The sequence below is a fragment of the Dreissena polymorpha genome, chromosome 11 (assembly GCF_020536995.1).
Source record: "Dreissena polymorpha isolate Duluth1 chromosome 11, UMN_Dpol_1.0, whole genome shotgun sequence".
NCBI classification, from domain to species: Eukaryota; Metazoa; Mollusca; class Bivalvia; order Myida; family Dreissenidae; genus Dreissena; species Dreissena polymorpha.
Window position 1 is genome coordinate 78,602,135 of NC_068365.1, and position 63,433 is coordinate 78,665,567.

The 63,433-nt window shown below is 35.5% G+C and overlaps 1 protein-coding gene and 2 long non-coding RNA genes across 3 annotated transcripts; 2 read left to right on the top strand and 1 right to left on the bottom strand.

Moving 5' to 3' along the window:
- Positions 1-5,829: 5,829 nt before the first annotated feature.
- On the top strand, positions 5,830-11,088 carry LOC127849508 (uncharacterized). Its single transcript, XR_008034887.1, has 3 exons — positions 5,830-8,054; positions 8,475-8,600; positions 10,434-11,088. It is a non-coding gene; the product is annotated as an uncharacterized LOC127849508 (long non-coding RNA).
- LOC127849507 (uncharacterized) lies at positions 6,864-11,166 on the bottom strand. Its single transcript, XR_008034886.1, has 3 exons — positions 11,039-11,166; positions 10,445-10,534; positions 6,864-9,757 (listed from the first exon to the last, which is right to left on the bottom strand). It is a non-coding gene; the product is annotated as an uncharacterized LOC127849507 (long non-coding RNA).
- Positions 11,167-32,407: 21,241 nt separating this feature from the next.
- On the top strand, positions 32,408-57,272 carry LOC127849963 (uncharacterized). Its single transcript, XM_052382703.1, has 18 exons — positions 32,408-32,542; positions 37,813-37,883; positions 38,609-38,795; positions 39,069-39,143; positions 39,481-39,572; positions 40,278-40,351; positions 41,913-41,974; positions 42,862-42,945; positions 45,797-45,861; positions 47,050-47,127; positions 48,392-48,452; positions 49,384-49,528; positions 49,906-50,217; positions 50,527-50,593; positions 51,001-51,094; positions 51,383-51,433; positions 52,055-52,144; positions 54,498-57,272. Exons 1-18 carry the CDS (start codon positions 32,408-32,410, stop codon positions 54,618-54,620), a joined length of 1,866 nt encoding a protein of 621 aa, XP_052238663.1. The 3' UTR covers positions 54,621-57,272.
- The last annotated feature ends 6,161 nt before the right edge of the window (positions 57,273-63,433 follow it).

Genomic DNA, 63,433 nt, shown 5'->3' on the forward strand with positions numbered 1-63,433 from the left:
AATATTACTAAAATTTCATCTGATGAAGTTTTCACTTCATCACTGTGCAATACTGCTGATAAGTATAGCATACCTTTAAAGAAAATGTTACTCGTGTTTTTTCCCTGATTAATTCATTTACAAGTTTGTTTACTTACATAATTCATATTTAATCTTCTTATAGTCAAAACATGGGTCAGTATAAGCTATTTTATTCGCGAAAAAATATTTATCTTTGAAATTAAAATACTTCATTGAATTTTGACGTTTGATTGCAAGCCAGCAGTTTGGACAAGCCTGCAAAAAGTTCAATTGTGTTCTTCTCAAAGTATCGCGAAAAAAAGCCGAAGTAAGACTTACATCTTTGTATAAAGTACTGGGCTTATAATTAAGCGTGTCTATTGACCTTAAACCAAATAAACAGTTAAAGCACTTTAAATAGGATTATACTGTGATTATCCTCATGCTCTTCTTGTTTTATATCCCTCGCCGCACAATTTTCTGCCAAATCGGAAACGTAGGCGAACATCCCGTAATAAGCAAAATATACCAAATACATGTTAATACTTATTTTTGATTTTGTGTTGTTTTATTGCATTCCATTCCTTACTGCAAACAATAAGTATAACAATTTTTAAATTTAAAAACCGTAAAAACAATGGTTTGAAAAAGAAGAGATATAATAATCAGTGCCTCAGAACATAAACGGTAATTGATCTGACAGCAAATTTTACTATAAAAAATATGTCTTAATTCAAATATTTCAAGACTTTTCTAACTAAATGAGTAAGGTTACGAAACGAATTTCCTGTATATGATTTTAAAGGAACTAACCGGGTTTTTCCAGAAGCGCCGTTGAGTCGTCTAGAACATTGCACATTGTACATATCACAACATAGTTTTAAGCACTAAATGATAACTCGGCCACGGTTAAGTCAGTCGTTAACATTGTTATTTATTACGCCATGACAAATGGGTTTATTTCTTTCTTTGTACCAGATGAACCCACTACGTATAAAAATTAAAACATAAAAAGTGAAACTAAATCTGAAACAAGATTCATAAACCAGCGTTGAAAAGTCCGTTTGTGCCTAAAGAATGTTCACATCATAGCTTATATTGACTTTGGGTTGTAGTAAAATGAAATGAATAAAAAAAAAAATCTCATTTCACCAGTTAATGAACTGTCTGTACAATAACGCCATTTAATGCTTACTTTGGTTTTATGTAAAGTAGGCGTAATTTTTTCGAAATTGCATAAACCGACGAAATGCCAAAAAAGCTATACAATCCATAAGAAGAATTTTAGTATCATACTTGCCCCAGTATCTGCTTAAAAAGGGGAAAACGTGTTGTTATACATGTAATTCATATATAAAAAAATGTGATCATAAATATTTGAAACTTGCTCAAAGTTGTATTAGAACTTTCGCAATAAAAACGCGACAATGTTTGAGAGAATTTTACCACACTGCCGCCCCGTTATCAATCGTGTGCATTACACAAGAGGAGCTTAATGTACGAATAATTGATGGCTATACGTAAAGTGATGTGGTTTGTTTACGCGCTTTTCACGTAGACGACCCTGGTTCAATCCTCGTTCCCGAGATCACGTGAGTTTGGTTGACGGTCGCATGACGGACAGGTTACGTCAGGTTACTGTGGCAACCGCCCTCCTTACCCACAACACAAGTGCACGCCAAAATGTAAAATTTTTCAGTGACAAGTGAATATGTCTAAGTTGCAGTTATAATTCAAATCACTATTGCTTATAAAAACCTAGGTTCTCATTTGAAAACTTAGGTTCTTGAAGCCATGTGCAATCTTCAAGCGAGAACCTAGGTTCTCATTCTGAGAACCTAGGTTCTAATGAGAAACCTAGTTTCTTGGGATTATGCGGCGAACCGCTTGCCATAGACTAGGATTACAGACAAACATAACAGATTAACATTGTTAATGCACAAAAACATCAATCATGAAATTAATTGAGATCTAATTGACAAAAAATATTGGTAAAACAAAAACTGTAAATCAAACTGAAATCACAGAGAATCATTGACTAGAATCACAGGTTAACATAACAGACAATAGATATTTATTATAAATGCATAACCCTGTCCAGCATTTATATATTTGCAAACGACAAAAGAGCATGTAAAAATGAAGTGAAATGGTATTTTATTTTCATTCCTTGACAAATATTCAATGGAATAGTATACTCAATAATTAATATGTAGTGTTGGTTGCAATATGCTATACATGTTTCATTTTAGTGTTTATTCCCACCAATTGTTTCCTGTTAATAATTTAAACTAGTACAATATTACTTGCTTTTCATTAGAATATATCTGACTAAAACATGGCTTAAGAAAATACAAAACTGTCACAACAAATAATGAAATATTTATTTATTTAAAGGCATAGCATTCTGCGCAGTGAGAAAAATGAAATAAGATACATCTACTTTAAAGGTATTGTGTTGCTTAATCATACAATGGTCAGAACAAAAAAGACAATTGAAAAAAACATGTTTTTTTACATCATCATGTAGAACACACTAGATAGACATATTGGACATGTGCATGTATTATTATAAGATACATTTACTTTTAAGGTATTGAGTTGCTTAATGATACAATGGTCAGAACAAAAAAGAAAAAAATGTGAAAATCATGGTTTTAAAATCATCAAGTAGAACACATTAAACAGAAACACAATTTGTGTACATGAACATGTATAATTACTTTAAAGGTACATGTATTGTGTTGCTTAATGATACAATGGTCAGAACAAAACAGAAAAAAACAACAACATGGTTTTGACGTCATCATGTAGAACATGTTAAATAGACATATTATTTTTATGTACTTATAAAACTATAAACAATTATTGTTTTAATATTTCATCCTTTGAATCTTCAAAAAACTCGTATCTATTTGATCAAATGAAGAAATTCAGTTTGACTGCTACTGAAAGAAATAAACAAGAGATGCGTTCGTCAGAAACACAATGCCCTCTATTGCGCCGTTTTGAAATAATAAAAAAATATATTATTTTTTTTTACCTTTGACCTTGAAGGATGACCTTGACCTTGAACTTCCACCACTCAAAATGTGCAGCTTCATGAGAACGCCGCTTTATTTTTATTTTTTTTTACCTTGAAGGATGACCTTGACCTTGAACTTCCACCACTCAAAATGTGCAGATCCATGAGATACACATGCATGCCAAATATCAAGTTTCTATCCAATCTCCACGCAGAGTTGTCGTTCCTTGCTCTCACATACAACTCTGCATAAGGCTCAGCACGCCATTTTGTCTACCAAATAGCTAAAACCGAACAAACGCATACAATGTATATTTGAGTGGATGTTTAAGATCGCATGCATTTAATTAAGAAATATGACTTTTAAATGTACGATAAATCGTGCAAAAACTTGTGAGTTTTAATGCAACTCTTTGGAACTATTTTATTGCCCATTTACACAGATGTAATCATTCCACGCACTTCACAAATGTAAACAATTGTACATATTTTTTATTGAGTGACGTTAGGCATTGCTTCGACGTATTTATGTATGTCGGTTTCTTAACATAAAAAAAACATATCAATTTTATAATAATTAATTAAGACTGATATAAGATATCATGGTATGAGATGGTTTTCTTTAATGCAGTTAATGCAATGTAACCGTCGTGCAAGAGATTGTTTAGTATACAGTAACCTCACTGATGAACGCTTGGAATTATCATGACATGAATGAGACGCTTTCATAACAATAGTCCGTTCTGAGCCCAACACAGAGGTGAATGTAATGTGACCGTCGTGCAAGAGATTGGTTTCTATCTTCAATATTGCAAAAGTTATGGCCAATGTTCAAGTTTTCGGACAGACGGACTGACGGACAGTTCAACTGCTAAATGGCATCCTACCTGGGGCATGAAAAGATTTTAATAAAATTCTTCTGATTGAATTTACTATTTTCCAACTGTAAATTTCTTGGAAAGTTTCAGTTGTTATTACATATTGGACATCGATCGAGATTATATGTATGTTGAGTCAACCCCCACATTCCTAAATATGGGTCACCACATGTCCGCTATTCACTAAATCGAGTGTTGCAGCTTTCATACTTATTTTATATGATACGCATACATTTGTTTTCTGAACATTCTAACTTTAGTAAAGGACACATTATACTAAAATATTACAGCAATGGACATTGTATTTACCTCACAAAATCTGCAAATTACACGGTACCATGCATCTGCACTTTTATTTTCGTAGCAAAAACGGTGCGTACATAACGTGACCTTGTTTTGTTGTCGAATTTTTTTTTATTTGTAACTATTGACAAACGTCAACAAAAACATGAATCGACTGAAAACGATAGCCTTTTTTAATTCAAATCGTAAAAAACTATAAATTTAAACATAAATAAATGTATTTTGCAAAAAAAGTTTAACCTATCCGCTACTCACTAAAATTCGCTATACACCAATCGACTGTACAAAAGAACCCAACAATATCAAATTAAAATTCATCCGTTTATTCTTTACATAAACTTTGTAACAGTTTTTGTTTAACATAAACAACAAAGTATATAATGTAGTTAATAACGAGCGTAATTATTTTTTTTGCATAATACATGTTTATATAATTTTTATATAACCACAATCTGTCACAAATGACACATATGTACAATTTGAAATTGAGCATTTAACATTGCATATTATTGCATTCACAACAATATTGCATATTATTGCATTGACAACAATATTGCATATTATTGCATTAACAACAGTGTAGCATAAAATATCCATATAATTAATTGGTGATGGACGATTGAACTCATAAAAAAATAGTTGATTCTCGTGGCAACTCAAACAGAGAAGAGAGCTATGATTGTCGTGTGGCGCTCACCTGAGTTCACCAAGAACTGGCGCTGTAATGGGGCTGAATATCTCTGAATGCGGCATTGTCCAAGTATATTCATTAGCATGGAGAAATAACAAACTTACAAGATGTCAGTATTTTTAAACAAAATTTTACAATAATGAGGATTAATCAGAAGCTGTTGATTTATTATTTGAGATCTGGGGCCGTATTCCAGTAGCTTCTTAAGTTAAAAAATAACTTAAGTTGTGGTATTTTTTTCTTATCTCCACTATTTTTTCCTTAAAAATAAAATTTAACTTAAGTCGTATCCCAGTAGCATCTTAAACTTAAGACATTTCTTAAATCCATATAATTTTATCTTATCTTAAAGATTTATTTTATGTCCCTTAACTTTAAGAATTTTTTTAAATTTTTTAGGAGCCATCTTGAAACGCTTAAGCTTAAACGAAAAGCAATAATTCCTCTGTAAAAATCATGTAATTTTTCGTGATTTTAAAGAAGAAACAATTTTCCAACTAGCTGTCAGGTGAGTTTATTTTTATTGTTTCAAGCCGATCTTTTTACTACATAACTCTATCCGCATAATAAACTTCACGACTGAAAGATTAGACAACTCTTTAATGGGCGTCATCGAACGCTGTGGATTTTAATTTCTTTTTCTTGTGTCTAAAAACTGCGCGAATGTCTATATTTGGTTTATGCTGATAATGCATTACAAAATATGATATCTGTATGAATATTCCATTTACGCTTTGTGGACTTAAATTAGAGAAATTAATTTGGATCTTCAATGCAGCAATATCGGACAGGATCTAAGTTCGGACACTACGGATTACACCGAGTATTTCCACACTTTAATTTATATTGAAATATATGAGACAGACGAAAAATTTGTTGACAGCAGGGGTTAAATGTATACTTTGCTATTTAAACATGTTTTCATCGTTTTGATCGTCCTGTCAAAACTGTGAACTTACGATGACACTGTCTACTTCACTGTGTGGTTTGACATCAAAGGAAGAAAGATACGTAAATGTTTTCTATGTTAAGGCGTCTCTCATGGTAATTAAACTAAGATTATAAATCTCGAACAAAGTCAAAGAATGTAAGTATTCAAAGCAATTATGTTTAAATTTACCAATATTCAAAGTGAACAGATAATGTTAAATCTTAACAACTCTTACCATTTTCCCCATTACTAACGCCTCCCAACACCTCTTAAACAGACGATATTTGAAAACGTTGAGTTAAAATGAGAATTTACTCATGATGAATAAGTTAACTTCTTACATCTCAAGGTTTTCATTAAATTTAACAGCTATTTAGAAATAATATGCTTAGTTTGTGTTTAACAATAAAGATGCAACTAAAGCTTACCCTGCTGCAAACTTCCTAAAACATTGAAAGGGTTAACTAGTTTTGTTATGCATACACCAAATGGTGATAGCTTTTGAAATCGTTACTCAGTTTTATTATTTATTTCAAATACAGGAATGCCATTACATCCTCCACGCCTGGACATGCTAACTGAATTAACAGACCACGAAATAATAAAAAGATACAGACTGAATAAAGCAGGCATTAATTATATAGAGGGGATGATTGGGGCAACTTTAAGTCCCCCTACGGCCAGACATAATAGCCTGTCTGCTCTTGAATTTTTCTTTTGATAATGTTACGTTATCTTGCCTCTGGAGAATTCCAAATAAATGATGGAGACCTTCATCAGGTAAGTCAGTCAACGGTTTCAAAAGTAATGAGTGAGGTTCTTCAAGAACTCATATCATCAGACATGGTCCGGGAGCATATACGTATCCCGACATCTGTGCATGACCTGGATGCACAAGTGGCTCAATTTGCTGGTGTTGCAAATTTCCCAAAAGTTATGGGTGTGATTGACTGCACTCATGTGAGAATCCTGGCTCCCTCTTTGGAAGAGGAAATTTATGTGAATAGAAAAGGTTTTCACAGTATAAATGCCCAGCTTGTATTTGATGCTTTTGACGCAATCATAGATGTTGTTGCGAGGTAGCCAGGATCCTCACATGATAGCCGGATTTTACAAAATAGTGGGGTTAGACAGCTGTTTGAAGAGGGAATCATCCCTGTCGGGTATCACCTACTTGGAGATAGTGGTTATCCCTCTCGAAGATGGCTGCTTACCCCATACGCAAACCCTCAAGCAGGACAACAAACCCGGTACTTCAGGTAATTATATATTTATATTGCCATGTATAGGATATCACATTAATGTTGCCCATAAAGAGAATGACACACACATTTTAAGTGTAAAACTTTTAATAACATAATGAAAATAAATCTTGAGCCTATAACTCTGAAATTTCATAACAGTAAATAACAAGAGTGCCAAACTGTCACAAGATACGCCCATTACAAGGTTTTGGACAACTGGATAGCTTTACCATGACCCATATTTGAACTTGACCTACATATCAGCTAGACACCACTTCTGACAAAATTTGGTGAAGATCTGATGAAAACTACTTCAACTAGATAGTGGACACCATGCTACATGCTTGAAATGCACTAAGTGACCTCGTGAACTAGTTTTTGACCCGGCATAAACCATATTGGAACTTGACCTAGATATCATATAGATTCAACTTCTGACCAAATTTGTTGGAGATGGGATTTATACTACTTCAATTAGATAGTGGACACCATGCTAAATCCTTGAAATGCACTAACTGACCATGTGACCTAGTTTTTGACCCAGCGTGACCCATATTCCAACTTGACCTAGATATCGTCTAGTGAAACTTCTGACCAAGTTCGGTGAAGAGAGCGGATACTGCTTTGGTCGCCGCCGCAAAGGGTGATTTTATAATACGTCCCGTTTTGAAAAACGGGCGTATAATAATTAAGTTATTCTATTCAATAACAAACTAATTAATTGTGTTACAAGGAAGAATGTCAAGCTCAGTCATTGCATCTCTAACAAATTCGTCACATTGTAGCAAAAGAATAACTTGCTTAAAGAAAGTACATTCAAATACAGTGAAAATGCTTAATGTTCAACTTTAAAATACAGAACTTCTTAATTTTAGAGCACACAAAATTACTAGAGCAAAAGTAGAAAGGGGCATAGGGCAACTGAAAAGGAGATTTGGTATTTTGCATGGAGAAATCCGTATGAAACCAGAAAAGCTTGCAGGTAGTTTCCTTATAATTCACCTACGGTATTACTTATTTGTACCATTATCAAAAACAATTATTTTTGTAAACAAAATCTTTGAACATTTAAATAACTCCTTGTACAATGCAACTTTCTGACATATTGACTAATAATAAAACTACAATCAGGCCCTATGAAATTCACAATATGTAATTATAACCATACATCATATCATTGATGTAGATTAAAAGTGTCAGCTTATAAGGCTGCATTTTTCTCGATTGAAACCAAAATCTTTTACCTTTATCGATTACTAATAATTAGGCTTATAATGAGATTTGTCTAAATTTTGTCTTGTTTGGTAATAGGTTAACATATTCCAATATTTCATGATCATGGTTATAACAGCGTGTGCTGTATTGCAAAATATTTGCAAAAGGCAAAATATTTCTCTACCAGATGTTGAAATGGAGGAAAATGATGATAACCAGCCTGAACCCAACCAGCCAAACCCCATGGAAAATGGCCCACAAATGGGACTTAGATACAGGGACTTCTTTGTTAATACTTTTTTTTGAAAAAAAGGTAAATTGCATTAAATTTCCCATATCCCTTTGAAAATTAATTTCTAAATTCTGAACATCATGGAACTATATAAAAACTTACTGGAGGATAAAGCTAAATTGTTCATTTTGAACAACTTCTCTTTATTCCACAATGATTTTTAGATTAGTTTGCAAAAGTCATAAAATCTCATTTTGGTACTGGCCTTATTTTGATATAAGCAAAAAAGTGTCAATTAGAGTAAACAAAACTTGACAGACAGATATACACCAGGACATGTAGACTGACATACTATGGCAACTTCAGTATCACAAAAGCACACCTTCAGCAAAATACAGTCAATATTGTTTTAAACTTTATACAACCTCTCTAAACCATGGCATGAATGCCTGTAAAACTAGTTGACATATTAACACAGGATGCTTAACATGCGGTAAGCTCCTATTGGAGCTTTCTACATGACTAGCATCCTGTATTAAGCTGCCATCTGTCTTATAGATCACCTTTTGGAGGTCTTGAAGATGGTCGTTTAATACAAGATTGTCTGTATGCTTCTTGCGAGCTGAAAGCATATTTTAATGACAGATAACATTCATATGACAAGTCAGTAGCTATCACAAGTCAGTAGCATAATATTCTCTATAAATCTCATGGCAAACACATATTCTCTATTTATTTTATGCTTTCCGGTTGTTTATAGAGAAATATATTAGTAAAATAAAATTGATATTTCATTGTTTTAAACAGTGAAAAATAAAGTGAAAAATAACGATATTTTTCACTGTTGTACTGTGAATTGACGTTATTTTTTCTACCAAATTACGGTATAAATCCAGCGAAATTATCCAGTTAAACTCTTGCAATGTAAAAAAAACCAGATATCAAAAAAGCATAAAATAAAAAGAAAATTTGTTGGATTGGATGAAATATTGATTTTATTTCACTCGTGATCATAAAAAATACATATTTTCACTCGTGGCTGTGCCACTCGTGAAAAGATATTTTATATGATCACTCGTGAAATAAAATCGATACTCCACCGAATCCAACAAATATCTTCCATTTACTCTTCAACAAGCTTCCTTTTGTAGTATTTTATTTGAAGTTTTAGTTTTTCTTCCTTCAATGCTTCAAGTTTCCTGTGACATTTACATGCACAGCATATGACAGCTATTGTGCTGAAAAAAAGAAGAGAGTAATGATTTCCACTGTAAGAAAATGAGTTAACCCTTTCTCTATTACATGTAAGTTTTTAACTTTGATTTAATAGCATTACAAGTAATTACAAAGAGTTTGTTTCTTTTGTCTCAATGCTCCCAAAGGGATCTGCTGCAAACCTCATTAAACAGGGAAAGGTTAAAAAACAAGGAATCTCATCAAAGTAAATCAAAATTATAATTATACCAAATAATGATGAGATAAAAAGAGTGGTTTTGAAGAAAGTTCATTTTTTAGATTCTAAGTAATATAAAGGGAAAATAAGTGAACATTTGTTTAAACTAAATATTGCATAAAATGTTGTTTTTATTGATAATATGTACACTTCTATGACATGTATAAATAAAATTTTATGATTCATGTGTATTTAAACTCATTACCCAGCAACAAATTATGAACTGTCCCAAATTGATAGAGAATTTAGACAACAGTTACAATTAATTTGATTTGTTAAGGTAGAAATCATCGTAAGATAAGGAGAAATTGCGAAATTGCTCATTTTTTCAACAATCTTCTTTTTCAACAATTTTGTCTAGAGTTTTGCAAGAACTTTTAAAATCTTTATATTTTTAGTTAATGGTTTAAGGCATAATTCTAGGAAATAAATTGAATTTACACATGTTTCCATCATTTTAGGATGGCAATACCTTTCACTCCCTCCTGGTGAATCTCCCAGACTCTCTTTTCCCGGTTGCCGAGGACTGCACTATTTTCCCGGTTGCTGAGGACTGCACACACTGTATGGAAGGAAAGAAAATTACATCATTATTATTTGATCAAAGCTTCATTTAGAAACTTTTTTCTCTAATGGTTATTAATCACCTATGTCACTTATGTCAAGGCATTGTTCTCCTTTTCTGCCTTTATTTATACTTTGTTAGGAAATGAGGTGTTTTTTATTGTAATGGGAAAAAAAACTTATTTTTTTTTTGAGGAATACTTGTTTTGTTCTAAAGTTATCATCTGTGGTCTGTTTCCTTTTAATTTGCATCTAATGTAGATCTCTATTGCTATCATTATGAGAAAAGAATACCCTCATTCTCAGTAGTAATGAATTAATTTTTTACCAAACAACACATTTTTAACTGTTCCGAAATGAACAGTGTGACCGATGATAGTTTAAATTCAGGGTCTTTCCCAGGCCATTTAAGGCCTTGCTGGGGCGCTTGAATTTCGAAATCAGAGTCACCGGGGCGCTTGAAATTTTCCGACCTGTGTGTTTTATCAGTAACTGCAATTACCCATTCTGGCGATTATTCAAAGTTTGCGAACGCCTGTCGTCTCAATCATCGATTTATTGCTAGGTTACGTAATTAAGGTATCGTCAGTGGGCCTATTAACCGGCTCAATCTAGCTGACAGTCGTTACGGAGCTTCCAGTTTAAATACACAGATGCGCTTCAATAGGCGTCTTTGTTTTTTTGCCCAATCAAGCAACCAAACATCCAACAGCTTGTGTATTATAACATCCAAAATTTAGATAATCATCTGTCGTAACAATGATATTGTTAGTCACTAATCACAACGAAGTAGCTTACACACTTAAATCCCAGAGATGATCTCGGAAACGAGACTTGATTGAAAACAATGAAAATAACGATATTTATTTGCAAAAGATGAGCTAAAATAGAAATGAAAACCAAAGAAACATACACAGACGACACAAAATAAAAATGATTTTGACCTTTTGAATACAAACAAATAGTTAAAAAAACACTTTCACTTTCCCGTGTTCAGAAAATTGCTTGAACATGTACATGTTGCGTGAACTCTAAATTTACATTCAGTTGTCGATTTGTCACTGTAATAGAACGAACAGAAAACTATGCGCACACATCACGTCAGGTGTTTTACATAAGTTCAGTGGGGATACCCCTGCCACAATCAATGTCCATATGCACTTAAATATGTTATCAATTTATGTTGCTTAATATTTAATTGATACTGCTTATATTTTGCAAACGTTCATCATCTATGTTATCATTTCTGTTATAAGATTGTAATGCAGGTCTGCAGCCAACAAGACGGATGCTCTATGAAGACACCCGATGCTTATTATTGAATTTCCCGTGTTGATAATATATTAGTAGATCGAAATATTATTAGTGATGTCCGGTTAACCACCGTAAATAATACGTGTTTCTGTTATTATAATTATTATTTATGTCCATCGCTTCAATAAAGTTTTGACAGTCACGTAATCGTTAATCTATTAACCCATTTGAAACCAAGACGCTATCTAGATGTTTCACACCCATAATCTCACGTTTGCAATCGCACCTTTGTGCACCCGTTTATACTTCTAATTGGCATGTTATTTTCATGTTGTTGTTACATCAATAAACGACCAATAACAGAGGTCAGGAAGCGAGAAAAGTCCTAATATCTCAACTGTAAAAACAAATGCAACGTGTCAAGTTGCGAGTTAATAACTGAACTTGCTATATCTTCTCGTACTAAAATCAAATGTCCTTCTCCTAAACAAAACCGCGACATAATAATAATTTTGTCACCAGCAGCCTGAAATAGTTTTGTATTTAAAAAAATAAAAATAAGAATGATTGAAAAACTAATGCTTCATTTATATTTGTTATACATATTTTGTTGTTTTTTTCATCTTTGTTGCACACATTACCGACACACACCGAACATAGTGAACGCGAGAAGTCAAACAAAAGACTTCGAAGAAGTTAGCATAATGTAAAAAAAAACAGTAAAAACACATTTACTCAGATAACTCAACGTTTCTTTATATGTCCGATACAGCATAGAACGTTCCCGATCGTTGCAGCAGCTTGACTTTGTATCTTTGTTATCAAAGGGAAGCAACTGCTATAACGACAGTTTTCTAACTTAGTTGTTGTTAGCCTATCTTCGTCGTCTACCTGAAAAAGAGCTCGGAAAGGATGATATGACAGTTTTAATATCGGGAAAATAATGATTGTTAATTAATTAAGATGCTCTTAATTTGGATACAACTTTAAAACACTGTAAACATTTATCCTAACCAATCACTTTATACCTGTTTTTCTTAGATTTATAACGCACCACAGAACGTCAATTGACACGTTAAATTAAAAAAAAATCAACGTAAACTGTATCGACAATTTTCCCGCGCCAGCGAAACAGGTAAACATAAGAGAAGCATCTCTCCAATACACTATATATTTCAATATAAATTAAAATAAAAGTAAAGAAGAACATGTGTCGAAAAATGCGAAATAAGCCAGATATTTAATTCTGAATTGAAAACGGCTGTACAGCCGAATTCGCCAGCATGTATACCATACATGTACGATGTGCATCTAAACTTACGAGGGGTGTTCCAGAAGTTCGTGGATTTTCGCTATAACTTTCATTTGGTAACATAAATGGACAAACAAATAGCACGTTAAGAATATTTCGTCCTTTCCAAATCTACTCTCCAAATATCATGGAAATACATAAAACAATAAATATATATCAGAGATTTAAACATGTGCACAATGCGCACACCGACGCACGTGTAACGTTTCTGTTCAACGTCGATGACGTTATGAAGTTAACAACTGTCAAATCTTTTCCACATAATCACCTCCAACGAATGCACTTTATGTGTCGGGAAATCCATTTGTCAAAAGTGTCTCTATACCAGTCAGCGTCAAAAGACAACACGATTCGCTTTGCTGCAACTGTAAGTTCCTGTTTACTTGCAAAGCGAATACCGCGCAACTGTGATTTAACTTCCGGGAAGACGCGGAAGTCCATAGGGGCCAAATCCGGACTGTAAGGAGGACTTAGGCGCTGTACCGTGAAATTTGCCGTAAATTCTGTTTATCAACGACATTTAAACCAAATTTAATTTCGCGTAACGCTCATACTTATTATAAAATACACGCGTGCGCCGCATGTCGTTACTGAGGTCTCTATGGCAACGCGTTTCAAACGCGCTTTATGGAATTCATGCATTTTTAGCTTATATATAAAGTCCGTGATAATTGGTTTGTATAATATGTAAATTTCATTGACTTTTACCAGCAAACTAATAAGTTATAGCGAAAATCCACGAACTTCTGGAACACCCCTCGTAGTTTAACGATTTATAATACAAAGACGAATGCTTCGGTTATTGTAGGAAAATATGTACGTCACTATCGGCTCGGGGCGCTAAATTGTCTTTGCTGCATTTTATGAAATTCGGCTTTAATGTATAATTTTTCTTGCCTATTTTGTGTTATGGTAACATATTTTATCAAAATATTACAATCAAACACAAATAAAAATCGTATATACCCGCTTTAAAGGTTACGCATGCGCAATTAATTTCCTTCTATATTACATATAAAATAGTTGAAGTTCGAGATCAATTTTTACCATTACCAAGCGCATACCCATTATATCATCATACATCATAGGAAAGATAAATGCAAAATCTTTTGAAAATAATGCATGTCATTAAATTCTATACGCGCTAACTCAAAATATTATCCTAAGAATAGGCACACCGGTTTTGACAGCTGTGCAGAATGCCATTTTGGGCTCAAATAGTATTACCTACTTTCAAAGCCTGGAACCATCAACACAAAAAGTAGAGCACAAAAATGGCTTTTTTTCTTATTGCTTACAAATATACCTTCAAGTTGATAACAAAATCAACCATTTGCAATGTATTTTACAAATCCTAGGCAGCATGCACTCAACAATGTGTGCTAAGTATCAAGTTGACTGCATGTAACCCTGCAAACAGGAGTTCCGGTTTGGGTTAATGTGACCTATAGAGGCAATCTCTTGCACGACTGTCACATTACATTCACCACTGTGTTGGGCTCAGAACGGACTATTGTTATGAAAGCGTCTCATTCATGTCATGATCATTCCAAGCGTTCATCATTGAGGTTACAGTATACTAAACAATCTCTTGCACGACGGTTACATTGCATTGACTGCATTAAAGAAACCCACCTCATACCATGATATCTTATATCAGTCTTAATTCATTATTATATAAAATTGATATGTTTTTTTTATGTTAAAAAAAAACCAACATACATACACACGTCGAAGCAATTCTTAACGTCACTCAATAAAAAAGTATGTTCAATTGATTACATTTGTGAAGCGCATGGAATGATTCCATCTGTGTAAATGGGCGATAAAAAAGTTCCAAAGAGTTGCATTAAAACTCGCAAGTTTTTGCACGAATTATCGTACATTTAAAAGTCATATTTCTTAATTTAATGCATGCGATCTTAAATATCCACTCAAATATACATTGAATGCGTTTGTTCGGTTTTAACTATTTGGTAGACAAAATGGCTTGCTGAGCCTTTCGCAGTTGTATGTGATAGCAAGGAACGACAACCCTGCGTGGAGATTGCTATAGGTCACATAACCCCAAACCGGAACTCCTGTTTACAGGGTTACATGCAGTCAATTTGATATATAGCACACATTGTTCAGTGAATGCTGCCTAGGATTTGTAAAATAGAATGCAAATGGTTGTTTTTGGTATTAATTTTAAGGTATATTTGTGAGCAATAAGAAAAAAAGCCATTTTTGTGCTCTACTTTTTCTGTTGATGGTTCCAGGCTTTGAAAGTAGGTCATACAATTTGAGTAAAAATGGTCGCCTCCACATGTGTCAAAACTGGTGTGCCTATTCTAAGGTAAATATTTTGAGTTACAACACATAGAACTTGATGGCATGCATTTTTTTCAAAAGATTATGCATTTATCTTTCCAATGATGTATGATGATATAGTGTTGAAACGCTTGGTCATGGTAAAAATTGATATCGAACATCAACTATTTTATATTTAATATAGAAGGAAATTAATTGCGCATGCGTTACCTTTAAGAACTTCCGACCAAGTTAGTCGTCTGCCAGAATTTTGACAATTGACCATCAAAAACTCTCTGTATTGCAAAACATAACTGACAGATGTCATTTTGATCCAAATTAGGGCTGTTTGCAATTGGGCTGTAGCACTTGGGGTAATTAGGGGGGTAAATGCTGGAAAATCACACCGAAACCTGTTCCGGAGACATATTCTAAGACTACTTGAACACTCGGTATTGTTTTTCAGTGACATTTTGACATTAATTTGCATCAATCTCAAAAATGAACCTAATGCATGTCTTTATTTATCTGTATCTATTATTATTGTTTACTTTTTGAACCTTTTACTGTTAAAAATGCCTGCCAATTTTTGACCGACACTGTTATTTGCCTTCGCTTTCAACCCCGTCAGGCAATTCTACTCAGAATAAGTTTTAATAACACTTCTTTGCCTTATTTTTCCTGTTTGGATATCTCGCTGAGTTCAAGCAAAATCAAGTGTTTAGCTGAAAACACAAAAATGATAATAATATTATGCTTTCTTTGCTGGAGGAATGTTGTTGTTATAGACCCCGCATGAAAAACACCAGGGAATCTGTATTTAAGTGACCTCATTATCACTATTATTATGCGTAAACCTAAGCGTGCATTTGTAGGCGGTGTTGAAAACGGTCTATAGCTCTGTCTGAACTGTCGTCCAATTGGTTTACAGGTCCGGCTGAAGTGACAAGCCATCAAAAACTGTACAGCATGACTGATTCGGAGACAGCCCTCGACACTCGCCCAGTCGTGTCGAGAGGATAGGTGTCTTTGTAGGTTAGTACACCGTTATTTTCAATTAAATCTATTGTAAAATGATTTTTTTTGATATCTTGGCACACGTTTGTCCCCAAAATTAGGAAAATTGGGTGTTTTACATTTACTGCAGCTCTGAAACAACATTTTAAGGCGATAACTTTACCAGTGTGCCCGACAATGTGATTCCGGCGTGGTGACTTATCGTTTTGCAGCAAATAAAGCAACAAAGACTATTGAAAGCTTACTCTAATTGTATCCCACTTACGTTAGTTGGCACCGTTATTGGTAAATGTGCACAAAAAAACTTTTTGTTTCCTCAGATTACACGGAATCGAGCACCCGGGCCAGACTGACACTTTCCGGAGCCTGTCCGAGACGGAACTCGAGCCTAGGAATCATAGGTCCAGGTGTGGCAAAAGACTTAAAGCTCATGTCTGACGATCACTTTTTTTGAGTCAGGAATTCAAGTGTGCTGTTTTTCCATGCAAGCAAGCCCTTTTGTTGGGTGAAATGACATCAGAAATGCTGCTTCTACATGGATTTTACCTAAAATGTGCCACAAAAAAAAGTTTGTTCGAAACCTGTTCAAAACCTGCTTTGATGCACAAATATTGCCATTGATGATTTTTGTCACTTATTCAGTCATCTGTTACATCAACTTTGCCTATTAGATTCGAAAGTGATGACTTGTATGAAGTCTAAGTGCTGCATGTATGATGAAACCAAGTTTGGCTTTTCTACCATATTTCTTGACGCGAAACGCTGTTACGCATGACGCTTTCAACGGCGACTTTTATGAATAAATCTGTGTGCCATTGTACCGGAACTTTGTGATCTTTCTCAAAACAGATTATACCTGTGGGGAAAGTGCCTTTTATATAAATTTGAAGGGGTTGGGTTCTCTTAAAGGTCACATAACCCCAAACCAGTCAATTTGATATATAGCACACATTGTTCAGTGAATGCTGCCTAGGATTTGTAAAATAGAATGAAAATGGTTGTTTTTTGGTATTAATTTGAAGGTATATTTGTGAGCAATAAGAAAAAACGCCATTTTTGTGCTCTACTTTTTCTGTTGATGGTTCCCGGCTTTGAAAGTAGGTCATACAATTTGAGTAAAAATGGTCGCCTCCACATGTGTCAAAACTGGTGTGCCTATTCTAAGGTAAATATTTTGAGTTACAACACATAGAACTTGATGGCATGCATTTTTTCAAAAGATTATGCATTTATCTTTCCAATGATGTATGAAGATATAGTGTTGAAACGCTTGGTCATGGTAAAAATTGATATCGAACATCAACTATTTTATATGTAATATAGAAGGAAATTAATTGCGCATGCGTAACCTATAGCGGTTTGGGTTTATGTGACCTATAGCGACATCCGGACTATTTTCTGCATGTTCATACGAAACATAGACGAATCATTCGCTCAACTAAAATAACGCATTATTTTCTGGAACTTCAAGGCCAGTACGTGTTCGGTCAGTAAACTGTCAGGAGAGGAACGAATGGACTACTGATACAGCCATTATGTTGATAACACAGGTGATTAGCGTGTGGCTATGATATTAGTGAAAACTTCGCGAGTTGTGTTTCGTGATAAGTTGACCCAGTATTTGTAAAAATATTGAAAGACATGTACATTTCCAGAAAGGAAATTCATTTATGCGTTGAATAAGACCGAGATCGTGAAAATCGATGCAAAATTTATGAAGTAATGGCTGTTCAAAGCGTTGTACCCTGCTTTCGGGTGATTTCGAGTTGAATACCTTGTTATATATATATATTTGATAGCGATTTTTTTTCAGAAAGGTTGATTTTTCGTTATTATATGATTATTTATCATTCAAAATGATGTTTTCACTAATTAATATCATAGCCACACGCTAATCACATGTGGTTGATAACACAGTATTGTTTTCATCATTTAATGGAACTAACTGTTGGTAAACGCAGCTGAATGGCATTGTGAGAACACACTATCGAAAAAGTATAGAGTCGTGAAAAGAAGAAAGAACTCGTTTAATTATCTTTTCACACATATGTGACGTACGCGGCAAGTCCGTCTGGAAATCGTTCATGAAAGCCAGAATAGGCTACATACAATTTGCTATAATAACAAAGTCTTTCTTCAATTTTCTATCGAAAAGTATCGTGGTTATATGTTATTTTTACAAGACGCCATGAGATTGTTAAAGACCACATCATGTGTAAATTGGTCTTATGCCATATAGCTCGAGTCATGCCTGCGCATCCGCGTTATAGATGACAGCGATGCTCCTAAAGCTCTACACTAAAATGCAGTCGTAAATTAGGTTTCTCGTCATATATTTGATATAACAATGCCACGTAGTCTAAGTCCGTAAGGTTTAATGATAGTGTTACTATTTACCCGAGACCGGTTATTCTCAATATATAATCATAAGAACTCACACAATTTCATAATATAACAAACGAAGTCGACTTTGTTATGTAATGAATTTATTGCCATAAACAACTGTGAACATGTGATTTCTCGTGTAAAATATCATTGATTTATACTTAAAAAAAACAATGCTTGCTTATACAGCAGGTTAACATAGCACGAACATCTCAAGTAAATGTGGCTGCTTGCTTGACATATCCGTCCGTCGCTCGTCGGTTAGTTGCCGGCAAATTTATCCAATAACTGTATCGGTCGCAGTGAAGTCTACCTGTTTTGTTGCTGCATTTCGGTTGGTATCATTATCATTGATGAAGCTGTCAAATGATACGTCGAAACAGTCCAAACTGTGACCTCTCTTAACATGCTGACGGCACGCCGCGTGCTTGGCATCGGTTGATCCACATACCATATCGGGCAAAGAAATAGAGCTGAAACTTCGAACTGCCGTGGGAAACCTTTGTGGAGACAGACATCTGTAATTGAGAACGGTCCGGCATATGAAGCCCTTCTGATACGTATACTCATGATCTACATTCACAGAGGCGTCTGATGTTGATGATGAAGCACCAAGTGACGCGCTGCACCAACTGCCGTCGCTTAATTTAGACAACTGGTAATCAATGGCGGTGGTGAAATCATTCCATATAGCGGCGGCATTGCTACTGCTGCATAACTGAAAGGAATTCTTGCCTATTGCCTTTGAGCGGACTGGAGATTGTTACAATCGTGCTGGCATTTGTGTACGTGACACCGAGCAGACCTACTGGAGAGAGAGACATCGGATTGTAGTCGAAATCTGGTCCGCGGGTGTGGATGCCGGCGACGACTACGAACTTCTCACCAATCCCGATACAAAACAGACCATTCGCTTTCATGGTGCCGCCTTGGAGGGCCACAAATATGCCATCGGTGTGAAGCTCTTCATCGATGTTATACTTGCTGCGAAGTATGTTCTGTAATGTGTGTGCATCCATGGTGTACCTGAAATATACAGATTTATTATGAATTGAAGTATTTAAATTGACCTTATATTTAACGCAAACCTTGTCTTATATCGGAATTGAACATCTATATAAACAGAAATAAACTGCTTTTTAATAACGGATTTCAAAAATAGGCGGTGAATCATTATTAATGATTGACCCATGAACTTTTTTGTCAATAGCCGCGCATTTGTAAAGAGTATATCAGTTTTAATGCTGAAAAAAATGTTCCATAAATATGTGTTCTAATCATTCTTAGCTTGAATATATTAACAAACTTTCGGATAATTCAACGTTTTTCAATAAGGGTTTACGCTAAATAATGAACAATAATTAACTTTAATAATTTGTTTTATGACAAAATATTCTAATACAGAAAACTCTTTCCAGATATATTTAGCCTCACTATGTTGTTTTTTTCAAACTTGGTTTTATAAATGGACTACATTTTATTTGTATTACTCAACAAAACAGTTGTTTATTGACACTAAAAAGAAAATAAACAAAAATATTTACCAGTTGACAATATGGTGTATACTGCTTTAGCTTGATTTCTACGTTGACGTTGTAACTAACGTTTACGTGGCGTCATTTAACGTCGCGTCATTTGACGTGATCAGTTTAAACATAACATTTTAATGTCATGACGCGTGTGTGTTTATCCAATATATATGAATAGTGAATCTACAAACATAATCAGGAGAGACATTACGCTTCACTCATTATTTACACGAGTAAATAATCGCTCTATTTCCTCAGTGTGTTGCACTCGATTCAATGTATGCATTCCCCTCTTCTCTGAAACTTTTCTCCAAAGCAAGAGCGGAAATGGATAAATATGTGAATGCGCTTGAAAATAAAAATGAAAAACGTGTACATGTGCATATTCTCGCGATTATGGCTAGCTAGTTTGGCTTATTAGCAACCATTACTAATGAACATCCTAACTGCCGGACGCTAAATGCAAGAAGGTAGGCGGTGCTTGAATTTGGTGACTGTTGGGTCGGTTAACGGCCGTGTCAGCGGGTGTCTGGTGCCCGTGGCCTGGTGTGGCCCTTAATTTCATGTATATGTATATTCACTCTCTTACACTGCGGTTCATCACATGTCTGTTGAGGCACGAACGACAACTCTGCTAGGAGAATGTAAAAAATCATGTTGATTAATAACATATACGACATGTTTTTAGTTAATGAGCCTTGTTGTTAATTTCTTTTTTCGTGTTAATTTAAAACATTTACGTCCACCATGTAATTACTTCTTCTTCTGGCAAAAAATGCAGGGCTCCTCTGGAGCATCGATGCACCGTTACTGTTCAAGGTCGTTCAGAGGTAACGAAAACACAAGTGAAAGATAAAGTTAAATACAAACTGTGCTTTTGGTCTTATGCAGCGTGACCAGACCTGTCTTGAAGCTGCCAAAGAACTCGACTGTTGAGACTGTGTGTGTTTAAGCAGTTTATTTACAGGCCCTTCCTCCTTCACGGAGTGATTATGGTCCGAACTGAGACAATCAAAGACGCCCCTTTCTTCTCCTCGCGCGCTGCGCCGCCTTTATGGCCACTCCTGCCGTCACCAGCCGTCGCCTCGATCATCGGGACGGTTTCCCCAGTGCGTTTAGCGTACTGAGTACCGCCGCCCCGGCGTCCCTCCATAAGGCCACCCCTCGATGTTCTGGAGTGCATCAGTCCCAGGTCTGCCCCGTATGTCCTCCACACTGCAAAGTTCGCTGTCCCGCTGCTCCCGTCCCTTTTCTGGAAGGCTAGTGTGAAAGCCACACTATCCGCTTTGACCCTTGCAAACAGATTGGCTTGGGCCCCCGATCTTCAAGTTCTGGGAGACAGCGTACCCCCGTCGATTTACAGCGGTTGACTAGACCGCTCTTTCTTCGAGGAGACAGCCAACCTAGCAGTGAAGAAGACGTCCGGCTCGAGGGTGGCGGACTCAGTTGGACTAGTAGAGCCGACCGCAGAAGTTCGCCTCTATAATGAAATATGTACAGGTGAGAATATCTTCTGCGGGTGACTCTCGCATCGGTCGTGACGCGTACGCTCCAGCCGGACCAGCTGCTGACCAAGCGACTGTTGAGACTACTACCAACAGCTGATTATATAGTCGGATGGCTCCTGGGAAGGAGTGTCTGTACAGGTCCGTTTAGCTGAATGGGACGATGTATATGTTTCTCCCTCTCTGAAGGGACACAGTGGCTGGATGGAGGTACATGTTGGCTCGTATTTCGATTAGGTAGTTATTTATCGTGGAAGTTACAACGACGTTTATTCATAGCGGAGACTACAGCGGGGAACTTGCGCAAATGCGGGTTACAATCATCTTAGAGTGAGCTGGAAAAAAAAACTTTTAAAAACCCAGTAAATATTGATTCGTATCAAGTTCCTTCTTACATATCGCGTGGCATACCTTTTTATATTCTTAAATGCATTCAGCGTTGAATGCTCTTTAACAAAATGTGTGGTTATGGGGATCGGTCCCTACGTGAAAACATAATTTTAATCTTTTTTAAAACATAATTTGAAGTTAAAGTAACATCAATTAAAATAACGATTAAAATTAGTTTTATTGTGACCAAAATATAATGTTAGCTGTTTTTCAGTTTACCGTTCTTTAGGCCTTATTGTAACATTGTGTACACACCGGTCTTACTGACGTCACCATCTATGTATAGAATGCTTATTGTAATGGACAACGGCGACATCCTAATTGACTGAAGCATTTCCTTCACACCCTTGTCAAACCGACGCCACAATATGGTTGTAAACTAGGGGTTCACTCAAATAATCGACCAAAAATTGTGATAATTTAATAAAACTTAAATAAAAAGTCTGGGCCATAACGATACATTAATGGACATGAGATCATATTTGAAACGGTTCTGATTCATAGCAATGGGACCCGGCTTGCATCGAAATACAAGATAACTTTTATGGTGTCACGTTACGAAATGCCGCTTCGGTACTGTGACAAGTACATTTTGGTGTTAAAATTATGATTACAAAAATCAAACTGCATACGTTGATATTTTTTTAATATATTTTACATAAAACCATTGTTACGGAAATGGTTTGCTTTCGATCGTAGGATTTTATCATATATTTTTTCTATATCGGAGATTGATAACGATATACTTATCTTCCAGTTACAGGCGCAGATCTTACTTCTTCTTTTAAATTTCATAAGATAACATGATAGTTTATTTGTTTCAACGGTTCTTTTTAATTTAAAACATTGATATAGAATTGAACAATTGTTATTTTGAAGTATGGATTTCATTCAAACAACATCAAAAAGGAGAATACGCCAAATTATAACATTGTGTATCCTTTTGTCCAAAGATGACTTCTGAAAAAAAAAATTGTCTAACGATCAAAACTTCACGTAGACCACACCGTATTACAAGTTTCTGTTTTTAAAGCAACTCTTAGTGTTCATATCGAACGTAGTTTTATTTATGCACAGAGATTTTAAGATTATTTATATATAACAGTTACGCTATCCCGTCATAGAACACTATAACTTTATTAAAGTTTAACTAATCCATGCTATATTGAGACCACAGATCTATTACGGTAGGTTTCGCCCTTTATAATGATATAGGTGCAACAAACATTCTTACAAAGGAAAGGTTTTTGTATCGGTTTTGATTCGTATTTATAAAGGGCTTTTGATCTTTGCATGGTGGATTTTTTTAATTAAATGGTTTGTTTTTGTATTAAAACATACAACAAAAACCGTTTACAATAAGCATTAATAAACAACAGAAATGTATTGCTTCAGCGCACATCTATCGTGGATAATAATATAACCACCTTGTCATTTTAAGTCTGCAAGCGTTTTTAACGTTAATATGGTCGCTTGATCACAAGAATCTTGTCATTTTAGTTTAATCTTATCAATTATTACAGCCAATTAAAATACTCGTTATACACATTTTCTTGCACAATAATGTGGGTTTAAATATTTAGGTTAACCCATTAAAGCTTATTGCGCGAGGCTCATTGCCTTTGTTTCACTAGAGCTGCTAAGGTTAAAACTCAGATTAACCCCATAAGTAAGTTATATTAACGTATGTTATTGTTCATGGCCCAAAACCGAACAAAGATCAACACCACTTCATATTTGGATTTAATTGTTCAACATAAGTACATGTACATATTTCATTTTGATATTACGCTCGTTTTGTTGCCTGTCGGTCGAATTATCCAGACTTGTTTAACACCAGCATTCACCGTTGCGTTGAATAGAGTAGAGCAAACGCATATATGCAATATATGATATTAATGGTCACGGAAATATATTTAAGAAGTATCGCACTAAATTGGTTCGAACGCAGGATATTGAAACGCGTGAAAAATAGTGCACGTTACTTATATTTATTACTACAACCGTAATGAGCATGACCAACGACAGGACTACTCCTACTATCGACATCAGCGCAGCACGCCATGGCTGGGGCGCATCCCGTCTCACCGTCGACACCCGGTGCGCGTCGCGTCTCTCCGTCGTATCCCGGTGTGAAACGCCACTGAATCGCGCCAGCCCTACGATATCGACGAAACGAGGTTCGAAATTCTTCACGGAGGTGCATACCGACAAAAGGACGTCAGAGGCATATAAACACTTCTCCGAGGTCGCTTCTCTTGGTCAACATCAGCTGAAGTTGGTCGGCCATAGTAGACATCTCCAAGAGAAGGCGCGAGCACGGCGCAGGGCACAATCGAGGCAGGGCAGAATGAAGAGTATTGTGCAGGCAACGACGGCAGCAAGAAGATTCAAGTACAGCCACCTTTCGGTAATTATTTAATCTTTTATGTCTTCTGAGGGATGACTATTCAAGCACTTCCGCACAGTCGGAAGTTTTCTTGGGCATCCAGTATCCTAAAATACATACCGGTACCCTTAATTTAGCTTGATAGGACATTGTCGGCTCGAGTACTACTCAAATATAACGCGGGTACTACAAAGTATTGGTTTAAAAATGAAAAAAATACTTAAAACTTTAAAGTACCCGTTGCTTTAAGTGTACCCGGGGTATTCAGGAAACCTCTCGGTTATTTAAGTAGTACCTAAGCCGACAACGACCAATTGATTGAGTCAAAGTTATTACTCCCCAAAAGCATGTCTTTATTCAACACTGCATAATCGTTTCCATATTTGTGACACACATTATGCTGGTGCACTTGCCACGAAAGTTCGCCATCTGAGAAGTGGTGTTTTTATAAACTTTTATTAGCCAAAGTAATGTACTTCTATAACTTTTTTTTATCATTCATTTGAGGTTGTTAAATTACATAGTCAAGCGGATACTTTGATAACGGATGGCGGTAATGGAGAACAAAAAAAGCCACGCGCGAGAGGCGAGTTCTTCAGCTTTTTGCACTTTTGTTCTTTGTTCTTATTATTCGAAATGAACGATAAATATGCCTACTAATGTTGCAATATTTTGAGTGTTTTGTTTACCAACTTATATGAAGAAAGTAAAACAGGTTAAGAGTAAGATGTCAAAATTTCATTTATACTTTTAACCGATGGTCTCAATGACAATTGCACTTCTGTCCCGATTACTGGACTCTGTTAACTAAATGTAACACACTCTTTTTAGTGAACCAGAAATGCATAATTCGCCGTGGAATACTTTTTAGGAAGCAGGAAATAAATAGCAATTTTTGTTAAGATTTAAATTGAAAACGAGTCATCGAAAAAGAATGCTTCTATTGTAACATCCCCTTGGAATATGATTATGATTATTGTTTTTCCTTGCATATTAAATTATGATATATTGGGGATTTAAATCTGACCATTCTAGAGTGAAGTTTATTTATGTTATTCCGATTGTAAAAATGAAGCGAATTTACATTCCTCTCGATGTTTTCTTCACTGGTACTAAACCGGTTCTGTCGCCGGTCAACAACATATCCAAGTGCCCATTTTGTGCCCAATTGTCCGTTATCGCGAAGCACAAAAAGTGTCTACAACATCATGCAAACCACCTGTTAAAACATGCTTTATCTTCGTTCGTATGTTATTGAATACTATCAAGTTTCAGTGTTTCAAGCACAATAATTACTCTACATGCTGGAATAGCAAACACCTTAGTATTTGTATTGTGTTGAAATGTGTACAGATCATCCATTTCATCTGTTTTCCGATGGGATTTTCTAATGATTTGGGCAAAAAATTACCACTCTTCCGTGAAATCCTTTCTTCACAATACAAAAGGATATACCATTTATAAACTCGACCATATCACTTGTCAAAAAAACAACAACCTAATATTAAGATAACAATTAAAAAACATCCGAGGAACCTTTTTTCTATGTTATCGAAGTGCCATTCGTTATCGATGTATGACAAGCGTGAATTAAGAGTAGCGGAAATTGTTTATTAATATGTTATAGCAACTCCTCGCAGAGCGAGGACATCTTCCGAGATTAAAGGTTGCTCTACCAAAACTTCATTATACACATATGGTTGGGTTAAACTGCGTGGGGTTTGATTGATATTGAAATTATTGAAGCTATACTGATTTCGTGAATCTGTGTATTAAAAGCAATGTGTGTGGGGGGTGGGGTGAAGCATCTTGAAGCACTCATTACAGTTCCCCTTCTTATTTATCGACCTAAATATTAACAGTTCAGTGTATACGTAATGTCAAATTAACGTGCCGTTTATGCTGTATATATAGATGTGTCCGTCCAATAAACATTTTATGAACACGCATTGGCCTTCTATGCGTACTGAAACATTGTGCGATAAGCATCTTATTTTGTATTCTATATGTATTTATTATTGGCATTCCTAGTTTTCTAAGAGCAATGAATACGTTCCAACCAACTTAAGGTCAATACTACAGATAATGCGAGTACATAATTTGTTTTAGGTATCTGTATTTGGTGGGAATCCTGTGGTAGTTTATCCGGAATGAGTCCAATAACTGTATCATATTGACGAGTGGTAACACTACCGGACGCACAGTTTCGTGTCTGGACCCTAGGTTACCATTGGTCCGCCTCGACCTATTGTGTCGGTGAGAACTGACAAAATATTGACATTTGGCAAGCGTAAGCAAGGGTTTTCTTGCTGTTCATTTTAGTTCATGCATTTAATTTTGAAGTCGTTTGAAATACTCAAATTGATTGTTTGATGGTACACAGAGGCTGATCCATATTTTCGGTTAGTGGGGCGTAAACTTTGACAGTCGTAAGCTATTTAAAGGAGGCTTTGCGAACATGCCGCTACCATAGTGACAGGTCCCAGAATGTTGCCGATTTTTTTTCGAACATTCCGGATCCAGCTAAATTTTAACGCCCGGCGACCAAATTTAAAAATCAGGCTCTGGAAGTTACAGTTGTTTTATTTATTGTTAAATAAGATATGTAACGTCTTGAAATGTTGGATATACGACTGAAGTATTCTTGTACTACAAATTTATTCACAAAGGAACGCAGTGCATATATTGATCCACGTCCACATTTGATTCCCATATTCCATTCAGACCCGATAGCGCTTGGCATATTATTCGATTTTTGTTCTTTTATTTCTGATCATATGTATGGTCTGGAAATTTGCACATTTGCACATCCATGCATTAATTTCCTTTATGACAGACGTCCGTCTGATTGAAGTCAACTGAAATGAAATAAATCGCTTATTTATTGCCTTTCACATCGGGATATCGATCCCTTACAATCAATCAGAGGCAGATTAACTGCGGAATCTTCTTACCGATACACGTGAATAATGCAGTCGACGCTAGTCTACAGCCGTTGGCACTACCACCAGCCTCGATCTCCATATGCATTTTATAGTAGCTGAGTGCGCCATATCGTTTTGTCTTGTTTGCGGATTCGAAGATGGTCGTTAGAACGACAAATATCCCCGTCAGAACGACACAAAGGCGACACAAGCAACAGTTGTATCGGCGCATAATATGTCGTTCTGGCGGGTATAATTGTTTTTCCTTCATTCGTGTTGGCGTGCTGGCGACCGCCTTTAAACCCGCGAACGCGCTAGTACGATATTGTTACTTCAGCCACCAAAGTATCTGCAGCTTCACACATCAGCTGTTCTTTCCAATGGGCTTATGCTCAGCTTGAGTCTTTTAAAATGTAATGTTTTTCGGCGTCAGCTGAATACGCCAGCTTTTCACCTTAGCCTGACCTTTGTTAGCGTCCAATAGAATTCAAATAAAACTTCCCGCGGCCAAGTACAGATGAATACACTTCATTGACTGCATTGGCTGATTTGATAATACCACTAGAACATTGGAAACATGTCCGCGTCTTTGTACCACTGTTTTACTGCGTGTTCAGCATGAAACAGTTTTATCTCTAATAAAAAGGCTTTATAGATAGAACAGTTTTACACTCAATCTCGACATCAATACAGTTTGTGCGTACATCTTTTATTTTCAGAGGATTTTCAGCGCGAGAACGTTGTGTACTTAAAGGCCATGTTCTCATATTTAGTACTGACTTCCATATTCCTGTCAACATGTTATATGTAAAAGTATAAAGAGCAGTGGAAGCGATGCCTCACTTTAATGTGTTGCATTTCAACCCGCGAGGTATAAGGGGTCAGTTCGCGGTTAGTGTGTTTGAATGTCAGAGTTTATATACAGGTCAGACCTTCTGTGCTGTTCGGAGTTCGCGGTCAGTTATATAATAGTTATATAATAAAGACGCTATAGCGTGAACTAGGTGAACCAGAATTTTCTTTACCACCAGAAAGATGTGAAATGAAGATATCCAGCGATATTATTTTATGGCATGTCAATAATAGATTCTTAATGTGTTTTCAACAATACCATGATAAATATTATTTTTAATTAATTAACAAGAATTGTTCCATCATATTTACTAATGTATTATTGCAGCATATTGACTAATGTATTAAGTATGAGCGCGATGATTCTCGATACTGTTAATAATCGAATCAAATACACGTAGCAATTCCCGATAAACCACTCAAACAGGTTTGTTCGAAGAACGCGCGTATACATATTTAAAATATGTACGGAGACTTCGCGTGTGGCCGGTTGACTTTGGTTTTCTTTTTTGTATCTATAGGTTTATGCCCAGCAATATGTAATAATGTAAAATAAGCCGCGAAAACTCCGCGTAACATCCCGTACTGCGTTTGATGCAGCTAAAAACTGCACAGAAAAAGATATTAGCTATCCTTGATCTCATTCATTTAAATCTTTACCTTCCATAAACTCCAACCACAATCAACGCCGTATATCTTTTTTAAAGATATTTCTTGTTTTAAATAATATTCGTTGCATTTTGTCTGTTGATGTTATTAAACTTATTTATCATGTTTTTTTTTGTCTGTAAATCTGTAAATGTGTAAGGATTACCGTAAAGTTAATATTTTAAACTGCGCTATTATATTGTTTGTGGAGTGGTTAAATACTTTTTGGGCAATTTGAATTTTTAATAAAATTTGAGTAATAGTTAAACCCGTGAATTACCTTTGAATTACACATAATATTTTTTTCTACATAAATGAGTTTAATTGAAATCCAGATTTTCGTGAAAAATCGTCGCCGCGCAAATTTCTTGTCTTAGAAATACTTCTGTTTTAGTTGTCTTTGTAAAAATACTTTATTTACGGCTAGAAGGCTATTTATGTAAAAATGCTTCTTATATTGGTACAACATATAACATAAAAGCAAGAGAACACGTCAAGTATACAGGTAGTGTGTGTATATGTCGTTGGTTTTTATGAATACCCGTTTAAATAACAAGTTTGTAATCGACATCTTGCTACTTTAACATGCCGACTGGTCAAAATTAAGGCGTAACTGAACGATTTTTTCTCTCCTTTTTTCGTATTTTGTTATAATTGATTACAGTATAAGTCATGGTGCAGTGGTCATGTGTGTCGGTTTAAAGAATGCATGATCTGATGCGAGAAATGTGATACCCACATTTATAGTACTGTGTTAGCTTAGCTTATTGTTAATCCACAGGCGGATTATCTTCGATCTTTGGCACAATTATACACACTGAACTTCTAAAATTAAAATTAAACTTCATATCAAGATATAGTAATATCACAATAAATAGTACTACTAATGCTAGTTAATACTCTTACTTCTACTCATAATAGTAATACTAAAACTAAAACAAATAAACGTACTAATGCTGAAACTTCTCTTACTTACTAATAAAACAATAATACTGATACTAATATAACTACCTATACATCTGCTAGAACTGATACTACTTACAATAATAATGATAGTGATACTACTTATAATAGTAATAATACTGATACTACTTATAATAGTAATAATACTGATACTACTTATAATAGTAATAATACTGATACTACTAATAATAGTTATAATACTGATACTACTTACAATATTAATGATACTGATACTACTTATGATAGTAATAATACTGATACTACTTATAATAGTAATAATACTGATACTACTTTTGATAGTAATAATACTGATACTACTAATAATAGTATTAATACTGATACTACTTTTGATAGTAATACTACTGATACTACTTATAATAGTAATAATACTGATACTACTTTTGATAGTAATAATACTGATACTACTTATAATAGTAATAATACTGATACTACTTTTAAGAGTTATAATACTGATACTAATTATAAAAGTAATAATACTGATACTACTTTTGATAGTTATAATACTGATACTACTTATAATAGTAATAATACTGATACTACCTATAATAGTAATAATACTGATACTACTTTTGATAGTAATAATACTGGTACTACTTATAATAGTAATAATACTGATACTACTTTTGATAGTAATAATACTGATACTACTTTTGATAGTAATAATACTGATACTACTTATAATAGTAATAATACTGATACTACTTATAATAGTAATAATACTGATACTACTTTTGATAGTAATAATACTGATACTACTTTTGAAAGTAATAATACTGATACTACTTATAATAGTAATAATACTGATACTACTTATAATAGTAATAATACTGATACTACTTATAATAGTAATAATACTGATACTACTTTTGATAGTAACAATACTGATACTACTTGTAATAGTAATAATACTGATACTACTTTTGATAGTAATAATACTGATACTACTTTTAAGAGTAATAATACTGATACTTCTTATAAAAGTAATAATACTGATACTACTTATGATAGTAATATTACTGATACTACTTATGATAGTAATAATACTGATACTACTTATAATAGTAATAATATTGATACTACTTATGATAGTAATAATACTGATACTACTTTTGATAGTAACAATACTGATACTGCTTGTAATAGTAATAATACGGATACTACTTTTGATAGTAATAATACTGATACTACTTTTGATAGTTACAATACTGATACTACTTGTAATAGTAATAATACTGATACTACTTTTTAACAATACTGATACTTCTACTAATTATAATAATACTGATATTTCTACTACTACTTATAAGAATAATAATGATACTACCAATAATAATTATACTGATTCTACTACAAATAATAACACCGAAACTACTACTAGTAATGATAATATTGACAATAATGATACTGATAATAATACTGCTACATCTGTTACTGCTACTACTACTACTAATACTTATACTACTACTACTAATAAGAATGATACTACCACTAATAATTATACTGATTCTTCTTTAAATAATAGCACCGAAACTACTACTATTAATGATAATATTGACCCTCATACAACTGATAATGATACTGCTACTACTGCGGCTACTACTGCTGCTACTACTGCTGGTATTATTGCTGCTACTACTGCTGCTTCTACTACTACTACTACTATCACTACTACTACTACTACTACTACTACTACTACTACTTCTACTACTACTACTACTACTACCACTTTTACTGCAACTACTTGCAAGCACGTCTATTAAAACATGCATATTCATTTAATAAAATTGTTCTGATTGAATACTTGATGCTCAGCACTAATTACATTAATTGTGGTCAAATTTGCTTCAATATAATTTAAACCAATGTACGATGTAAATAAATCCATATATCTGTGGTTTGTAGACTGTGAAATTCTTAATCAAGTCCGCCGAAGAACATAATGAAGATACTAGCAGATGATTGTGAGATTATCGATGATTTATTTATCAATTGTAGAGACGGTAACATTGGAATGATACCGACGGACTAAAGTCAAATACTTCGCGGTTATATGCTACCTACTGTTTACTGCCAGTAGTACCAAGTATCCTAATGTGCAACTGATCTGATGGAATAATTATTTTTTGATTAAGGAAACAAATGTTAAAGTGAAAATAATCAAACAATGTTTTTTTTGTGAGCATTTTTTTAGAGTGTAGATATACAACTTAAACGCTATTGAACACGCTACAAAAAACAACGAAAAATAACAACAAGTGTATATGCATATACAGAAACGAACTATTTGTAAAGCAATTTTGGGATACTTAATATTGTTTGTATCACATTCGTCTCCAGTGTTGCCATTTTGATAGGCTTAATGTCGTTATTTACATAAAGTCAAGTTTGAAATGGCCGCTCTGAAATTAAAATGTCACGTCAACTTGTTTGACGATGACGAAGAACCCGATGTTGGTGAAATTCACAAGGATGCAGTGGTAGCGCAAAAGTCAGACATTGTTGAAAAAGAAGTGGAGCCGGAAAAGGTATGCATATATTTTCATCTGTCAGAGAATACTTGTTAATTTATCAGCGCATGTGAGCTATATCTGTATTGCGACAATTCTTAAAAATAGAGAATGTTATGTTATTTTTAAATACCGCGAATTGTAGATGTAATCTAAGGTAATATTTTTTTACACGCAATGCTCATTAATTGCTACACAATGTGTGCATGACCTGCTTATTTTGTAAAAAAAAATACTTTTATATGTTTGTTGTTGGACGTCTCTTTTTGAATAATGTAATGAATTCTATAAAACATTTTACAAAACTTCATTTATTACCTTTTATAATTGAAATAAACACAATGATAGGAAGCAGTTGTGCAATTCAGGATTGCTAGAGTGCCTTCTTGGAAAGAACGTAAGAACGGCTGATCATACCTTCATTTAATTCGAAAATCCTTTACTCATTTTTAAATGTAAGGTTTTATTATGTTGAATTTGCGTTCAATTAGGATAAACATTAAGTTTAGCTCATAGCTAGGCGAATATGAGAAAACATGGATATATAGAAATAAAATACATGAATATTCTAAATACAATATAACCATACGTTACCACTTGTTCATATTTCCTATTTCTAATGATATCGATATTTAGACTGGTGAGATATTCATATCATTATAACTAATATTGTTGTTTTTCTTTGATAGATCATCACCGTAAGTGCGTGTCGTCCTTTTTGTCAGTACGCTCTTTGAGTTGTCATTGTTTTGGTTGATTTGTATATATGTGTTTGAACCGTCGTCTGCTTCCTCGCTACATGTATTGTCCTGTCAAATGCTTTGGTATAAAGGGTGCCTGTGGATACAAGGTTTCTTTTTCACGTTGTCTGTCGTATACTAAGGACTCATACTAGATATATCTCTACATAATATTATATGGTTCCTTTTCCCTTAAAACTATATGTTTAGTTTTTTAGGTATATAAAAACTGGTATATATTGATTGAGTCATTTGAGAAGCGATATGTAGGTATTAAAAACACGGCTTTCCAACAGAATTTTCTCTAAAGAAATATAATGCATTAACGACTTTGAGCTGAAATTAAAGCCTGTTTGTTGCACATATTACCGGAAAAGATTATTTACCATGATATGTGTTTTAAAGTTGCTATTATACATTTTAATGTTATTTTGGACGCCATCTTCAATGCAACTGCTATTGTAACATTGAGATTATACAAAATATGATAATTTACGTCGTGCATTGAACTAGTTTCAATAGTTCGCTAATTAAATTATACAGTCCGTATAGACGACGTTCGTTATTTTCGTATTCTCCATCATTATATTGACGTGTTTGTAAAACAGGAATTAAATGATTAATCGACTCGACATTATATTCGAGAAAATTAAAAAGGAAACTATAGATGTGATCAATAATGTCTCATTTCGAATACCGTGAGTTTTTTTGAAGGGTTTTCTTTGCTAATCCTAACATATAATCAGACTTCAAAAGCCAGTGTTCAACGAATTGCTCTTTTTAAGATGCACAAAGGTCTGTTGGTAAAAGATATTTGCAGAGTACGAGCGGGCCTTGAAGTTTTAATGTCCCTTTACGGATGGATCTATTCACACAATATTGATAATTCAAGGGCTATCAATGTGTCAGAAATTTGATATAATTATGTCTTTGAAATTGAAGTCACAATACAAACAGGTACATATACAACGGAAACAATTCGGTGTTTGTTCCATTCTTGTTTGCAAGTATGAGTACAAGACGCATGATGTTAAATTGTGTCTTGTTTTGAGAAAACGGGACATAAAGCATGTGCATAAAGTGTCTTCCCAGATTAGCCTGTGCAGTCCGCACAGGCTAATCAGGTACGACACTTTCCGCTTAAACTTGATTTTCGGTAAGGAGGGACTTCTTTGAAACTAAAAATACCATAAAAGCGGGCTGCACAGGCTAATCTGGGACGTCACTTTACGCACATGCATTTAGCCCAGTTTTCTCGGAACGCGGCTCAATTGATTTTTAAATATAAATTGTGCAGAACAATTTAAATACAAATTAAAAAAAAATTATTTCAGTGATTTTTGATGTCCACATTAATGCTTCTATGCATCAATATATTGTTCAATCAGTGAAGGAAGCCGACAGACCCATTGAGAGAAATTAAGTTTGTGGAGATGCGGTTGGGTGGATTGGGAAGCGGTGCGAGAGGAGGGAGTGCTTAAGTACCAGGATCAAAAACTGATTATCTCATTAGAAATGCCAAATGTATACACACATATCATCATGTCCGGATTCGCGCCTCTTCGGCTGTCTTTCCCATTATTATACAATGTGTTGTCAACATGATAATAGCATTAATATTTAACTTACCAACATATTGTTCGTGTATATTTTTAGTTGTCGTGTTCTTGTTGACTGCGTTTTACAAATGGCTGAACATATGACCCGCGTCATGTTAAAATGAGTGTTATGGAATATGCGGTCACCGTAAGTCCAGACAAGCCTTTGCATTCTGGTCAGAAACAACCCTTCGTTGGTGAGACCACAAAACATAACATAGCTCCTGATAAGACTGTGCGATTTCGCAGGCTGGTGTGTAGACACTCTGGCCATGTATGACATAAGACCAATTTTCGCATGACGCGGCTCGTATATTCTTTAGCTTACTTACGAAGAAGATCCCGTACAGGCTTAACAATTGGTTATCATTACAGTGTGTTATACCACTTGAAATTACTGTAGATTATCGGATATTGAGATAACGAACACTTGCTTGACGAACCGCTGCAGTTTGTTTGTCTTCCAGTCCATTAAAACGGCTTTTATTAACAAAATATTTGTGCTTCCTGTGGTTTGAGCTATCAACACGAAAAAGTTAATTGTTAAATCGATAACGAGTTTGTGGAAGTAATAAAACCGTGTTTTGTTGCTTTTTTAAGATATATTTAAACTGACCCTGTTAGCATTGCGTTAACATCCTTAGCTGACTCTTAACTTATGTAATCAATATTATGTATTATTAATACGGATCTTTAAAGACTTCTGTATATATTCACATATAGGCCAGCCGCAGATTGACCTAAAACAATAGCTTGAAGATAACTGCTCCAAGTCACGGAACGGTTGCTGTCTTATTAGAGATGCGAATTCGGTTTAGCTTTTTGTTGTTGATATTCGAAGTTACTTATTACAATAAGTGAACAATTTTTGTATAAAATTATATAACAAAATTCTACTTGATAAATTTTTGCAGCAAAAAATTGACCGTTTGTCTTGAAATGAGATTTAGTGTGAATAGGTTATTTTGTTTCTTTCACAAAATAAAAGAAAACAAACTTACAAATGACGTTTTAATAATGAACAGTCCCAAAGAGATCACCCAAAATAAAAAGGATTTAAGCTAAACTTGAACAAATGGCAAACGGTTTACGAGCACAACATTTATCCACTGCACAATCACGGTAATCGACACCAGTTATTCCATCGTTATGTATGGTGTTGACGGAGGCAAATGATTTATTGGTGTCTTTTTCCCCTCGATTTCCGTACCGACAATGTGGAATGTTGGGCGAAAATGTACATGGCCAGTATAAATCTCTCGTGTAATAGCTGTGTTATCTATTATTGCTCTTATTGTTTTTATTTTTGCTATGATTGTGTTGCTTTGTGGTTAATAATTATTCAAGCCCCGTCATGCGAAAAAGGGTCATATGCAATTTGCTGCATGCGTAACTCTATACCAGCCTGCACATACGCACATAGTGGTAAAGAGCTAGCCAGTAGCGGTTTGTCACGGAATGTTTTGTTGTCTCATAAGCGGACAGGGTAGCTCCGCTGGCCGCATATTGCATAACACCCCTTTTCATATGACGCTGTTCAGAAATCCTTGGTTGGTTAATACATATTTTAATGATCATTGGATTATATGTCTTTGCATATTGAAACAATGTTTATGTTTTTAAACGTATATGAATGATATGATGTTATATGAATAATACTGTGATAGAATAAGAATGCAAAAAATATTATAAGCAACCATTTAAACTGCGTTTAATAAAATGCACTTTTTGAACTCGATAAAACGATGAACCCTATATATAAGTACAATGCATCTTAAAATATATGTAAAAACCAACATAGAATTGCATGAAAGATACGGACACGAATGTATCACCTTTGTAATAACTCTTTTATGGGAGCAGTGGTCTAATGGTAGGACGCTGGCTAAGGGATCGAGGAGTCCCGGGTTCGAATCCCGCCCTGACCACTGGAATTTCCTTGAGCAAGAAATTTATCCCACATCTGCTCCTCTCCACCCAGGTGTATAAATGGGTACCTGTGAGGGAAATAAGCCAAAGTGCCGTGGCTGCATACTGCGCCAAGATGTTAACGGACGACTTATGACCCAGTGATCAGGGAACAATGTAAAGCGCCTTTGAAACACATTTCGAGTATGAAAAGGGCGCTTTATAAATGTGGTAAAAAAATACCGACCCGTACAGGTTATATACGTTTGTTGAACTTACAATTTACCTATACGGTAGATGCAACAATATTTGCTGCTACTTAACTTAGTATTTATAAGTATATTCTACAATTAGTCAATCGAGAGATGTAGAGCTTTGTAATTGTTTTTCACAAAATTGTTTTACTTCCCTATATATTTTTGTTCAAGTAGAGTCCCGTTAATATAATTTTGACATTCGGAAATGACCAAAATACACTTAGCTAATTCGCTCTTTGAATGTTCGATTTATACACACTTAATAAATTATATTTACAGACCTGTGGTTTTACAGTGTTTTGAAAATAAAGAGAAAATTATCGTTGGTATTGGAACTATATTGTACAATGATCGCAGTATTGCACTTGTTTTTCACAAATACCTAGGATAAGTTAATGACAATTCTAAATGTCGAGCGTATCTGACATCTCCAGAAACTATTATTCAAATATTGATGTTTAACATTGTCTCCGAATACCAAGTATGCGTCTGGCTTTTACAATTGTCTAGAAGCTCTAACAATGGCCATTATAATGCTATCATAGGGGAAATCGCTATTGTTATGCTATCTATATTATTATACAATGTCGTTACCTGAAACAAAACGCTTGATTGTAAAACATTCTTCAAATTTAAATTATTCCAATAATTAATATTTTATAACACAGTTAAAATTCGAACACAAAGTCCAGTTTTTGAAATCCGAAACCTATTAATCAACATTTTTTTTTATTTCTACGAATCCCAGTGAGACGCGCACGCAACATGTTGTTGATTCATTTCAGCCGTTCGTTCGTTTTCGGCGCGTGGCACGTGCAGTGAAGTTGCTTATCCAGGTGTGTCACGTGTGCACCAGGTGAGCATGTGCCTAGAGTTTTGTCACGTTGCGGCTACGTTGTACATACAAATTCAGTTAATTGTGTTTTCACGTATACGAAATGTTTATAATTTAACGTATGCGCACTTTATATTATTATTGGTCCACATGTACTACAGTTACTTTCGATAGGTGCATGGTCAAATATTTTATGGTTTTGGTAATTGTGTGAATGATATTTAAACATCTGGTATGACCCAAAATCCACAAATCCCTTATGATGTTTAAGTATATATACTAATTTAATATTTTAAACGATACTGACGGATTAGTTATGCATGTAGGCTGTAGCTTTCATAAGACTAAGAAACACTGTGTTTCGGTATCTTAATACATGTGAATTTCAAACTATTTGAGCTGGAAAAATCGGGCTGAATGAATGTGCGTAAAGTATTATCCTAGATGAACCTGTGTAGTCCACACAAGCTAATAATGGATAGCACATCCCGCTTTTGCGGAATGTGTCGTTTAAAGGAAATCCGTTCTCAACCAAAGTCTGGTCTAGCTGCAAAGTGTCGTTCCAGATTATCCTGTGTTGACTGCACATGCTTATGTGGGACGATACTTAACGAACATGCATTAAGTCCGGTTTTAACATATTCATTTATATGAGAGTACATATACATACATATACATGTTGTATGTTTTATCAGGCTAACGAGCACTCTTTATTCTCTCATTCATTGTTTTCCCCTCCTATGCAGCCTTTTGGAGAACAGCGTGTCCCAGGAGGCCTGGTTCGCCCTGGTCGACAATCTGGCGGCGGCGGCGGCACTCACGAACGACAAGAAGAAGGGTCGCGCCTTCGTCACCTACGTCACGAACGAGGCGCACGAGCTCGAGCAGCTCAGCTTTGACGTCACCGAGTACATGCGACATAAGAAGGCGGAGGTACCATGTGTATAGATGAATAGGTGTAGTCTTGTTTATACTTCTCGGAAGTGTCGACTCTGTCACGTGACACCTGGGAATTTCAAACTTCTTATTTTATACAATACGAAATTTATCGAATTAATCGACCGTATGTTCTAAACGTCTGAAATATCATCTCGAAGTCCATCATAGTTCATTTTCAATTGATTCTGTTGGTATTATTTAATTTTAAAATAATTTGTGTTGCAACGCAAGCCTGTTATGTATGCGGATAAATGTACGTTGTTCCAGGACTATTTAACAGAAGACGTGCGCAGTATAATGAAACAAAGGCCCGGAACTCGAAGCGACGATCAAGTACTCGAGGTATTCAGTTGTGTCCCTTCTTTCAGGTTTGAAAGATCTCCCGTTCGTCTTGAACAGGAATTACCTTATTAAAATGTTATACTTTTACCGGAATTAATGGGCAAATCGACTGAGGATTGAACCTCAATCAGAGAACGTTCTCAGTATGTTTCATAGTACACACATTACTTGTTGGTTCGCTCTGAAAACGGACTCTAGCGTTTCTTTATAATCAATTGGCTTTAAATGCAATCACCATCACATAAGTCAACGTGACAATTTGATGTGCACGTGTACTTTGCGAAGTGTTTTTGTTTATCACATTAACAATTAAGTTTTGATTGTTTTCTTTTAACAGGTAGTGAAATGCATGAAAAGCATCTGCAAGGCGTTTCAAGAATATCCGCTCTCTATCCAGAAACAGATCTGTCAGCGAGCCTTCTACGACCAGTAGGTGTCAGAAAGGGTCATGCACGATGTTCACCTCGCGAATCAGAACAATATTAATCAACCCATTTATGCCTAGTGGATTCTCCCATTCTTCTAAATTGGATCAATTTATTTCCAAAATTAGGGATGTCTAGCATATGTATTTCTATATTTAGAATATTTCTTACAGAAATTCCTTTAAGCAAACAGCGACTCATCGGGGTCTACGCTGTTAGCCAAGGCCTTTTTTATAGACGCTAGGCATAAATGGGTTAAATAAATTACGTGGAGTTAGATTCAATACCCAAGTGACAAAACGAACAAAGCTTAAGCATTGACTAAAGATATTACCAAAAACAAATAAAATATGTTATTCATCAAAATAATGTAATTTAAATATGCAATATACATGTACAAAACATTTGAAATATATGGTAAAATTTTGAAACATACATAGACTGCTAATTCCACGAAGTGTGTTATAAAAAATAAAGTTGGTAATTAGTTTCTTTATAAAGCAGTCTTAATGTACTCCGTCAACGCCCATATTTGTACATAAGCTTAAAAGATATTACGACATATTTTGACATACTCTTAAGGGTCGGTGGCTCAGTTGTTACGTAAAGGACTCGAACATAAGTCGTATTGAACTTAAGCCACTACCTCCCGGTCCACTTTACGGCAAGTAAAAAGTCAACAGACTTTCACTTCAAATTATTATTTTAGGTACCGACGAAATCGAGTAATACTACGCCAAGGTCTTGCCCCAGATGGGATATATTTCCTGCTCTCTGGCGAACGTAAGTCCCACGCATGCGCTGTTGATAATAACCATATTTCAGAAGTCCGTCAATTTAACCCTTTTATGCCTAGTTGACTCTCCCATCCTTCTAAATTGGATCTTTTTTTCCAAAATTAGGGATGGCTAGTATAATTATTTCTATATTTAGAATATTTCTTACAGAAATTCCTTAAAGCAAACAGCGCAGAACCTGATGAGACGCCGCATCATGCGGCGTGTCATCTGTGTCTACGCTGTTTGCCAAGGCCTTTTTTTCTAGACGCTAGGCATAAATGGGTTAAGGGCTTGAGAGGAATAAAGGCCATAGTCATTCGTTGATGATACCAGTGTTGATGATTGTGCAACCATATTTTTTATATATTTAATAATTTCTTATCATCAGAATTATAAGAAAACATTATTCAATATAAAGAAATCATGATCGTGTCTTGAAAGCCTGAATGGCATATGAACCTTATCAATACACATTCTGACCACGCCTGTTCACTGTCTGGGAATGACATTTAATTTTAATGTCTTCCTTTCGGATGCCCACTGGACGCCGAACGTGTGGACGCAGTTAATATAAAAATGCGTATGCACTGTTTATTTTATGTTCGCATCTAATTATAAATCGTAAATAACAACAGCGTTTCATGTTTGAAATGTCTGCCCCCTTGGACCGAGACATGCGTTTTCATGAACATATTTATCACTGAGCAATGTTTATCTTTTATCATTTATCTTTTCGAAAAGACATACGCAGAGCAAAAAAAACATCGTTAATAATGACAAACCCCTATAATTGAAGCAATTTAATCGATTGCAAGGATAAATTATATCATAAAAATGTACATATGTACTTATTCATTATATCAAATGCATTTCTATTTCAGATATATGTCGGTGTATAATGTTCTGTTTAACCCATTTATGCCTAGCGTCTAGAAAAAAGGCCTTGGCAAACAGCGTAGTCCCAGATGAGACGCCGCATGATGCGGCGTCTCATCTCGGTCTGCGCTGTTTGCTTAAATGAATTTCTGTTAGAAATATTATAAATATAGAAATAAATATACTAGACATCCCTAATTTTGGAAATAATTTGACCCAATTTAGAAGGAAGGGAGAGTCCACTAGGCATAAATGGGTTTATGTATATTGTATTCGTCCACATGCTTTATTTCGATTGCGTTACACTTACCGCATAATTGTTAGACTCCCCAAAAATTTTGCTTAATAGGATATAAATAATGCTATACCGTCGATAAAGCGTTTTATTCTATTGCGTTTATAATCAGTATCGAATTTCACTGGTTAACACCAGGGCAAAATCGACGGTTAATGGAATTGGTTTTAATAGCATAATACTGATGAAACAAAGCTGATTTATATCTCGCGCCTCAATAGTTTGTCGAGTGAATCCGATTCGAGATATAAACAAAACCACATAAATAAAGATGTAAACGTCATATTTCAAAACTAATTTTGGAAGGAAATTGTAAGCATTTATTAATTGAAAAAGGTGTTCAAACGTAAACCGAGTGTTTTGTCAGAGTTCACACTAACCTCGCCTGTTACAGTGGTGGAAAAGCCGGAGGGGCGGAAACAGCCAGAGGAAATAGAAGCGGGGCAGAAGTTCGGGGTGAGTACATATGACCCGCGATATGCGAAAATGGGTCTTATGCCATATGCGCAGTCTGTACGCTATAAAGTAACGTAACGTTCCGTGGTCTTTGTAAAGGACATGGTCCGCGAGAATAATAAGCCTGCTCTGCCGCAACGCTGGTCGCATATGGAAGTATACCCATAATACCGCGTGTCATGTATCTTGTATGGTAAATATATGAGTAAATTAACATTAGACATTGTCCTTGCATGGTGAAAACTGTATGTAAATTTATATGAAATGCAACACGTGGTATAATTTATCTGACTTTAACCGTAACCATATGAATTGGACGTGCTTAGATGTGATAGACTAAAAATGGAAATGCAGCTGAAGTATATGAACACATCTTACTCAAGATTCCTAAATGCAGACTTGCAACTGCAGTCGACGGGGTGCAGATAACTAACTGCAGACGACTTTATTCAGATTACTTACTATAGAGGAATAATTGCAGACTCAGCAAACCACAAAGTGCTGACGATGTAATGTGGACGACTAACTGAAACTAATTACCTATAGAATGCCTAAGGACAGAAACTGTACGTGATTCACTACATAAGACTTGATGCTGATGACTCACTGCAGACGACTTACTCCCGATTCCTAAATGCTGCATAAGTATGGTGTGATCCCCGTTCTTGGAAAACTTGGCTAACTGCATGTACGTAAAGTATCGTCCCAGATTAGCCTTTGCAGTCCTTTCAGAGTCGACACTTTACGCTTTTATGGTATTTTTCCTTCAAAGGAAGTCTCTACTTAGCGAAAATCCAGTTTAGGTCACATGCACAGGCTAATCTGGCACGACACTTTGCGCACATGAATTTAGACCAGTTTTCCCAGAACGATGCTCGTATTTGCAGGAGGAGGATCTGATCTGCGGCTCCTCCCGGCGCGCCACCGTGCTCTCCAAGGACGAGGTGGAAATTCTCTACCTCCACAGATTTGTAAGTAGCCGGCGAGTGGACACTTACGATAATTAACTTGTACTTATAAGTATATATCATTTATTACGCATACATTGAATTTGAAAATATGTCAACATTCAAATAACTTATGTCTAAATGGATGCATATTAACGTTAACAACTATTTTTTTTACTAGATGCGGTATGAACCTATTAAGATGTCAAATTAGCAGAGTATATATGATAACTTCTTGTAGTTAGTTACAAAATGCAATTATGTTATGTGTCCTATTGAATTGTGCTTATGAATTCAGTGCATATTTAAGTCTGCATGATGTTTGCAATAATTAAAAATGTACGTCACAAAAAGCCACTAGATCATATATTTGTTCTTATTAGAACTATGCCTTCCCGTAATCATTCATACTTTGATAATTATATTTCAACAATAAAATTTTCCCCTGTAGATAGAGATGTGATACGCAACCCGTCGTTATTTTAAGTTTGATACAAAACATTATCTTTTCTCTGAAACCGATAAGGAACAGTCGACCTGTAGTGTTATATTCGATTTCTTTTCCACGCATACACTCGTTCAAACGTGGCGTAGTATTACTCGATTTCGTCGGTACCTTAAATAAAGAAAATCGCTAAAAACTATAGTTTATTGTGTTGTTTCCTCAAACCGTCTCGACCAAGATATGTGGGTCGCTTCAATCGAAAATGGATCTTATGGCATATTTGGCCATCGTTAACTTCAAACTAGCCTGCTCATCCGCGAAGTGTGATCAATAGCCATCCTGTCCGCTAATGAGACCACGGAACCTTACCTGGCTTAATACTGGAAGTGTAGCTCATGACCAGACTGCGCGAATGTGCAGGCTGGGCTGGCGGTACGCTGGCTGAAAATTGCATTAGACCCATTTTCGCATGACGCGGCTCATTTAAAGCTTTTTTGATGTTCAAATGCGTCACGATTCAATTTGCACAAAGATCCTGTTTTTCTAACACCAGACGTAAAATGAAAAAAAAACAGGGTAATAAATCGGATCGTCTGATTAGTAATTCATTTGTACGCACTCAGTATAACAAAGATCTATTTATTGGAAGCTATAAAATTCCGTGTTTAATTTACACGTATTTGTTCAGATTGTTTAAGAAATCTATTTATTTCAGATATCAATCTGTCCTACAAAGGGTATTATTGGATCTATTGAAATTGCTTCCCTGAGACAGAATGGCTTTATGACATTCGGTACATGTTTTATAGGCAGACGACATTTATCATTTCAAACAAATATATTTAAATATTAAACTCGTAGTATAAATCACAAATATTTCTATATTTGCTCGTGCTATAGAACATTTTTACAAGGCCTATTAAAGTAAACATTCAAATTTATCATCTTTCACATTCTAAATGCTTGTTTACAGAAAATGCATTTTCTAATAACTGTTTTTATTTTATTCAATACCTTTCTTTCATTGCTTTCACGAAAACAGTCTGTCGGTTAGATCACGAATATAGTTTTACGAAATCTGTTCAGTGCAGTTAAAGGGACCTTTGAACGTTAAGGTAAATTAACAAAATTAAAAAAAAATTGTCTCAGATATACACATTTTCGTTGAAGTTATGATATCTGAGGAAACAGTAATACTAAACATTTACCATGCTCTAAAATATCCATTATATGCATCTTTTGACGATTTAAAAACCTGAAAATTATAAAGCGTTGCAACGCGAAACGATTGAATAATTTGGAGAGTTCTGTAGTTGTCGTTATATTTTGTGACACTACGAGGATTGCTTATTTAAAGTATAAAATAAATGCCTCACTTTATGAGCTCGTTTGGCCGAGTGGTGGGAGCGTTAAACTTTTACTCCAAGCCCAGTTGAGGGTTATATTTTATTTTCTTTAATTGTATTATTGTTTTTACTGTTAATGACAAGCGTTAATACATGCCAAAATCTGTGAAAAAGTCCCTTTATACATATTTTCTTTAGAAACACAGTTTCTTTTTTCGATTTTTGTTGCTGAATACACATGTTTTCAGCCAATATTGTTATTTTTTCTTTTAAAATAATAACTTAATTAGTTCAGCCTCGTTTTGGGAAAGATGAGTTTAATACAACGAAAACGAAACATTCCATAAAGCGGAAAGTTTCGTCCCTGATTAGCCTGTGCATTCTATACAGGCTAATCTTGGTCACACTTTACTCGCATACATTGAGCCAAGTTTTCACAGAACGCGGCCCATTTCTCTACATAATTTAACATTATATTGTTGTTTACCGACATCTAATTTTCTTTTTTGTTTATCTTTATTAAAAAGCGATATGTCTTGTGTAATTCTCAGAGCAAAACGTGACCAACATTTGAAATGTTGATTGATTTGTAAAGGATTTACCGGCAAGTCGGAGAACTCAAGTTCAAGTTCATAGAGGTAGTTCTCATAACTGCTCCACGTTCTATATATCGGATTGATGTCTGGTCTATTTAATAGGCTTTATATGAAGTTCAATGACACTTTTTGACATACGGATTATTGCATGTTTAATTAAAAGCGATGTCCTGCTCTGCTTTTAATCTGCAAGACTCTATTCAGCACAAACCATGCTTACTATTGTCGGCGTGTGATCTTTTTTTATGATTTGTTTCGAACATGTCTCCAAACAGTTTAAAGCGGCGAGGATTTACAGTTCTATGCGCGATCAACATTATTAGGTTTTTGTATTACTACAAAGGCCTATTGCCTTTTCGTTGGATCTAGCGCGCAAACTGTGAATGGTGATAATATGTCTACAGGAAATATATGTGGCCTTATCTAGTTACATCGAGTTTAAATCGTCCATAAACTGTTGAACGCCTGGTGTTGTTTTTCTGTTTTAGGATTACCGAATAATTTTCAACATGACTTCAGACAACTGCGACCCAAAGAATCTGGAAATATGCAAGTAAGTTCAATTTTTATGACACGAACGAGCTTGGTTTTGATGACAAATTATTGAACATTGTATTCGTTTGGACAAACGTTCATACACATTTATAAGAAAATAGATGTACCGGTAGTCCGTTTATTCACACATATCATTTCCATCATATAATAGCTTGTCTCGATAGAGAACCAAAATACAATATCACATATTTGCTTGTTTCAATACTCATATGTCACATAATAGCTTGTCTCGATACTCATATATCACATAATAGATTGTCTCGATATAGACCAAAATACAATGTCACATAATATCTTGTCTTGATACTCATATGTCACATAATAGCTTTTCTCGATACTCACATGTCACATAATAGCTTGTCTCCATACTCACATGTCACATAATAGCTTGTCTCAATACTCATATGTCACATAATAGCTTTTCTCTCGATACTCATATGCCAAATAATAGCTTCTCCCGATACTCATATGTCACATAATAGCTTGTCTCAATACTCATATGTCACATAATAGCTTTTCTCAATACTCATATGTCACATAATTGCTTTTCTCAATACTCATATGCCAAATAATAGCTTCTCCCGATACTCATATGTCACACAATAGCTTGTCTCGATACTCATATGTCAACTTGTCTCAATACTCATATGTCACATAATAGCATGTCACAATACTCACATGTCACATAATAGTTTGTCTCGATACTCATATGTCACATAATAGAATGTCACAATACTCACATGTCACATAATAGTTTTTCTCAATACTCATATGTCACATAATAGCATGTCACAATACTCACATGTCACATAATAGCTTGTCTCAATACTCATATGCTTCGATGCGACTGTAGATGACAAGAACGACGACGATAATGAAATTCATGAAATGGCGAATATGAGTATGAATATGCACATGATACTGAAGTGGAGTTTCGGTTGTGGTATGATGCAAATAGAGTGGGGTGACTACGTGGTAAGCAGTTTGCCTGAAAACCATGCAAAATGACCAAGCGTAAAGTAGCATTCCGCACCATGCTGTGTAGTGCGCGGAAAATCTATTTTCTAACCACAAATGTACTGAAAGCTCAAAGCGACGCCGCCGTTCAGTTCGTGCGGACTTCACGTGTAGATTTCTCACGACACTAATCATGCTTTCACAATAATACTTTTGCATTTTTTTTCAGAAACGACGCCGTATTTCAGCACTTCCCAATGCAAAAGCTGTTAGAAAACCCAGGCACGTGGAGCGCACTGAAATACAAGTAATTGCCGTGTTACATTCGCTAAAAATACACATGTAAATAAGCATTGATCGAATGTTTTTTTTTTGTGCTCATGATTTTTTAATATAGACATGGCACTAAATACTCTTGGTAACTGTGTCACTCATCGGGCGTCGGACGGCTCCGACGTGTCCGGTCTTCCCGATGCCCTGGGTACCGTTTAACTAAGGTACTTACGCAATTCGTACACTTACGCACATATTTTAAATTCAGTATGGTTCCTCCATATTCTTGCTACATTGACATATGGTATGTTTTCATGAAATTCATAATATAATGTTACATTGAAAATTAAAATTAATGTGCATCAATCTGAAATAAACGAAATTCAATTATTTTAAAATATGTGCCTAAGTCTAAGACTTGCGTAAGCTGCTTAGTAAAACGTTACCCTGGAGATCGGACACATCGGCCGGGGACCGGATTATTTGTGACTGAGCATAAGCAGAGCAGATTAAATTTGGGTTCTCATTTCAGTCGCTGTATTGATACTTTTTTTTTCAAATTACCTTAGATCGCTAAGCACAACCGTTAATAGATCTGATGCTTTGCTAATTACATTTCTAAGGTTCTGAAATCCATATCATTGTTAACAAGACTATTGACAAGCAATATATGTTCCCTACCGGCTTCACCATTGTCAGAAATTCCACCATTGTCAGAATTAAAACAATATATATATATATATATATATATATATATATATATATATATATATATATATATATATATATATATATATATATATATATATATATATATATATTTGTTTCCATAGCAACCAGAATTTTTTACGTAGGAACCAAATGAAATGACGTGCATATTGTCCATATTGCCATCTATCCATGTGTCAAGTATCATGAAAAAAATATGAAGAACTTTTAAAGTTATCGCAGGATCCAGAAAACTACCATTTTCAGCAGTATTTCTAGTCTATTTGTTGCCATAGCAACCATAATTTTTGACGTAGGAACAAAATGAAATGACGTGCATAATGTCCGTATTGCCATCTATCCATGTTTCAAGTTTCATGAAAAAAATATGTAGAACTTTTAAAGTTATCGCAGGATCCAGAAAAGTGTGACAGACAAACAGACAGACTCACAGACGCACAGAGCGAAAACCATAAGTCCCTTCCGGTGAAACCGGTAGGGGACAATAAGCCGATACCAAAAGAGTATTTGTTAGTGTTTGTATGTATTGCATGCACGTTGAAATCTAAATTATCGATGTTTGATTTCAGGTATGGTCGATTGATTGTGAAGGACAGTAACGACCTTGAATGGATTTACGTTATCAAGTCGGTACGTGAAGTAACTTTCCCTAGTCGTGGAAACTATAACTATGAATTTACCTGTGTATACATAAAAATCGTTTATAAACATGCTGAATGTATAATTTTATTGATATATCTCGCTTCTTAAAATAATTGGCACTATTACACATTCAAAAATATATTACTAAATCCCAACTTGAACATTGACATTTTTAAAGCGGAAAATGCATTCGAAGGAAAAAAAGCTGCTATAGTTTCTTGCTTTTCTGTATTATTTTGATTTGCCCGCTTTGACGATTGTCTCCGGAAATATTTTCATCTACGTTTTTTTATTTACTGACGCTGAGAGACGGAACGCTCTGGAAACTCTAGCATTGATCGAGAGCAATTCGATTATCCGCAAAATTGTAAACAACTAGATGTTTTGACGGGCCAGATTAATAGACAATAAAATACTATAAAGTTTTAAGATAACTTTTAACTTTTACAAATAGTCATTTTAATGTATTACCATCTTAAAGTGAGCTTGTATTTGCAAAACAACATTGTTTCACTGAGTTAGTATGTCACGTTATCTGATTAGCTGATTCAATATGCAGTGGTATTGAAAATCCCATTTAATTCGAAAGTCACTTCGAGATCCAGGACGATGCTTTCCGTAAGCTCATTAACCTAGTTATGCCTAGTGGACTCTTCCCATCCTACTAAATTGGATCATTTTATTTAAAAAATAGGTATATCTAGTATATTTAATTCTGTATTTAGAATATTTCTTACAGAAATTCCTGTAAGCAAACAGCGCAGACCCTGATGAGACGCCGCGTCATGCGGCGTCTCATCTGGGTCTACGCTATTTGCCAAGGCCTTTTTTTCTAGACGCTAGGAATAAATGGTCAGTATTTTTAATGAATAGTAAATGCCACTACTGGTATTCAAGTGACGCTTGCCTCCCCATGCAGGGCGAGGCACGGGTGCTCAAGCACCTGGAGCCTGGGCGCGTGGACGTGAAGGAGCGCCGGAAGAAGATCCAGCAGCAGATGGAGGAGCAGTCCGCGTACCACAAGCAGAACAAGATACTTGACTTTGTGGTAGAAGGCAATAGCAGTACGTACATCTAAACGATCATAAATTTTGCGCAAGCGACTGTAGTTATGCGTGTCAATTTTTGTAGCTCACCACGTTTTCGATTAAATGCTTATAATTTGCTGAAAAGAATGTTTGTTTGTTTTTCAATTTACACATAGTATCATTTGGTTTTCTACTTCACTGATTGAATTTATTGCGATTAAGGTACCGGGAAGACATAGTAAGTCAGCGTCTGTTGTTTTTTTTAAATCACATATAAACACACGTAATCAAAGGGATTTATCTTTTAATTTATTATATAATGTTTTCACGAGAAACATGGTTGGACACTATTAAAGGTATGAACCGTGTTAAAGATACGCAAGTTTTTAGCATATTTTACCTCTTTGTTGCAGGAAAGTCTTGCTACGCCCCTTGTAACTACCAGCCCAGCGAACTGGCAAAAGCAAAGCTTAAAGAGGACCCCAACTCACCACACAGGAAGTGCGGCGGCGACTATCGTCTACGCAGTCAGTCCGCCATGCTGTCTAAGAATAGGTTTCCTAGAAGATCTGTTTCCGGGATGCCTCACCTTCGCCCCAAAACCACCGACCCATCCACGCGTCGAACAGAACGGTCTGCAGACGAGACTCAGGACGAAGATAAGGAAAACACTGACGTCTCGTCCGGAACTAAATTTGAAAGCGTTATAGAAGAGGAAAGCGATTGTACGTTCATAATAATTGAATTTAATTATATAAATTCACCACACAAAAACTGTACATGTTAAGTTTGGCATGACTAATTACGACAATAACATTATAAAGAACAGAAAAAACATAGCTCAGAGCGTCAAACTCTTTTTATATCAGATGGTCTAATAGTGCAGTAAAGATAAACTATATTGTTTTCGTTTTCAATTGAATGATCCTGAAATACAACATTCCGTATCACTTTCAACAGTATGAAATAAAATGTATTATTTCGGTTTCAAACGTAATGGGTATACCAACCAAGTATTATTTCCGTTTAAACAGCCATGTCAGCGAAGAAGATCTCCGCTGCTCCAGATACTGATCGTTCCAGTGGCTCGACATCCAAAGGGTTTGTATGACATTATTGGAAACATTTTTACTTTTCCCATACTGTAAGCCTATGCAGTTTGCCGGCTGTTTTTTTTTCTTAGCGCAATAATATGATCATATTGCCGAGTTATATAGTATATTTATTCAGGGACAAATACATATATCATTTTTGGACAATATTAGAATATGCACTCGAATTAATGTTCAAATATTAAACCTTATGTACGAATTCTATACCTGTATGTACGAGAACTAATATATAACGAACGTTCACATGCGTTTTCTATTAAGGTATATTCACGCGTAAAGGGTAGTTTTAGAAAGTTGCGTCAAACTTCTCCCACAGAAAATGAACCAATCAGATAATTCCATTTTTAGTGAATTTAAAATGTTTGTTTAAACGTTGTGTTTTTGTTGCTTTTTTAGAAAGAGGCGTAACGCGAAGAAAACTGGGGAAGAAGAGGGGATGGCGTTACCTCCCTTTGTACAAGTGGAGACGCTTCACCAAGGTCAAACTTTCGTAAGTGTCGTTTGCGTGTCCGATCCAGTCATGTGCATGTTGAGAAGTCCGTGAAGTAAACAAAGACTTGCACACACAATTATGTACTGAGATGTTGATTTTTAATTTATACTTAGTCAAAGTGCTCGAAAAGCTCGTAATCTCCCTTGATATGGTTTCAAACATTTGTTCAACTCCTCAATATCCCCATAGACATGTATTGCAGTCGGTAAATTACAGATAAAATGTATCGTATACCATTGTATTTCTAACGTATTGCACAAATATACATTCCTCGAACGTTTTCAGGGTCTGCGGTCCTGTTTAGAGCATGATGAACGCGGGCCTTCTGTCAGTTTGGTGAGTAGTGAAACCATAGCGCTGTTATGCGGTGGATGATGATTAAGAACATTTAACTGAAATGTCTTGTTATTTTGTTTTTCTAACGAAAAAAGTGTGTAAATATGATATAACTAAATAACAAGATTTGTGTTCTTGTTTGATGAAGAATGTAGACATACGTGTATCAATATAAACATTTAAAAACTGAGAAAATTTCTCTCAATGAAATCTACAGACAGTTGTCTGTTGATGCTTAAAAAAAGAATTTCACGATACGTTTTCCAATGATAGCGACTCTTCATCTTGGGATATTCGTGTAATGCTATCAGATGATAATTAAAGACCATCATTTTTTTTTTACCCATTTATGCCTAGTGTCTAGAAAAAGATGCCTTTGCAAACAGCGTAGACCCAGATGAGACGCCGCATCATGCGGCGTGTCATCAGGGTCTGCGCTGTTTGCTTAAAGGAATTTCTGTAAGAAATATTCTAAATATAGAAAAAATATACTAGAAATCCCTAATTTTGGAAATAAATTGATTCAATTTTGAAGGATGGGAGAGTCCACTAAGCTTAAATGGGATAATATACTCCTATTTTTATATGACCATTATCCAGTTATTGTTTTACCCTCCTCAGGTGAGCGGAGACTGCGAGGTACTCGCGATCAACAAGAAGTTCTTCATGAAGCACTGCGATGACGCCCTCTACAGCCTCATCCGCCTGAAGGTACGAGCCTTCCACCCATAACCCATATCCAACTAGCCGTCATTCACTCATGCGTTCCGTTCTACCATAACCAATATTAAACTAACCGTCATACACGCACGCGTTTCGTCCTAACATAACCAGTTTACGAAACGCCGTCATACACGCACGCGTTCAGTCATACCAAAACCCATATACAACTAGCCGTTTTACACTTACGCGTTCTGTTCTACCATAACCAGAATACAACTAGCCGTCATACACGCAAGCGTTCCGTCCTAACATAGCCCATATACAACTAGCCGTCACACACGCAAGCGTTCCGTGATGCCGAAACCCATATATAACTAGCCGTCATACACGCATGCGTTCAGTCATACCAAACCCATATACAACTAGCCGTTGTACACTTACGCGTTCTGTTCTACCATATCCCATAGACAACTAGCCGTCATACACGCAAGCGTTCCGTCCTAACATAACCAATATACAACTATCCGTCACTACGCAAGCGTTCCGTCATGCCAAAACTCATATATAACTAGCCGTGACTACGCAAGCGTTCCGTCTAACAACAATTCATATATAACTAACACTCATACACTCACGCGTTCCGTCCTTCCATAACCCATATTCAAGTAGTTCTCATACACTTACGCGTTCCGCCCGATCATAACCCATATACAAATAGCCGTCATAAACGCACACGCTCCGTCCTACCATAGGCAACATATAACAAGCCGCCATACACACACGAGTTCCGTCCATATATAACTAGTAGTCATACACGCACGCGTTCCTTCCTTCCATAACCCATTTACGTATAGCCATCATAAACGCACGCGCTCCGTCCTACCATTACCCATATACATATAGCCCTCATAAACGCAGGCACTCCTTCCTACTATAACCCATATAAATTATAACAAGCCGTCGTAGACGCACGCGCTCCGTCCTGCCGTAACACATATACAAGAAACCGTCATATACTAGTACGCACGCGCTCCGTCCTACCATAACGTATTTACTAGCCGACAACTAGCCGTCATAACGCACGCGTTCCATTTTGCTATACCGTATATACAGCTAGCCGTCATACACGCACGCGTTCCAACTAGCCGTCATAACGCACGCGTTCCATTCTGCCATAACTTATATACACCTAGCCGTCATACACGCACGCGTTCCGTTCTACCATAACTCATATACAACTAGCCGTTATACACGGTACAACTCGGCTCGAATTTGAAGCGCGATCAATGATTATTACAACAACAGGTCAGGAAGTTCATACACGTGTTTTTTAATAAACGGGATATAATATCCGCATCTGTTTCATTCACTCGCAGAAAACGATGTTTACGAACATTTAATATATTTTCGCTACATGTTGGTATGTTCTTTGTTATTCAATTACTAGATTTTAAGTAGAAAGATAACGCGCGCCACATACTTCACTTTCTTAATCCTTTCAGTGCGGGAACCGAGTTGTGAAGGCCTTTGCAAACAGTTTGGATCCAGATGAGACGCCACAGAACGTGGCGTCTCATCTGGATCCAAACTGTTTGCTATTCTGATAGTATTCTTTGAAAAAAAAAATCGAAGAAAATGCTAATTTTAGAAATTCAGCAGACGACATTTTAGCAGACGACAAATTTCCCAGCATGCAAATAGACGAACAAGTATATGCAAACGCTGAGGTCGCGCGGCATTTTTTCCGGGAGCTAAATAGTGTAACATTGTTTATAATTAAAATAGACGGATTCGCAGGCACATGTTCCTACGCCTCGAGTAATAACGTCAAGTACAATACACGCTCTAAGTATTCTATATAATCAATTACTGGAATTCTTTTCTTATGAGTCATGTAAACAAGGTAACGCCTCATCAGAAAATGCATAAACTTCGGTTTCCCGGTTCAGCACTAGGTTTAAAACTGTTTTTGAATGACGGCACATTGGAATATAAAGGTAAAAATTCAGATATACTGATTGTATTAACGTGAGCAAAACAAAGCGATAATATAAAATTTAAATGTATACGATGGATTGTTAAACGATAAATTTGGGTGAATGTATAGCATAAATGCGCCTCGTTTTGAGAAAAATGGGCTTATAATTTATAATAATGCAGTCCGCACAGGCTAATTATGGACGAAACTCTCCGCTTTTACGATATTTTTCGTTACAAGGAAGTCTCTTCTGAACGGAAATCTAGTTAAGACGGAAAGTGGCGTCTCGTAATAGCCTTTGCGGACTGCATAGGCTAATCAAGTATTACACTTAAAAAATTTAATACATATCCAATAAGCCCATTTTTTCCACACCGAGATTCAATAGCATAAATAACTCCAACTGTACATGCTCCCTTGCAGGCCAAGCCGTTCCCCTCGCAGACAGAGCTGGTGGACCGACTGGACGCCAACATGCAGTGGGAGGAGTTCAAACAGGAAACACTCAAGGACTTCCTCAAGCACCGAGTGCGTGTCACGAGATAACGTTCGCGCGCAAGAAAACACGAGGGCTGAGAGAAATCACAGGCGCGTGCTGATTGCATCAACATTACCGTCTGCTAGTGGGGGATTACCAGCCACACTGGCGATCAAAATGTCAGATTGTTTACTTTTAGATGAATGCATCGCGCTCTTTTCCGTGTTAAAGGGTCCGTGAGGATCGACCGCTTGATGTGTATAAACCAATATTTAAGTGCAATTTCACCGCACACTATAATATCATCATATATCAAATTTGAGCATCTCCCAGCACATTTGCACGGGACATATTTAGGCCTGCAAGAATGGTCTCAATGAAAGAGGTGTTTACAGAGATTCAGCTATATTCCTCCGAATACATTTAGGCCGTGCTCTGTGAAAAAGGGGGTTTAATGAATGTGCGTAAAGTGTCGCCCCAGATTAGTCTGTGCGAACAGGCGAATCAGGGACGTCACTTGCCGCTTTTATGGTATTGTTCGTCCCTTCTTAGCAAAAATCCAGATTAGGCGGAAAGGGTCGCCCTGATTAGCCTATGCTGACTGCACGGGCTAAACTGGTCACTTTATGTACATGCATTAAACCCATTTTTCACAGAGCATGGCCTATTTATAAATTAATTGAAGTCATTGAATACAGGAATGTCCATATACCCTGTACAATGTATTTATATGTAATTAAATTTTGCGCTTATTTTGACACAGACTTATAATTAATCGATCTTGCAGAAAAGTAGTATTTGTACAAAAAAGATCGGGGTCTGTCTGATCAAAGATCTTACGACAAATTTTAGTAATTCTTGAATCTTATAGAGATTTGTGATGAATTTGTTCTTAAAACCTAAGACACACAAAACAGGTCAATTAAATAGCTATACGTTGGAGACCTTAAATAAATTAATATAATTGTTGGAGCTTACCGGTATATATGATGCTTCTTCAAATATTATTTCGTAAGATGTATTTGTCTTATGATGTTTTAAAACACGGGTTTATTAAACACTGTGTAAGTCTTAAAAACTAGCGAACATTTTTGTACTTACCTACATTTTAAATTTTCGAGCAATATCAATCAACGACAGAAAAAGAAATTATTTGTAAAGAAATAACCAAGTGAATAAACATGTGTATCATATTGCTGTTGATACTATTTTGAAATTAAACCATTTTTTACTAGCGTCTAAAAAAAGGCCTTGGCAAACAGCGTAGACCCAGATACGAAGCCGCATGATGCGGCGTCTCATTAGGGTCTGCGCTGTTTGATTTAAGGAATTTCTGTAAGAAATGTTCTAAATATTGAAATAAATATACTAGACATCCCTAATTTTGGAATTAAATTGATCCAATTTAGAAGGTTGGGAGAGTCCACTAGGCATCAATGGGTTTAGTTCAGTTATATTAATCTTGTTGCATGTGTCTGTAGAACATATTGTTATTTATTGCAATGAACGATAATGATACAGATACAATAATAAATGACATTAACCCATTTATGCCTAGTGGACTCTCCCTCTCTTCTTCTAAATTGGATCAATTTATTTCCAAAATCCCTAATTTTGGAAATAAATTGATCCAATTTAGAAGAATGGGAGAGTCCACTAGGCATAAATGGGTTAATAACTAGAGGCTTATTGCCTCCATTTTATCTTCAGACCATTCAATAAAATCACAGTCTTTTTTAAAAATCAGAACTATCTTCCTTTGTCATGTTTTTTGCACTTCATGTCTTTTAATTAAATTGCCTTATTTCCTAGATCGAACGCATTCGGGCGACATTTCTTCGTGTGTTACATTACGCCATACCGTCAACTTAATTGATTACAATTTAAATCATTCGAGAGACATGTCTTCGTCAGAGGTAGTTGCCGCTGAACGACATCGATCTGTAAACATATTTGTAACCGGCTGATTCAGAGAAACGAGAGGAAATTCATTTTTCCTCTAAGATACAGCCCGCTTATTGTTGCTATAGTGATCTTCACAATGTATTATACATCAACGAAAGTCATGGTTGTTGGCGTCGCACTGAAGTGCGGCGACTCGTATGTAATACTATTTTTTTTCGCTTATGGGAGAAGTTATTTTACGGATCAATGCATATATTTTTGTTGTCAGAATATCTTGCATAGTGGTGATTTTTTGTGTAAATTAGTGTAAATAAGTATTGCATTTATGCCTATTACATTTACTACAACATTTATTGCCAATAATGCAAAGCTAATTCTTTTAATTAATAACAGATCACAGGGACTGGGCAATAATAAAAGATCACAGGGACTGGGCAAATACGCGAACCGGTGAAACTTTCTGGTTTTGTACAAAAACAAAACATAATCAAATCATATTTATTTTGTGGTTTTTGTAACAATAGCGCAGACTTTTGCTGTTCGAGTTTTGGTTAATGCGTATTTTCTTCTTTACAAGACGACAGCGATGACACGGTTTATTGCTTTATTGATAACCGTTACACTACAGTCACTTATTAATATCTTAGTAAGAAGGTGATTTTTCAAGTGGTTCCGTAGTGTAGTGGTTATACGCTCGCATCACATGTGAGAGGCCCAAGGTTCGAGCCCCAGTAGCATCAAATTATTTTATTTGTGTTCTATGTTAACTTTTGTTTTGATGTAGACATTTTAGTTTGAATAAATATGCTGTTTTATTGTAACCATTTTTTGTTTTTATTATGCCCATGAAATATATGTGTGAGAGGGTGGGGGGGTCGAAAACACATTAAAACTTTTACAGTGTTTTCATATCAATGAGTACTCAACCCCTATCGTAAATGAGCAACATAAGAATAAGTTCAGAATCATCTCCCCTTGAAGTTGAGAAATTTATGAAATTACGTTTACAAGGTGAACCATATTTTTAAAAACCTACACAGTTCTTCATTGCTGAAAACTGCACACGGATGCCAGTAAAAAAAAGGAAACAAATGTAAATAAAATGAACTATGAAATATTTGGGGGTTACAACACAAAATCATAGATAATGGTTATTCGGGGGTTATAACACAACATCATAGATAATGGTTATTTGGGGGTTATAACACAAAATCATAGATAATGGTTATACCAGTATCTTTTTCTATTTTGTTTAAAATAATCGGCCAATATATTCATATTTACAGTAGAAAAAAATCGTTCCATGTAACTTCATTGAGTGCCTTTTACACTGAAATTCCCGACGCCCTTTGAAGCTTTGCATCAATAGTTATCTTGTTTTTCATTGGAACGGCGATGTACGGCTGTAACTTCCGTACGAACGGCATTTGGCCAGTATTTGCGATAAAAGCTATACATATGGTGGTATAAGTAAATTGTGTCATGTTTCCTTGTTGAATTAAATGCTAACACGTTTCATTGTAAACCGTTATGCAAAAGGTTACCATTAGGCTAAGGGTACCTCTTTGCATAAAATAATCTGCGCTCTTACCAATAATGGCAAACGTAATCATGGTTACTGTATGTTTTCCTTTATGTCATTGAATTAAATTAAGATACAACTTTACTCTGTCTAGAACATATATATCTTATACAATTTCAACAACGCGTGCAAAAACTCAATTTTCGACAAAACGTAAGATAGTACTATTTTGCATTAAGCGGATGACTTGTCCTATATGGCAACCACCAACCACAATTACATGCGCCGTGAGTGGCTATATAACCCGGGTTTCCTTGGTGAGAAGCGCGTGTACCAACCACTGCGTAAACTGAGCGCCCAAAACAACTGAACAGAACAGAAAAAAACAACAGAACAATACTGCATTTCTCCCAGGTATACATAGATTCAACATGGGAGACATATAATACAAATGGTACAACATACATATCATGTTTCCGGTTCAAGTGTGATACATTTTGGTGTAGGGGGAAGTCATATAAGCAATGTTAATCACTTAGCAGCTTTAAAGGGGCCTTTTCACAGATTTTGGCATTTATCGAAGTGTGTTATTAAATGCTTTATGTTGATTAATGTTAACATTGGATCTAAAAAGCTCCAGTAAAAAATCAAGAATAAAATTTAAAAAAGAAAAAAAAAGTAACTCTCATCAGGGCTCAAACCACTGATCCCTGGAGTCCTGGAGTAAGTCTACCATTTAGACCACTAGGCCATCCGTGCTCATAGAATGACGGATGTATTTTATATTTAATATAATCAATCCTCGCAGTTTCGCAAAATTTAACGACAACAACAGAACTCAACAACAGAACTCAAATTATTCAATCGTTTCGCATTGCAACGCTTTATAATGTTCATGTTTTTAAATCCTCAAAAGATGCATATAATGGATATTTTAGAGAATGGTAAATGTTCAGTATTACAGTTTTCTCACAAATAACATAACTAAAACGAAATTTGCGAATCTGAAACATGTTTTTTTTTTATTTTGTCGATTTACCAAAACATGAAACGGCCCCTTTAATAGATGCTTTGAGATTTTATAGTTTGTAATTCGCAATACGGTAAAGATGAAATAAGCATATGTTTACAGAAAGAACGTTTGATATAATAGTACGAATAGTAATAATAAAAAATAACAACAGCGACAATAATAATAATAATAATAATAATAATAATAATAATAATAATAATAATAATAATAATAATAATAATGATAATAATAATAACAACAACAACAACAACAATAATAATAATGATTGGTTGAGATTGACCGTATTGTCATAAGAGATGTTCAATATACATTTGAAGTAATTCGGTGTAGAAATGAAGAAGTTAATATTAAAGGTCAAGGTCACAGGAATAAATAAATTCCACTGAATAACTGGAAAAAGCAACAGATCTACTTTAATACATAGGAATGAAAATAGCACCAATTATTAATCACCAGCACAATGATTTTTTTCTTCAGAGATTTTGTAGGGTGTTTAAGTAGCAATCTTTACACTCAGAACACTTGTTCGCATATATATAATAAGTATGATCTGGTTTAAATGGTGTTGATTTTGTTGTTGTTGTTGACATCCATGTCATCATCACTTATGTTACTGGAAATCGAGGCTTTGTTGATTCTGGTGGCGGTGAAAATGTTAAAATCGAAGTCCTTAATACAAGAGTAAAATTCGCTTGGATCTAGGTACCCTAATTTCTCCTCCTCATCCTGCTCTCCTAACAAATCTAATACTGAATCAACTTCACTGACGTCCATTATGTACATGTCATCCTCATTGGAATGAGATGGCTGAACAAGCTCTGTTATAGCCAATCTTCTTGCTTCTGCTTTGGAAAAGTTATGTTTTGAGGTTAAATGGTTGACTAAATAGTAGCGTCTTAGAAATTTTCTATCGCAAACTTGTACACAACAATGAATATGTTGAATTTCATGTCTGTCTTTGATGTGCCTGTTCATAGTCTTTTTTGTTTTAAATTGTTTCTCACAATTTTCACACTTGAACATTTTGACAGATTTTCGGTAATGTGTCTAAAAGTGTGATTGAACAAATTGAAAGTTTCAGCCCTTTTATAGATTCTTGAGGCTCTATTCCATGAGTTTCTCATGCTTTTTATGATTGACTGCATTCTATCTCTTCTCTCAAATACAGGGCCCGTATTCACCAAACAATTCTAAGATGAGCCTTTATCGAATCGCGTTCGCAGATTTCGAAACCTGAACGCTGACCTAAAGTTCGAGGTCAAGGTCACAAGGGTCAAAAGTTTTATGCGCATGAAAAGGTGTTGTCCAGATACACATGCATACCAAATATGAAAGCAATATCTGAAGGGCCTTAGTAGGTATGAGCCTTTTTCGAATCGCGGTCGCAGATTTTGAAACCTGAACGCTGACCTCAAGTTCAAGGTCAAGGTAGCGCGTAAAAAAAAATGTGTGCGCATGGAAAGGTGCTGTCTAGATACACATGCATAACAAATATGAAAGCAATATCTGAAGGGACACAGTATGCTTGAGCCTTTTTCGAATCGCGGTCGCAGATTTCGAAACCTGAACACTGACCTCAAGTTCAAGGTAACGTGTAAAAAATTCTACGCGAATGGAAAGGTGTTGTCTAGATACACATGCATACCAAATATGAAAGCAATATCTAAAGGGACACTGCAGGTATGAGCCTTTTTCGAATCGCGGTCGAAGATTTCGAAACCTGAAAGCTGACCTCAAGTTCAAGGTCAAGGTTACAGGGGTCAAAAATTGTATGCGCATGGATAGGTCTTGTCCAGATACACATGCATACCAAATATGAAAGCAATATCTGAAGGGACAGAGTAGTTATGAGCCTTTTTCGAATCGCGGTCGCAGATTTCGAAACCTGAACGCTGACCTCAAATTCAAGGTCAAGGTAACAGGGGTCAACAATTGTATGCGCATGGAAAGGTGTTATCCAGATACACATGCATACCAAATATGAAAGCAATATCGAAAGGGACACAGTAGATATGAGCCTTTTTCGAATCGCGGTCGCAGATTTCGAAACCTGAAAAATGACCTCAAGTTCAAGGTCAAGGTCACAGGGGTCAAAACATTGATGCGCATGGAAAGGTCTTGTCCAGATACGCATGCATACCAAATATGAAAGCAATATCTGAAGGGACAGAGTAGTTAGCCTTTTTCGCATCGCGGTCACGGGAAAATCTCTGACCCGGCCCCACCCCAACCCCATAACTTTTGACCCAGGGGTCAGATCAAAATTCCAAATAGTTCACTGTCGCACAAATGCTCATAGCTACCATGTGTGTAAGTTTCAAGGTTCAAGAGCTAATAGTGTAGGAGGAGCAGGTGGCCAGGACGGACGGACGGACAGACAGAGATAAACACAATATCCCCACTTTTTCTCCGAAAAGCGTGGGGATAATAAACGGAATTGAACGCATTCCGTTGCATGGCTGCGTATAGCACATATATAAGAGCATTTGTATTATAGCTAAGAACTATTTAAGCCATGAAATATCACCAAGATCAACAACATTTTAACAACAACGTTTTAACAACACGCATAGGGTCAATGGAACAATAATCGAGTTATAGTATCACGCAACTATTTATGCGTTTTGCGGAATTAACATTCACTCGATACAACCTTATCACATCAATGCGAATCGACTTGCCCGATACGTTAATTTTTGGATGAGTGTTTTCTTCGAAAAGATGTTTTTTAATTGCTGCTAGTTATGGCAAACGTGTATTAAACGTGATGTTTTACTCGTATTGATTCTTACTATATTGAATAATTGCAATAATACAAAATACCATGTTTTCATTAAACATATAACTGTGTTTAATTCTTTGCAATAAATGAACCAAATATTGTTAAAACAATATTGAAGTTAAAGCACACAATAATGAAACTTCAGGATCTAGAACTTTTATTTAGTGTTTAGAGTTGGCTGCACTATTCTAATTAAATCTTAAAGTTCTGGTGTTTAGAATTTTAGTTAAAGCGTTAAAATTTGTTAATTCTAACTTAGATTGTGTTATAGCTGAGAAGTTGCAGGTCCGGAACTCTTTAAGTGCTTTTAGAGTGATTACAATTTTTTGTGTAAGGTTTGACCTGGTTACCTTGTTTTTGCAAACCAGATACAAACTTTGCCAAGATATATATTTGCCAATTTTGCTTCCGATGTAAAATCGCCATCAGCTTATTTTACAAAAGTAGGGTTTACGTATGGGTTTAGCGTCTTAGTTTTGCATATAAACTGCCATGTCCTCGATGCGACTTTTAAAACGGATGCAGCGAATTTCTCGATTGATCGAGTGCGCCTGGCTGCAATTTAGCCTAGTTATTTCACCTCGAAGTATAAAGCGCAGTGTAGAAACGAACTGAACGTTCCGCAGATGTTGTGATTGCGATTGTAGTAAAAATACCCGAAACTCATGCTTACTTCCAGATATTGCTTGATTTAAGGTTATACAAAAACTGAACGACGGTTTGATTATTTTATTGATTTTTAATGTAATAATGATGACGTAAATGTCTTTTAATCGACAGTTCTTTAAAATACAATGCCATATAAAGACCATGAAAGTCATACAATCAGCTGTCAGTTACTCACAATTAAGCCGTTTGGTGCTAATATATCGTCGTTTTTGTTTGATAATGACGATACACCACACTCATTATATTGAACATGAGTAGTAGCGACATAACGTTACACTCGATAAAACTGAAATGGCCAGCTGTCGACTTCGTTGGATAAACATTGGACCATTGGAACTTTTCTTTAATTTTAATTGTATAAGATTACTATGAAAGGTATTATATTATAAATGAGTATTACAACATGACTTTTTGGATAATCTTCAAACTTGCCGATTTATTTACAAACTCACCTTTTCCCTATATGGATTTGAAAAACATAATGTATAATTCAAAATACAAAACTAGTTGGAGGCTGTATCTGATCCTTCTCAGTTCTTATTCTTCATGCTATGAATACAAATATAAATTATTTAATGTATAAAATCGGCATTTCAGTTCATGATGTTGTATAAATATAAAATATACAATTTGCACTTCTCTCTAATGCACAGGTAATGCACAGGTAAAAATATGTTATATATTGCCTGGACTAAAAATTTTTTTTTTTATTCAGCAAGCATATCCTTTATTTTCTATATTTATATCGCATTAAATCAAATCAAACCAACCAGCATTTTGACACATGTTATTAAAATAATGCTTCTGTGGAAAAGTCCTGAAAATATGTTTTTATGTTATCAATTTTAAGAAACATTCGAAATTGCTGAGATATTGTCGAGAGTTAACATACTGGAGTATCCTTTATTTAAAAATGTTAACTAAATTACAGCTGTGTGTTCATAAAAAACATGTTTGCTTGCGACTTGGC

Bases quoted from the DNA above. Each gene is read 5' to 3' on its own strand.
- LOC127849963 (XM_052382703.1), top strand. From the start codon at position 32,408: ATGGCCGCTCTGAAATTAAAATGTCACGTCAACTTGTTTGACGATGAC. The intron at 38,796-39,068 runs GTACCATGTGTA...ACGTTGTTCCAG, and splicing joins TGCGACATAAGAAGGCGGAG to GACTATTTAACAGAAGACGT. The intron at 39,144-39,480 runs GTATTCAGTTGT...TTCTTTTAACAG, and splicing joins GCGACGATCAAGTACTCGAG to GTAGTGAAATGCATGAAAAG.